We start from the raw sequence: 72,089 nt of genomic DNA, 5'->3' as shown, positions 1-72,089 counted from the left end.
GAGCAGAATGTCAGGTTTAAAGCTGTGAGACAGAATCTGCTCACTCTTACTTAAATACAGCTGCAGAGTTATTTGGACGTAGATGACAAGAAGGGGCCTTTGCCATGTAAACGTTGACACATATTCATGCTGACATGAAGAGCAAATGAATATTTAATGACATTTGCAGGCTGCCTCGCCCTCCACCTTGCCATCTGTCAGTGGGAAATGCAGCTTCATCAGTGACAGTGTGACTGTGAGGCGGCCAGTGAACGCAGCCAGAAAGCAGCATGAAAATGAGGCGGGTCAGTCAAACGTCCATCAGAGGCCCCAACAGGCATACAGATGCTGGACGGACTTCACTCTCTGGATGATCATCTCCTTCTCATACTTGATGTCCTGATGAGAACCACCATGGCTCTCTCTCTCTCTCTGCCTTCACTCACTGTTAGTGGGACCAGGTCTTGGACCCTGGGACCCTAAACCTTGTAGAATGAATCAAAGTCCTTGAATGATGATAAATCAGCCCTGAAGTCTTATTGGACGCTTCTTTCCGCCGACACTGCAGAACATCAGAATGCTGCTCCTCCTCTGAGGTTCTTGTCTTGTTTCCTGCTCAGATCCAGCTAAAGAAGAACAAGGCCTTCAGACGCTTCAAGAAACTGCAGGAAGCTCGTCCAGAGTTCAACAACCTCCTGCTGGAGGACCTGCTTCAGCTCCCCGTCCAGCGGATCGACCAGTAAGACCTCTGCTTTGATCTCACTTTGGTTTTGGTTCAATATCATGTTGCAGGTTCTGTGGATCAATGAAATCCATCAGTAGGAGTCGATTCATTGTGTGAAGCTACAGAATGTCATTTATCAACGCTGGAAGTTGGTTGAACAAAGGAAGTCATTAAAATTCAAGAATGAAAAAGAAAAAACAGGAGTTGTCATTGGTGCCAGAACTTCCTAACACAATAACTTGTGACGTGCTACCTTATGAGTGAGTTTGTGAAAACATGGAGCAATAATTGTTTCACATCTCTAAATCAAGTAAATACAGTAAGAAATGATTGATCACATATTTTGTCTTGTGTCATGTTACCAGCTGAACCCTGTATCCAGTACATTCACGCTTGCGTGGAACCAGTGATAGTGAAGGATACTTCTGTGTGCTCACGACCGAGGGTCACACATTTCATGCTTGAGTTCTGTTTCTGCTGTTCAGTTGTTTTCCTGTCATACAGTGTACCGTCTGTGTGACAGATGTAATTATTATTATTTGATGGAAGTACTCAGGCTGTCTACAAACTGTCAGAATCTCTTTTGTTAGGCTCCAGGTTTTGTTGGCTGTAATTTCATGCGGTCTCAGTCTTGCTGGCTAATTAGTGAAAGAAGAGGAGAAATGGGCTGAAACCTGCTTTGCAACGCAGCAGATATCATGACACTGGTTTATCAAGCTGCTACATTCTATCTTAATTAGGCCCCTTTCATCTTCTCGTCCTTCCAGATGTACAAGGAAGCACTTGAAAGGGTTAATCCATCCATCATAAAGCAGAGAAGTTGTCTGAGATGAGTTGGCCCTTCACCTTAACATCTGAGATACTTTACTGTATATCTCATTTATGTTCACTTTCTCCTCCACAACATCAAACCACCTTCCTGTGCTTGTTATAGTAATGATTAAGATGCATTAACTCACATATTTGCTTTCCAAAACAATTAATCAACATACTTTATTGATCAGAGCCACTCTGTCTCACAAAGTCCTCAGATCTTTGTTTGGAGAATTGCCAAAAGTCATCAGAGCAATGGCATGTTATCATAATTCTCAAGAAACATTTTGAGTATTTATTGTGAAATGTGTCCGCCTGGCCATACATCAAAAATCGAGGAAAATGGACTAGAAACAGTTCTGCTCAGAAACTGCAGGTGTACTGTAGAGGGCCAGACCTGTATGGATCTTTTAGAGCTGATATTGATATTGGGGAATAAAATTTCCAGCAAAAACAAAACAATACCAGCTTTTGATGGCTTGGATGTAGTTTAAAACACTTGTTGGAAAGATACAAATTGAAGGGATGACATTTAACTATCTTCAGATACTTTTATCAGAAATTGTGTGGAAAATGCAGCACATGAACTGCAGTATTTGACCATAAAATAAATCAAAATTATGATGTGCAAAAATACAGTATACCTCTGGCAAATAAAATGTAAAGTCTTTATGAATTTAGACTTTTAAAAATGCATAAAAAATAGATGTTTGTAGGGTCATGAGAGCAGGTGGGGGCGTGGCCATGAGAGCAGGTAGGGGCGTGGCCATGAGAGCAGGTGGGGGCGTGGCCATGAGAGCAGGTGGGGGCGTGGTCATGAGAGCAGGTAGGGGCGTGGCCATGAGAGCAGGTGGGGGCGTGGTCATGAGAGCAGGTGGGGGCGTGGTCATGAGAGCAGGTAGGGGCGTGGCCATGAGAGCAGGTAGGGGCGTGGTCATGAGAGCAGGTAGGGGCGTGGCCATGAGAGCAGGTAGGGGCGTGGCCATGAGAGCAGGTGGGGGCGTGGTCATGAGAGCAGGTGGGGGCGTGGCCATGAGAACACACGCTATTTTCAGCTTTTGGGCGCATAAACATTTCGAGTAGGAATCCTACTCGATGTTTTATAAATGAGGCCGCTGCTGTAATTGAGGTTTGTTTGATTGTGTTTTTGTCAACATGCACAGCAGGTGTATACGCTGTCATGCTTCTTCATCTCACTTTGCTAAAACAATCCCGAAACACAACTTTGAATGACATTTCAATGATATTGTAGTGGAGCTTCACAGCTGTGGTTGGGAGCCCTGTGGTCGGGCGTCTTCATCCCGCTGGCCACTGTGTGGCATCTTTGGTCACGTAAAGCAAATTACCGCTGCTGCACAACTATTAACGCTTCTGCTCATACCGTCACTTCCTCCTTTGGAACCCAAGCACCTCCTGCAGCGTGACATGCAGAACGGTTTGATGTCATTCGTGCTCAGTGGAGGCCACACGCAGTGCAACGGGCTGCTGGAGGTCCATCTGCATGCCCGTTGCTGCGTTAACAAGCTGCATGATTACAGTTGGAACGGCGTGCAGCTCAGGGCAGAACAACCTGAGAGGTGAAGAAGATGTGTAGAAATGTAACTGTCAAGTGAAAGCTTCTGATAGCCCTCATTGGAGGTCCTTTATTTCCTCAGGATCATCTTTTCCAGTGAAAATAGGAAGTTCAGTTTTCTCCAGTGAAGAACCTTGAATCATGATGGTGGGAAACAGAAACATGATTCAGAGGAAGAAGCTTCTGTCAGGGAATGTGCTGCATATTAAAACGTCTGTTCGAAACATAAACTAGGTTGAAGCTAAGCACTTTGTCATTTATTTTCAGCTCATTTTGAAGGATCTATATTATGTATAAGTGGGCGGCGTGGCTCGGTTGGTAGAGCAGACTGCATCATACATAGCAACAGGGTCAATCACACCTCCTCACTATGATACACGTTGCTGTCAACTCCTTGCTAAAAGTTGCTCAGAGAAACTTCCTGAATCACTTTGAAGCTAAGATTCCCTGTGAGGAATTTTGAGGCTACGTTAGGAGCACATCTTGTCTGCAGTCCTTGCGCAGGTGGCAGGTGAGCACATGACTGTATTCATGCTCCACTCTGGGTTTTGTCCCGTACAACCCCGGAAATATCTCCATTCTGCTGCCAGGGTTCTCCACCTTTACTAAAGTAGTTGAGGCTTTGTGGCCCAGGCGGGTGACGGTTTGGACGTCATTGCGCACTGCGCACTGTGGAGAGACACTTCCTGGACACGGCCACTGGTCTCTGTGTTCATTCACACCAAACACTGTAAAGAGCCCATTGCTGTTTCACTTCAATGTCTAATGGAGCCTTCTATTGGTAATTGCACACACACACACACACACACACACACACACACACACACACACACACACACACACACACACACACACACACACACACACACACACACACACACACACACACACACACACATACACTATTGGTTTATTAACATGCTTTAGTAACGGTGGTTTATTTACTATTCACACTAAACCACAGTAAAGAAGGAGCTTAGTTCAGTTCTTTATATATATAGATCCCAAGCTAGTGAAACTATTATTTGTTTGTTGTTTTGGTCAATTTTAGCACCTTTATTCTTAATTTAATTTTATATTACTAATGGCACCGACTTAACCAGTGACACTAGTTAAAAGATTTAGTACACATTGTTTGAAGAAGGTAGAGAAGCTCATTGGTTTACAATTGTTGTACTGGTGTACAGTTACTCAATATATAACTCAGTGCATTTGTATTTGTTGTTTTGTAGTTTTTTTGTAACAAAGAAATGTTTTCAGTTAAGAATAATGCATTAAAGAATCATCCCAGTTTTTTCCACAATAAGACCATTTGTGAGGTCATTCTGCACTGTTTTGTGGTGTTAGTATCAGCTGATATGAAAATGTACGATTGGTATCCCAGGTAGGGGAAAAGGGGAGTGGTCGGTACACCCCGAATAGAACACCACTGAAGAGAGAAGTTTGCATAATACGACCCCTTTAACTTTAGACACACTGATCCCAATGGGTTGAAGTGACCTTGAGCAAGATACTGAACCCCAAACACTGTTGAGATGACATGGCCTTGATCCTCCACAAACATCATTCTGTGTGATGTTCCCACCCATTGCTCTGTTTACATGTGCTGTACATATGTTCAGGAGCAGAAAGTGTTTCACCAACATGAGAAACTGGTCTTTTCCTCTCCTGATGAGCATCCTGGATTTCACTTGTTATCTCTCTGTGGCTCAGCCCTCTCTCACTGTGCTTTTATGCACTTCCGATCATTATCATTGATTTGTCTGTCAGTCTCAGGCAAACTCTGGAGACTCGAGGGAAATGTCTAATTGTATGATGATTTTAAATGGCATGGCTGGATAATAATGTGTGGCTGGCGCCTCACCTTGCTTTGGTTCCAGGGCTGGGAATAGCAGGAAGCTGTTGTCACTTATCACCATTCAAGGATAATGGATGGCAAGCAGGACCTGGAGTGCGGACACTTATCCTGCTGCCGGGGGAGGAATAAAATCATTGCTTTTATTAAGTGCCATTCACTCAAGCCGGCTGTAGCAGTCATCAGTGTCCTCCCCACTGAGCCTACCATTATGACAGTGATGGGGCCTCCAGTTGATTGTGGCGGAGAATAGCAGCTCTTGCTGCCTATATTCCCCGTGTTTGTTCAATAATAGAGATGCGGCTCTCAGAGATGGCAGCAATTGGAGACCTTGGGAGAAATCTGCTCGTACATCTTTTCCTATAACAAGAGAAGGGCTCAGTGGTAGACTCATTGTCGAGAGCAAGCACACCCATTGCAAAGGCTATACAGCTCAGAGGTCTCAGGGTCATTGTCATACTGTGTCAGCATTGAGGAGCTTCATGGGCTCTGCTTGATTTTGTCTTTCAATTGTCAAGGCAAGATTTCACATGGAGTTCTTTGTGTGTTCAGCTCCAACTGCTGGACCTGCGAGCTTCTTAAGCACAAGGTCAAGATTTGATTCATTGCCTGAACTAAGAGGGAGAAACACATCCTTCAGGAGCTGCTTTGCAGGTAGCAGTTTGTATTTGGGGTAATCAGCTGTGTGCTGACATCATGGTTCAATATAAAGCTACAGGTGAAACAAGGTTCAAGTGAGAGATGAATTTAGTTGTAATTCACGAGTTGATTCTGTGTCTGATCTCAGAGAAAGAGGATGTTCAAAACAGGGACACGCATGCACACACGCAGTTTGATTGAAAGCTGAAGGTGGATCACAAATCCAATTGTTTAGGTTGAGAATATAGAATTCATTTGTTTAGGTATTGAGTGTAAACTTTGATTTCTGTCCATCATTGTACGTTCTTGGACACTCAAAGGTATTGCTGAACTGGCCTGACGCACTGAAGGCTGAGATCATGATTGGACAACACTGGAACTCCCCAGGAACCCCCCCATTTGATGACTGTCAAAGGTTCCTGCACATTAAAATATGTCTGACAGGATCACAAGTAAGGTTCACACATAGAACCAGCAATGTGGGAAAATACACTTCAATGATGACTGCATGAGAAAAGGATGATGGTATATTCACAACTATGTTAAAGAGGATTCTGCTCTTTCTTTCTTTCTTTCCTTCTTTCCTTCTTTCTTTCTTTCCTTCTTTCCTTCTTTCTTTCCTTCTTTCCTTCTTTCCTTCTTTCTTTCCTTCTTTCCTTCCTTCTTTCTTTCTTTCTTTCTTTCCTTCTTTCCTTCTTTCTTTCCTTCTTTCCTTCTTTCCTTCTCTCCTTCTTTCCTTCTTTCTTTCCTTCTTTCCTTCTTTCCTTCTTTCCTTCTTTCTTTCCTTCTTTCTTTCCTTCTTTCCTTCTTTCTTTCTTTCCTTCTTTCCTTCTTTCTTTCTTTCCTTCTTTCTTTCTTTCCTTTCCTTTCCTTCTTTCCTTCTTTCCTTTCCTTTCCTTCTTTCCTTCTTTCCTTCCTTCTTTCTAAGTAGCAAAGCCATATGGAATGGGTCAATGGTCTCCCCGTTAGTTCTGCTCGGTAGGGGTGGGGGGTGTAGGGTTGTATTTGTGTAAAGTGTCATACATGTATGGATATGTATGTATGTAGAATTGTATCTTGTTAAAGGGAAAATAATCAAGTTATAATAAATACCCCCCAAAACAGACGTGAGGTCTGTGTTTAACCTCGGTTGTGGGCTGGAGCTACGTTTGCTTTCGCGCTAGCAGTGCTAATTGCTGTGAGGCTGCAGCTCTCTCACTTCTGTGTGTTTCTGTGTTCTTCCACCTGCTTATCTGACTATAATCACTGTCAACAGCTTTTCTATTTTCAATTGATCAACCTTGATATATTCACTGGTATTCAGCTGAGATAATGTTCAGTAATCCAGCAGTTCAGTAGAGCAGCTTGTCTTTCCTGTCACACCTGTTGGATATTTTTGTGTAACCTGAGCAATAATGTTGGAGGTGAGCTTGACATTATTGATTTGCAGGAGTACAGTGGATCAGCAGTCACTGTTTTAGGAAAGCAAATCCTGTTTATACAAAGTATGTGTCTTTCCCCTTTATAAAACTCATTTGACTAGCTTGCAGTTCCAAGACTAAGCGACAGGCTTACATGTAATAGATTGTAAGTTCTTCCTGGATGATGGTCCCAGCTCAGACTGAAGAGTAGGATTGGAGTATGGAGCTGCCGTTGACTTATGTCTGCCGGCACCTCTAAATCTGGGTCATCGACTCTGAAAGGGAAAATGATGAAGTCTTTGGAAAGTCAGAGAAAACCTCACTCAACACGACTTGAAGGATCTTCATGATGGGCGAATGGACGAGATGAATGTTCACTGGACTTTCTACAGTCTACGTCTCTACTCACTCTAGTTCCAAATTCGGAGGAAAAACTGAGTGGATAATTATGTTTGTGGGGTTTATTCTTCATAATTAGGGCTTTATCCATTCAGGACGACCTCGGACTAATGCCATCATCCAGAGAGGACTTGAGGGGTCTTTCATTGACGGTATATCAAGCATGGCAGACTTGGACAAATGACCCCCAAGTCGGTCCAATAGCCCCTGAAATAAGACCATTTCCATTACTGTTGCAATTAATGCCCTTGATTGGTATTATTGAAGGTGTCTGAGAAGGACATGTCGTACAGTTGGTGGAAATTGATCTGATTTTCACTGTTATTGCCTGAATAGACCACAAAGTGGATAATGTGTGACTTTAGAGGGGGTCACTCATCATAGATTGTGAAGTGGTTAGCACTCACCTTGTAGCGAGAAACTAATGAGTCCAAGTCCTGGCTGGGCCTGGTGACCTCTGAAGTCCTGTGTGTGTGAAGGCCTCAGGAGACTCAATAGAAACGTTTTTCTCTCTGTCATCAGTGGGAACCAGAAAAAGTGCCCGCAGTGGAAGGATTGCGATTCTCTGACGCCATGTCCTCTGCAAACTGCAAGTCAGACAACAGTTCTCGAACCCTCATGGAGAAAATAGTTCTGACAGGATGGTCGTGCGACAATTGAGAACTTTTTGTTTTTCAAGGCCTGTGAGAATGTTGGAGTTCACGGAACTCCCACAAGTTGTTTCAAGCTCCTCTGCCAGAATCCACATGGGTCAAATACAACTTTTAGGAGCTAGTTTGAGTTGTTGATTGACATCTCTAATGTGTTGTCCCAACCTTTCTGAATGGAATTCGTCATTACACTCAGACAAGCACGTATTTCCAGCATTTATATTTTGACAAAGATATTCGAGTTGATTGCCATCTTTGCATCACAGAAACGCCCAAAGATTCCTGAAGGACGATGCCGTTGGTACACTCATCTGGCGAGATCTCCATTGGCATCAACGATCAGTTTCACAACATTTCAGACTATATTCAAGCTTGAAGACTCTTTCTTTGAGATATTCTGGCTTTGTTTTGGACTGAATTGGTCAAATGTTAATATTTTAGCTGAAGCTGCTGCAACACCATCTTTGATATCTCGGAAACCCCAGTGGCAGGTCACCCAAGAGGACGTCAGTCACAAAACAAAAACACAGATTGATGGCTACAAATTCTGGTTGATTTGTTACCATATCAACTTTGGTGTGATGGATTTGGGAAAGTGTGGGTTGGAAATGAGTGGTGATGGTCTTGTTTTAGCGTGCTGGTTTAGCCTCGGTGCAGAAACGAGACATTTTGTGGGTAGTACATTTTAAATATTTCTTTTGGTAGAGTAACTTTAGTCTTTTACTTGGTTAAATTAAACTGGGGCAGCCTAGCTCGGTTGATAGAGTGGTCATCTCCCAATCGGAAGGTTGCAGGTTTGATTCCCATCTCTGCATGCCCAGTATCTTTGAGCAAGACACGGAACCCCAAACTGCCTGTGTGTATTCAGTATGAGAGTGGGTGATTGTGTGTGGTTGTGGAAGCTGTTTACTCTGTTTCTGCCTCCTTGCTTTGTGTAGCTCCACATTAGCACACTTTCGACAATTCAGCAATTTTTGCTCACAGTAATAGTAAGTCTAGCAATAATAATGTAGTGTGAAATCTTTACGTACAAGTACATATATGGTGACACCTTACAAGATCAAAATGATGTTTTGTTCTCACAGGCCCTGGAGAGAAAGAAGTCCCTGCTTCTTGTGAAGTTTGCTGAAGCTTTGACAGTCTGTATATTTGTGTTTGTCCGTCCACCTGTCCAGGTTCAATATGTCTTTCTAGTCTTTGACCAAAACCTTACGGTTTACTTACTGGTTTTCTTTATTCCTTGTCTCACCAGTTCAGATGTAGATATCATTGGCTTTCTGCATTTACGATATCTAAGTTTCGGGTATTTTCTTTTCCTTTTAACTTATTAAAGTTGAGTAATTACCCAGAAGCCCCTGCCTTGTTCACTAACCCGTGCAGAAGCCTGCCAGTGCCTGTTGTCTCTTGATTACAAATTGTAATCCTTAATGCATGTAATGGAAGCAAAGTAATTAGTCAAATATTTCTTTCATCTCCATTTTTTCTATTTACTGACGTGCACTGATGTGCAAACGCCTAAATGACCTGACACGTCTGCCAGCAGTGAGTGAGTGAGAGGAGAAGAGGAGGAAGCCTCACGTCGTCTTCGCCTTCCACAGGCATGCAGCACATCTCTCCACAGCTTTCTCAAGCTGCACCCTTCATAAGAACGTCTGTGAATGTGGTTCACAGCCCGTTATTGTCTCATTATCTCTTCTTTGCTCTGCTGCTAATGAGCGGGAAAGGGCAGCTAAATGAGACAGTTCCGTTTACATTATTTGAAATGTGCTTTAATAATGCTCATTAGATTGTTCCCTTTTTGTTACACAGCCACGTTAATTAGATTTTCCTCTCTGCTCCTTAATAGGGATGAGGGTATCTATCGTTAATAATGCCTGTAATGTATTTGTTATTACAAGATGAGACAAGAAGAAGAAGTTGTGAAATTATTTCTGTCTTTAAATGTCTCTTAATTGAAGAATAATTAACTGGAACTTGTTTAGTTTCATTGAAAAATAAGTCATCCACTACAAGAGCTAGCCCCCATACCACGACCACCCCCCTCTTTCTCTTCTTTGTCTCTCCTTCATCCAAACCCCTCCCACAACCAGAGTACTTTGTTTATCCCTGTGGAAATGTTTTGACATTGCCCAACACAGAATGAAAGCGATAGCTTAAATAAAGTTCAACATGAAGTTAACTGTCCATATATATGGTGTGAAGACCAGCGGCGACTGGTGTCGCACTGCAGACTGAGTTTCATTTCCTCTCTCAGTCTCTCTCCTCCTTCCCTCAAGCCTCCTACACACTGTACGATTTTGGCCTGTCGCAGAACAAAGACTGCAATCGTGGGAGAGTCATGGCAAAATCTTTGGTCGTGGCTCTTATCGGTGGTCGTACGTTGCACCATGAGCCTGGGTCAAGGTCGGCTGACGTGCTGGTCATAAGCCTGCGATCGCTATCAGACAGTGTCAGATATTTGCGGCAATCGTAGCTGCTGCTTGTTTCATACATGGGGTGTTTTGTTGGAAAATAACGACGGTAACAGTAAATGCAAACGTAAAATGCTAGTGGATGCTTTCGGGGATTTCTTTCCAAGCACATAAATGCCACACCGACGAGGCTCCGTTCATGTTTCTGTTTAGGATGTGTTGTTGTTGTGTGCTCACGGGTTGTTTCATCGTCTTGTTGACACGCCATGGCATAGTTTATGCTGCACAGTGTGGGTACAGTCTGCAGGAGCTTTCACCCTCTTCATCCTCCTTTGCTAACCTCCATCCCTTGGAGGTTAGCATGTAGCATTGTCCCTGCAGTCTAGATGTTAGAGGTTAGCCTGTAGCATGTAGCATTGTCCCTGCAGGACCCTGGAGGTTAGCCTTTAGCATGTAGCATCATCCTTGCAGGGCTCTGCACTGCACTGGGATGCACCACATTTGAGCAGTAAGGTAGAACCATGGTCCTGCCTCAGTGGCACCACCGAGTCTCTAAAAGCAGCCCGAAGTCGACAAAGAAAGCGACAGATGAGCAGCGATCAATGTGAACCGTCGATGCACTTCAAGGTCACTTCACCTTTCTGTTACTTCAGACCAGCCTGTTTCAGTGAGACTGCTGTGATGTACAGGGCATGCTGAGAGTTGAGGACCAACATGGTAACCTCAGAATCACTCTGCTTACCTTTATTATAGTGAAGAGACATGTTCGAAACACTTTACATTCAAAGTAAACCTCAAACTGTTTTGAAGTGCACTTTCAAAGCAAAAATCCAGTGAAATGTCTAAACGTGTCCTCCTGTCACAGCGTTTCTTGTCAGACTGACGCATGAGGCTTCAGACAAATTGCAATCTAGAGAATAAAACATGTAACTTTGAGTGACAGATGAACTTTCATGACGGAATCTCATGTTACCATGAAGAATAAAGGCAGAGCGGCTCTCCTCCTCACTGCCTCAACATGTCTCTGTTTTCACACGCTGCCAGATTTGTCCTGCACTCAGCTTTTGTCTCATTTCTCTTTGTTTCACTGCACTCTTCCATGGTTTCCATGTCATGAGCTGTGTTTCATTACCTGACAGGTATAAACACTTCCTGCAGGACATGGCTGCTAATTCCAGTCCCGACCACCCCGACTTTCAGCAGATCTCCAGTGACTACTTTTTCTACTCACGTGTTAAAAACCAGCCAGATAAAGAGAAATGTGCCTCCTTGTGACGACACTCACCTCAAATGTGTAAAGCACTTTAAAACCAGCGCGCCTGAACTGAACCAAAGTGCTGTACATAAATTGTTTAATAAAACACTAAGTCGTTTCACATTAATGCACCATTTTGGGCCAATCATCCACACGGCAGCATTTTAGGCACCAGTAAAGTTGAACAAGGGTCCCAGAGTGGAGAAATCCTAAAACCCCGACTCGGCTTTGAGGTGTGGATGGCAAAGATGGTCATCTGCAGAAAAAAGATGATGTAATGGCTGATAATGCTGACTGGGTTATGCTGACTTGGTGAGATTCTATGACATGGATTCATCAGACTCTAGAAGCAGTGGGTTAGGGTTCCTGTGTTCACTCAGTTTCACTTGGTTCCAGCAGAAACGTTTCAGGATGAACTTCCTCACTGCTCTTCTTCTACTTTACATTTGACCTCCAGTGGTTTTGAGGCTGTTGTGGTGAATCTGGGTTGAGAGGAAAGCAACATGAAAACCTTTCATGACTCCACAAGTCATCATCTTTTTTTCAGAACAAAGGAAAAGGCTTACTTTCCCTTTCGTTCCCCATTTGTTGTTATTGTCCCGGCAGCAACAGGCTGGTGGAGGAATGAAAGGCAGGCCAAACTTAATATGCATGTAAGTTCTAGTTTGATGTGGATTTTGACATAATTAATTGGGAGCAGATCAGAGAATATTAAGCTTGAGCGATATTAATAAATAAAATCTTCAACATCAACACAGATCCCGATAATGACTAATTTCAACCATCAGATAAACAGCAAATGTGATTCGGGCTCAAATGTACACAAGGAATTATTTATGTGTATCAATTAAAATGTGATTGCGGCTGTGCTGCCTTTGCTTACAAATTAAAACAGCCTCTGACTGTAAGATGAAGGTACATCTGACTGTAGCCTCCATCGCTCCTTCCTCCTCTCATTAGAGCTCCTTTAAATAGTGTGTGTGTGTGTGTGTGTGTGTGTGTGTGTGTGTGTGTGTGTGTGTGTGTGTGTGTGTGTGTGTGTGTGTGTGTGTGAGTGAGTGTGTGTGTGTGTGTGTGTGTGTGTGAGTGAGCAGATGGAATCACAGGAGGATTTTTTTCTGTTGTTGGTTTGCACACACACACACACACACACACACACACACACACACACACACACACACACACACACACACACACACACACACACACACTGCATGCTCCTGGATGTAATGGTTGTAATTGCAGAGTGGAGCAGTCTTCCTGGTCCGGCCTGGACTCTGGCGGTCCGGCCCGTCTGAGCAGCAGTAACTCTAACCAGGAGTGACCCGAGCGGCACAACGCCTGTCAGAGGTTTAACAGTGGACGTTAACTGTGCCATCCCGTGGTCAAACACTATTTAAACCCAGCATAAATGAAAGGAGGAGCTGTGAGCAGTGGAAGATGTCTTGTGAATGTCTAATGGGCTGGATGTATTATTAATGGCTGAGCCAGAACTCAGCACAAGAATACTGTAATTAGGAGTTGTTGTTTTTCTAAAGCAGGAAACAGAAAATAGATTCCAAACACGTACAACAAAGGGAAGAAGTCTACATGGAGGCCTTGTTGGGTTTACATTGTAAATGTTGTGAAGTTAAGCGAGCCAATTAGGCTGTGATTATTTTAGTGTCGACAAGTCGCCCAGAGGATCAAGTTCATCCGCTGAGTTTCTGCACAACAAAAGGAGAAAAGTTGAGCCTGAATTTAGAATGTGTTTGTTGTTATTTTGAACATGTTAATGATGTACTCCTAAATGTTTACAGCAGTTCTTCCCGCAGACACTCACTGATGAGAGGGTGATTTGGCTGTTTGAATGTCGATGCTCCTCAGGCTGATGGTCCTCCATTCCAGGTTCCTTGGGCTCCATGATTTCCAGCTGTTTGTTGGGAGGCTGTGTTCATGTGGTAAAGTGTAGAGCATGTCTGGATGGCGATACACTGAATCGGGGTCTGCAGCCTGGGAACCTGGACATTGTGATGTGTGAAACATTTCAATGTTGCTCTTGTCTCTGATGTCACACTGACGGTTCAGTACTCAGTACACTTTTAACAGTGAAAAATCATTCAACAGATAAACACGGTCATAACATCTCAACTGTCATTTTTAAATGTATAAATGCAATATAAACTAGAGTTTTGATGAAGCACGGCTCTATAGTGTAAACACTTGGAAAGTGTGTTTCAATACAAACTGATGAAATGTACCAGTTGTGGTCTGAGCAGTGAACAGCCTTTTCACCACATTTCTTCTCCAATGAAGTAGAAAAATCAACTCCTGCTTGAAGTTTCATCATGTTTCTTAAAGGTCAAAACTTCACTGTCAACAGATTATGTTACTAAAATAACAACTTTATAGATATTTTACTCTGGACTCCACTAAAACCGTGAGACGAATCAAATTATATAGTGACAAAAGATTCAAAAATACATTTCCAAAACAAAATGACAGAATTTTACACTTACAAAATGTTTTCAAAAACATTGGTGTGATCCCTTCACAAACAGCCCTGGTTGAGTTTCTAATACATTTCATTTCAAAGCACAAAGACATGAACGCCCTGCATTTTCAATGTGAAGTGAGCCATGAGTACTGCTTCACATCATACGACATGTTCTCATGTCCACTCCTGTCAGGTTAGGGTTAGTTCATAGGAACAGTACGATTCAATCCAAACCTGATTGTGTGTTTTCAACGTTTTCTTTCAATTGATGAAGAAATGAGATGTATTCTAGATTCTCTAGACGGATGTGAAAACGTGTGTGATTGAAATCTTCTTTGGTTCCCTGTAACGCCAGCAGACGAAGTACAGTGCTGGTTTTCATGTACCAACCTTTAGTGAGTATCAGCTGGGTGTTGTCGGGCTGGGAGCGCGGAGCGGCTGATCGTATGTAAACACTTTGGAGGAAATAGGTTTATTCAACCAAATGAGCTGTGCTTGTTGGAAGCTGCTGTTGTTTGCATACAATTACAGACTGACAGCTCAGCTGATTTGCAGGGGGGCAATGCATTATGGGCTACAAGAGCTCCTGTGGTGCAGACCAGCATCCCTCTAATTATTACCACCATGTTGGACGCCCCTACAAACACATTCAGACTGAACATGGACTGGACGGCCTGTTCAGCAGACTATCGGGCCCAATCAGGGCTGTGTGGAGCTTTTAATTTGCACGGCTCAGTTAAACTCTCTGCAGGAGCTCACTGATGGAATCAGGCAAAATCAGGCCGCAGTGCTGAGGGAGGCTTCACAACTCCCATTCTGGCCTGTCTGTCTGTTTACCTGGGAAACTTTAGGTACACTGTGTTTGACACAAAGTGCACTTTTCAAGAGGGCTTTATCCTCATAGTGACAACTGGAATGTAATTCTTTACAAGTCAGTACAACACACGTCATGCTGAAAAGAATACAATCATTTGTATTTGATCTTTTTAGTTTATAACACAACAAAAAAGTTCTTAATAAAGATAAACTTGTTTCTTTTTCAGCAGATGACAGGCAGTGAGAAAACATGACAGTGAAGTGTTGAATGTCCCTGACCCTGTCCACAGGAAACAAGTGGATGTGATGAACACTCTCATAGCTGCAAATATGAATGTTTTATACATAATCCAGTCAATTCTGAGGATTCTTTAAAAGTGTGTGTTTCCGGGGGAAATCACACTGACTGGCGGAACAGATTCATGATATCTGGGCTAACTTGTCATGCTAACATTTTGCATCTGTACTGACTGACTTCATTTAAACTCCATTTAAAGTGTTACATTTGATGTTTGCCTGTATGAAGATGAATAATTTTATTATACATTCTTTCATATCCTACAACACTATTTTTTGCATGTTGACTGTGACCATTATTTTTTTACAGTGTATTTGAAGTTTCGATGTAGTATGCTTCATCTTTTTAGTTCTTTGAGCCATTTTAACAGACGTTAATTGTTTAGAGACAGGATGTGATGCAGGTTTAGGTTGAGAAACTTGTGAAAGTTTGAGATGAGAGCAACATTAACAATCACACCAAAGTGTTGTTTTACACAGAGTATCTGGAAACAACAACAGGCCTCTGAAGGCCGCGGCAGTGTGGAGAGTTCGGTTGCAGCTTCCCAGTGAAGCATCCTGTCACAGTGTTGGGTTGCAGCACCAGGTGACGTTGGTGGAACACAGGGTTGCTTGGGTGGGTTGCAGCAGTTTGTGGCAGCTGGGCTGCAGTATGGTGGTATCTGGTATAAAGTCTAACGTTAATTTTATTGATGAGTGTGACTGTGTGTGATTGTTGCAGGGGCCGTGAGCGCCGTGACGGACGTGTCGCATCGTATCCAAGACAACCGCCGGCGCCATGATAACGACCTGCAGCTTCGCCGGGTGCAGAAACTGCTGAAGGGGCGAAAGACAAAGGTGTTGGCTTCAGGTTAGACCCTCTGATCACATATTCCTTTCATCCTCTTTAAGAGGAGCCTCCGTCTCCATGCTGCCTCTTTCTGCATCTATTTCCTGGGTCCTCAGGGACATTGGAGGAGTGCAAGCAGGCAGCAGGATGAGTACAGATCAACTGAAGGGAAAGGAACTGAAGTGTGGACTCATTGTGAAGACTTGCCTGGATTGCTTTAAATTAATGGACTTTATTGGGCTTTCTGCAGGAAAGTGCTTTGCACGTCAAGTGAGCGCACGATATCAATGAAGCTAGCAGTTAGCAGAGCACTCAGTGCCTTTTATCTGCCTCCTCTCCTCTTCTGCTGTGCTTCCCTCTCTACTTGTGGAGCGGCGGCTCTTTTCTGTCTCCCACTCCCCTCCTGTTGGTGGTCTCCAAAGGATCTGGCTTCATTGGTGCTCCGCTCACCCTGCCAATCTCCCCCAGGACCAATTAGAGCCAGCCTCGTCCCCCCCGCGCGTGTGTGTGCGTGCGTGCGTGCGTGCGTGCGTGCGTGCGTGTGTGTGTGTGTGTGTGTGTGTGGCCACTTCACATCATGTGAACATGCTATTTGTAATAATACCATTCAGTGTTGCAATTAAAATAGGATTTGAAAATGAACTCACTGGATGGTGGTTCATTTCTTTGTGTCATTTTCAGCAGCGTGTTTGTTTTCGTTTCTTTCAACACACTGAAAGACGCTGGATTGACGTGTCGTTGTTTCAGGAACTTCCTGTGTGGTTGTTTTTGTCCGGGGAGTTTCTGCAGGTGGAAACAGGACCATTGTGTGTGAGAGCTGCTCCACGTGACAGAGGTCCTGTTTACAAGTTCAACTTTGTTTGTTATTGTCATCACATGTGCTGTGATGTACTGTGACTCTACAGTGGAGTCTAGTGGCCATTAGCTGTTAGCCACACGACGTCTTTGTTCTTCTTGGCTGGCTTGTCTCCATCTCTTCCTGTGATCAACACACTCACAGCTACCTGGTGGGTGGGACTCCAGTGCAGCAGGACTCATCTGATTGGTCCAATATTTTGACATGCAGTGTATGAATTCATGACTTCAGTCAGCCTTTTGCAATATGCATATTGCTCATGTTGATATTGCAATAACTTTGTTAAATAAATTTGCGCTATATTCTGCAGCCCTGTTGGGAAATTTCAAAGCTTCTTCTCATCCGAGTTCTCAGGCCTCCGACTTTCTCTGAGCTTCCAGTCGGTCCCAGCAGGCAGACTTCAGATCTGCAGCTCCTTTACAGATGAGAGGTGTGGAAGACCCTCAGACATATTAAGTGGCTCTGTAGGAGATGAGGGGGGCGATCGTGAGACACAAAGTCTGAATCAATGGGACATCAATATGGCAGACAGTGTCTGCATGCCTGTTCCCTCAATTTAAAACAAACCTCTTCACATTTTCTATCATGTTTCACATTGATTTCCTCCTGTCCTCATTCCTTTATATGACTGATGCACACAAGCATCCCATGTTGCTTTTGTCACGTTAATGTGAATCAGATGTTGGAACTAACCTGTAAGTTTAAAATCATTGGAGCCAAAGTTTTATCGTTTTGTTTACAGAAATACTGCATGTTTGCTCTAATTTTCAGTATGAATATATTGAAACATTTAGCGGGGAATTTACAGAATTTGACCAACAAATACAAAAACCAAAATATCTCTGTTTCCCTTCATGTTTGAGAAAATGTGTGGGATCAGAACCCGATACCGATACTGGATCAGATCGGCCCCATCAATAGGTGTGAGTGTGAGTTCTATCTTGGGCCAGATTCTCGTTCTGGTCCAGGGCCACACTTAGCAACAGTTCTTTGTCTTTCCACTGCCAAAGCCGCGGCCAATCAGGGGCGAAACCATTCTACACTAGCTCCACCTCTTTGTTGGACCAGAGCGGTGCCAGGCTGGGGCCAGTGACGTCATCAGGTGGGGGCGGAGTTGTCAATGGCGTTATCGATACCGACAAGGCGGATGAGAACTGGCTTTCTGAAACCGACAGCGAACACCAGAGTGGTTATAGAGAAAAAAATAACATGTGGGAACAATATAAGTCGCTCCTTCAACTACTAAAGCGAGGGAATGAGATAATTCAGCTCCACAATTGCGGAGCTGGGAGTTCTCGAGATGCTCCAGAGCTGCGCTGTCAACTGCGTGAGATCTATAATGTAGAAGCAGTTTTCCATCGTTGCTTTTTCACGCTCTTCAGCATTTGATTCAGACAGAAATGCACAAAAAAAGCCCAAATGTTGAAAAATAAGCGCCGAGCTCATTCACATGTTATTTTTTCTCTCTCTGGCCACTAGGGGCTCCAGACTAAAACAAGACTGACGTGAAAAAAAACAACAACAGAGGTACGAGATGCAAGACAGCAAAATGTCAATTCAAGGCAAAGATCATGTACTTCAGTGTTTGTATTTATCACAAATACAAATCTTTCATAACCCTAACCTGATGTCATGCAGCTCTATTGTCTGACTGTCTTCACAGAATTTATTTTTAGATAATACAAGTGGCTCTAAACTTGTTTGACCAAAATATTCTGATCCTGTTACAGCTGACAGGTTTATATCCATAACTCCTGCAGAGTTTGTACATAATACTGAAAAAGCCTAAACTTTCAGTGATGTCGCTCTGCTGTGATGTCATAAACTCAAGTCCAGCCATGGTAAGGTGAAGAAGACTGTACTTTAAATTAGGGCTGGGCGATATGGTCTCAAATCAATATGAGGATATATTGATAAGTTCACCTCGATAACGATAAATGGATGATAACGACTCCACGGCGCCCCCTGCACCACTACATGTAGCAGTTACATTGATAGTATGACTCCCTGGACCTATTGATTGCCACTTTAAAGGACAGTAAAACGACACTGTGTGAAAATAAATGAAGAAAACACAAAGTAAGCACTTCAGATGTATTGAAGAGCTGAGGAGCTCTGATGACTTGAAAAGAGACGGACGAAGAGGATCAGACCGTGAAAACTGGAGATTTCTCCACAGGGATATAAAAGAAAACAACCTTCTAACCTCATTCTCCTGAAACAAGTGACATGTTTAGTGTATAAAGTGACTTTTCACATCCAGCCCGATGGAAGCGCAGATTCCCGCAGCTCACGTCACTCTGCCCGCTGAGTCTAAATACGGAGGATTTGCTGCGATGGCTTCTAAAGCCGTTCACTTCAGCAGCTACAACTTCTGAAGCTCCTCCATCACCTCCTCTCTACATTGTTGTTGCAGACTGGATGGGCGGAGTCACGTCTCTCACAGTACAGCGTCTTAAAGGGACAGGCTCCCAACACACGCTCAAAACCAACGGTTCTTTTTTGTGTAAACACCGAATATACCGACATGGGCAAAATGTGTGCGTAAATGTCGGTATCGGTAAATGTTATGTATTTCATTTATTGCCCAGGCCTAGTTTCAATCTTCTCCTGTGATGAGTGTCAGTGGTCCTTCCTGTCGCAGTCAGCTAAAGTGCTCATGTATTGTGTGTACTAGTACACGACCGAACTGCAGTGGTGCTTCTCCAGACCAGCACGAGAGAGAAAACCTGACCTGTCCTCATTGTGTCGTCGCGGCCGCCCTCCGCCTCTCATGTTCCTGGAGCCTTGAACACACCAGGAGGAACACAGCTCTTTGTAGATCCACCTTTATGTCCTGCCCCCCCCCCTGCTTGGCCCAGACCTTGTAGTGAAGCTGAGGTGTTGTTTGACGACGCCGGCTGAGGCCGAGTCATGTGGAGGTGTGTCAGGTTCTTCCTGCTCTTTGAACCTGTGAGGGCAGGATTTTCTCTCTGACTGCAGACTCCTCTACCGGCCTCAACACCTGGAGAACCACACTTCACTGTATAGACTCAACACAACTGTTTTCATTCAGTGACATTTCAATAATAATAGAGTTTATCCAGCCACTCTGTCAGTGACCGCGTTCAGACCGTCTGGACCTTATGACCAGTATTGCTTGAGCGAAGCCAGATTTACCTGCACAGTCCTTTTGTGTCCATACAAGGCAGCAGAAATCTCAGACTGGGGTCTTCAACCAGGCCTGGAAAGTCAGAAAAGAGCAAACCTCACATGTATCCACATTTTAGAAGCCTGATCCTCATGTCAGTCCTGTCAGGATTTGTTTGTCCTCATTGATCTGCTGTTTGTGGCCCACTTTGTGGACAGTGAGATTTTAGGTTGCAAATAAAATATTCAGTCACCCTAATCACACACTGGAGGATGAAATGATGCTTTATGGGTTGTGTAATGTGATGGTTTAATCGCTGATCATTTCATGAAAAAATTTGTTTTCACATTAGAATCAGTGACTTTCTCATTAGTTTTGTGTAGTAAATACTTTACATTACTGATAAAAACTACAGTGATATGATTGACTCATTAAAATCATTGTGAAACAGCATCAGATGCATGCATATTTATTTGACATGCTTCTACAATAACTATATATTATTGAATTGACAACAATTGTATAATAGTATGTCTTCAAACTGGCATTCGAAGAGTTAAAACCTGATGATTATTATAGCCTAACCCTAACACTATTCTTCAGTATTTGCTATATTGTGGTATTTTACAGTGCTGAAGACAGCAGTGCTTTATACCTTCTATTCATGAATTAGTAGAAGTTTGTCAGTGGAGAGATTTAATCACCCACAAATGTTCAGTTTGCACTAAAACAGGCAAAATGGTGGTGGAAAATAGAGGAATTGAGGCGTTGTCGGGGTTAAAGAGGACGGTCTGTAATCATCAGTCACTGCAGGTCCTCTGACTGTCACTTCCAGATGTGTTTGTTGGTGGTTTGAATTCATCTTGAACTTGAAGAGAAGCTGCTAACGTCTCCAGCACGCACACTGATGACGTGTCTCCTGACTTTCCCTCTGCGATCCGTGGCATTTTGAAAGTGGTTTGAGCCGAGCCTGGCCCCACTACTTCATCTCAGCAGGCTGGTGTGTAGCTGAAATGTCCTCCGTTAGCCCCGGAGGCTCGGCTCGGCTCGGCTCGGCCGCTCGCAGGCTGCTGGCTGGGCCAATTACAAAAACACCTGGACACAGGTGGAAATTTCATCTTATCTTTCCAAATGTGAGCCTGCTGCTTATTAGCCATCATCATCCTGCTGCCAATCACGGTGAAAGAGGAGAGTTTCCACTGGAGCCACACCCCGACACGCCAGCCCCCTGCTGAGCCTGTCTTTGAATGCCTTTCTTCTTCTCTGCTCCCTTCAAACAGCCTTCATTTATCCTCCGTTCAGCTTAGTTCTTCTCATTATTCCTGCAGCTTGATACTGAGGAGACGAGGCCCGCCTGTGTTTTGATGCTGACATCTGAATGCTGCTTCAACCTGGACCCAAGCTTACTGAGTGATCTGACATTGTTGAGGGAAAGGATTTAATGAATCGTAGATTCACTTATTATTGATGAATCAATAGCAACGTAGCAGCCTTGGCTGAGGTCTGGGGAGAAATGTGTCCCTCTGTCTTTCCAACGGCTGGGCAGCGGAGACGTCCAGAAGGGAGCCACTGGAGTGCTGGGACCAGCCGGAGTGACGGTCCTGAAGGATCTTGCTGGCCTTCCTCACAGTCTGTTGCTCACAGACAGTGGAGAGGCTCTGACAGGGAACCCCATCATCCTGGAGCAGGTCCTAGGGTCCCCTACCCCTCTGACAGGGAACCCCATGATCCTGGAGCAGGTCCTAGGGTCCCCTACCCCTCTGACAGGGAGCCCCATCATCCTGGAGCAGGTCCTAGGGTCCCCTACCCCTCTGACAGGGAGCCCCATCACCCTGGAGCAGGTCCTAGGGTCCCCTACCCCTCTGACAGGGAACCCCATCATCCTGGAGCAGGTCCTAGGGTCCCCTACCCCTCTGACAGGGAGCCCCATCATCCTGGAGCAGGTCCTAGGGTCCCCTACCCCTCTGACAGGGAGCCCCATCATCCTGGAGCAGGTCCTAGGGTCCCCTACCCCTCTGACAGGGAGCCCCATCACCCTGGAGCAGGTCCTAGGGTCCCCTACCCCTCTGACAGGGAGCCCCATCATCCTGGAGCAGGTCCTAGGGTCCCCTACCCCTCTGACAGGGAACCCCATCATCCTGGAGCAGGTCCTAGGGTCCCCTACCCCTCTGACAGGGAACCCCATCACCCTGGAGCAGGTCCTAGGGTCCCCTACCCCTCTGACAGGGAACCCCATCACCCTGGAGCAGGTCCTGACTACACCCAGCAGCTGCTTTTCCTGGGTGTGGAGGTGCAGTGGAACCAGCAGGTGACGGAGAGGGTGATGATGCTGTCTATGGATGAGTAGTGAAAAGTTGTGAGGATGATTTCCTCACACCATGGGAGTTGAGCTTCCGCAGGAGATACTGTCCTTGATGGCATTTCTTCAGAATCTCCTCCGTGTTCAGCTCAAACCTCAGCTGCTGGTCAAACTGCCCAGGTGTTGGTGTTGTTCCACACCTGTACAGGCTCCTCATGGATGATGGTGAGCACATTGGGTCTTATCTGGGTAGTTTTTCTACAACTCTTTTATATTTGATTGAGGTTTCCTCTGCTTGTCTTTCATTTTATACACTTTTAAAAATATCATATTTAGCTCAGCAGCTCATGATTGAATCGGATCTTTTCCTAAAAATGTCATCAAATGGATGTAAATGTCCAAAACCAAAATATTTTCACTTTTCCTTCATGAAAGAATGTAGCACAAGATGAGTGAGTGAACTCACCAGGAATGCAGCAATGTGGGAAAATAAACTTTTAAAACTATGAAAATAATGAGGGAACCAGAACCTGAAAATACTTCACATTAAAATTTCACTTCATTGAAATAATAGAAATACATTTTCCAGAACCTATGAGAACATATCGTTGTAATTTGACACTTGTCTGCGTGAGTGCGTGTGTGCGTGTGTGTGTGTGTGTGTGTGTGTGTGTGTGTGTGTGTGTGTGTGTGTGTGTGTGTGTGTGTGTGTGTGTGTGTGTGTGTGCGGGTGCCGTTTGCTCCATCAGCGTTTCTGAGGTTCATTAGGTTTCTTCGATTTCGGCTCCCGTTGTCTCCAGGTTAGATGTAACATGGAAATAATGAATGAATGAACTTTGATCTTTTGTTAAGTGAGCATCTACTCAAGACAGTGACACATGGCGCCGCCCAACAGTTCCTCTTCACACAAACACTAAGAAATGGATGAAGCAGGAAAATATGAGGCGGCATTTTTGTGTTCAACCGCTTATTTGTGACAACTTGATATTACAACCAAGTTATTTCAATTTTTAATGTGTTTTGCATTGAAATGTGCACAAGTGTGTGTGTGTGTGTGTGTGTGTGTGTGTGTGTGTGTGTGTGTGTGTGTGTGTGTGTGTGTGTGTGTGTGTGTGTGTGTGTGTGTGTGTGTGTGTGTGTGTGTGTGTGTGTGTCTTGCTGGATCAGATTAGGCTGCAGATCCATCTCCTCCCGGCTGCAGTAAATACATCTTCCTCACGCCGTCCCAACTAACGTTATCTAATGGCAGAAATGGCGTTTCATTAGCCCCGCCCCCACCCAGGACCCAGTGCATACTCAATAGCATTACACCTAATTTCTCATAAGGACACATTATTGATCCCGGAGCCGTACCTCAGCGTAGGGAAAAGGGCTGTCAGCACTCCGGGGCCGACTCCTGCACGGCCATGAAGAATTAAAGGCAAATTAAATTGGACAGCTGTAAATGCCACGGCAATCTATATGCAAAGTCAAAAAAAACCCTGACTTTTATTACAATTTCAGGTGTTGTTTTTTTTTTTCTTGTCTCCATCCCCTCGGTCGCACGAACACTTATTTGTGCTTCGCCCCCCTTTTGTCTTCCTCCTCGTCTCGACCCTCCTCCTCCTCATCTGCAGCCTTCCTCCTGCTGATATCCCCTCGCTGCTCCAACACTTTCCCACGTCCCCGCCACATTCTCTTTGATGTAGAAAGAATCAAGCTAAATTATGTGTGGCGACGAGTTTCCGTGCTCTGCCGTTCTTATTATACAAAGTAATTTCTACCTAAGAGGGTCAGATTTCCTGACAAATCCCTAATTACCACACTGCAAGAGAAGTGGAATCTATTTGTTTCCCACGTGATGCGCCTGATGTCTCTCAGCACATAATGCTGCGTTTCACTCTTTTCAATGAACGAAGAGAAAGATGATGACTTTTACCCTCTGAACCCATCGATCTGCCTGGAAGGTCATTCCATCACTCAAGATTCATGGTGCAGTGGTTAACGGGCTCACCGCACCATCGCACAACCCTGGGTTTGATTCCAGGTGTGTGTGTGTGTGTGTGTGTGTGTGTGTGTGTGTGTGTGAGGGCACTCTGAGATGGACCTCACCTGTCCAGGTGAGCCTGCTTTCACGCAGCCATCTGGGATCAGATCGAGTGACCTTTGACCTTAGGCTTGATAAAGCGGTGTGGAGGATGGATGTAGAGATGAACTCGTCTTTCTGTTTGAAGTCGTGCTTCATATTCTCCACATTCAATCAGTTGCAGAGCAGGGAGAAGGTTTTCTTTCTTGATCTGCACTGCCCTCTACTGCTGTGGTGGCGGTACTGCAGGAGAGTTTCAGACCTCTGGTAAAAAGAAAACATGACGGTTTTTGTGATGCAGCCTTGAAAAGAAGCAGCCATATTGTAAACCAATTGACTGTCAGGATGGCTGAAGGCTCTGAAACATGGAGCACTGCTCACTCCCACTTTTCCTTCTTTTCACAGATTTTAAGTGAATTGAAAGATGAAGTTCAGTTAAGGAGATATTTCATCACTTCAGATCTGCTTATTCATGCTGAAATGACATTATTTTCTGTCAGATTGACTTGTTTGGGTTTTGTCAAGATATCTAATTAAACATGCCATCGATCATAATGACTAGTTATTTGTTGTTGATGGCTACAGATCCTTCTCATTGCTGCGTTTTATTCACTGATCTGATTCTCTATAACACTTTATAAACTGATTTGATAGTGATTTGCTTTATATCATGTGGTTTTTCACTATTATAAGTAGCCACAGCTGCCCTGAGGAGACTGACGGAAGCGAGGTGGCCATTTTGCACCATCAGCCCTCCGAGCACCACCTACCTTTCACTCTCACACTGCATTCACAGAGGCAGTTCAAGGTTCAGTGTCTTGCCCAAGGACACTTTGGCATGTGGGCAGGCAGAGGCGGGATTGAGCCTGCAACCTTCCAATTGGGAGACGACCGCTCTACCAACCGAGCCATACCGTCCCAAAACTCTCTAACAACCTGTTTCTGTTGCCTCTGCCTCCTCTTGCAGTAATAGATTACTCTTACATCATGAAGTAATGACGCAGATTGCAAACTGAGAATTTTAAATGACATTCGTATCATTTGTCAAATATGATTGGTGAATGACTAAATTGAACCTTTCCTTTATTCATGGATTTCCAGGTATTGGTGGGTGTTTAATTAAATGAAATGTAGAAATATCAGTTTGTTTCAATATTAGTAGTATTATTATTATTATTATTATTGTTATTAGATTGGCAGATCATTGTGCTCTGTCTTTATTGACCAGGCGTCTCATGTTGAAAAAAATTAAAAACATAATTAAATGTGTAATCTGGATGATGTGTGTAATCTGTATTAGTGTGTAATCTGTATTGGTGTTTAATTTGTATTAGTGTGTAATTTATATTAGTGTGTAATCTGTATTGGTGTTTAATTTGTATTAGTGTGTAATCTGTATTGGTGTGTAATCTGTATTAGTGTGTAATTTATATTAGTGTGTAATCTGTATTAGTGTGTAATCTTGAGCTCGGATCTTCACTCTGCTCCTGGATACACCTCCTGGTGGTACACCTCCTCCTGGAGGGAATTTCTTCCTGATGGAGCAGATTTTCCTCCTGATGGAGCAGATTTTCCTCCTGATGGAGCAGATTTTCTTCCTGATGGAGCAGAGTTTCTTCCTGATGGAGCAGAGTTTCTTCCTGATGAAGCAGAGTTTCTTCCTGATGGAGCAGAGTTTCTTCCTGATGAAGCAGAGTTTCTTCCTGATGGAGCAGAGTTTCTTCCTGGTGGAGCAGAGTTTCTTCCTGATGGAGCAGAGTTTCTTCCTGATGAAGCAGAGTTTCTTCCTGGTGGAGCAGAGTTTCTTCCTGATGAAGCAGAGTTTCCTCCTGATGGAGCAGAGTTTCTTCCTGATGAAGCAGAGTTTCTTCCTGGTGGAGCAGAGTTTCCTCCTGATGGAGCAGAGTTTCTTCCTGATGAAGCAGAGTTTCTTCCTGATGAAGCAGAGTTTCTTCCTGGTGGAGCAGAGTTTCTTCCTGATGGAGCAGAGTTTCTTCCTGATGAAGCAGAGTTTCTTCCTGATGAAACAGAGTTTCTTCCTGATGAAGCAGAGTTTCTTCCTGGTGGAGCAGAGTTTCCTCCTGATGGAGCAGAGTTTCCTCCTGATGGAGCAGAGTTTCTTCCTGATGAAGCAGAGTTTCTTCCTGATGAAGCAGAGTTTCCTCCTGATGGAGCAGAGTTTCTTCCTGATGAAGCAGAGTTTCTTCCTGATGGAGCAGAGTTTCTTCCTGATGGAGCAGAGTTTCTTCCTGATGAAGCAGAGTTTCTTCCTGGTGGAGCAGAGCATCAGGTCCACTGGCTCCTGCAGCTCTGCATTAATGAGAAAGCATTTAATGTTAAATTGTGTCCTTAAGTGAGTTAGTCGTAACTTGGATTATTCATCAGGCAGTGGAAGGGGCAGCCTGAAGCTAATGAAGATGTTTTAAATATTCAGCTCTTCTAAAAGTGGACTGCAGGCAGCAGAGTGATGAACTTTCTATTTTTGATCGCCTATGATGGACCTCACTTCATCTCACAGACACAATGATGGAGGCTTTGTACTTGCAGTACCTTCTGTGGACACCAGGGGGCAGCAGCGACTCTCAGAAGAGGTGTGTGGACACCAGGGGGCAGCAGATACTCCTCAACATGGACACAAGAGAAGAAGATCTTTGTGGACCATTGACATAAAATATGTAGATTTGTCATGCTGTGCTGGATTTTTTAATGTGAGCAGACTAATGATGCTCACAGCTGTTGGGAACATTTCAAATACAAATAAAATAGAATGTTATTTATATTTCACAGGTGTGTGTCACAAGGTGCTTAACCACTAAAACAGAAGAAATAAAGCAGATGAGATCATTAATGGTATAGAAGCAAGAAAAAACATACATAGTTGTACAAAAAAGCAAGAGGTTTGTTTGAAAAGCTGCAGGTTCAACATTCTCCAGTTTAGTCTATTATTCAGTTCACACAAACAGAAGTTAGTTCAGAATGTATCAAATGTGTCCAGGTTGGTTAATGTTTAGATATGATCATACTTATCAATGATAGAAAATCTAAGGGCTTAAAATTTTTTTTTATTTTGCACTTCTTTTTTGAGGTTTCTTCCATCCATCCATCCATCCATCCATCCATCCATCCATCCATCCATCCATCCATGGTGGAGCAGGGATGCCCAGACTCCCCTCGCCCCTGACACTTCCTCCAGCTCTTCCGGTTCCCAGGCCATAGAGAGACATAGTCCTTCCAGCATGTCCTTGGTCTGTCCCGAGGCCTTCTACTGGGGGGACATGTCCGGAACACCTCCCTGGGGAGGCGTCCATCCCAAACAGATGGCCGAGCACCTCAGCTGGCTCCTCTGGATGTGGAGGAGTAGCGGCTCTACTCCGAGCTCCTCCCTGGTGACTGAGCCTCCCCCTTGAACTGCTAGCTAACCGTGGTGGGGGAGTTTCAGTACCTGAATGATCCTTGGAGCTACGTTGTCAGGGGGCTTTATCCCCCAGTAGGGTCTGCCAAAGCAGGTCCTTGGTGACGAGTCAGACATAAAGAAGTTCAACAAGCCCCTATGGATGAAGCACTGAAGAGAAGAGTGACGTCGCCCGGTAAGGCACAGCCGGGGCCCCACCCTGGAGCCAGGTCTGGGGTTGAGGCTCGTAGGCCAGTGCCTGATGGCTGAGCCCTTGCCCGTGGGACCCGGTCGGGCTCAGCCCGAAGGGACGACATGGGCCCCATCTCCTCGTCCTGCTGTGAGCCCACCACCCACAGAGGCTCCCGTAGGGATCGGGTGCAGTGTGGATTGGGTGGCAGTCGACGGCGGGGGCCACGTCGACCCGATCCCCGGCCACAGAATCGGGTTTTTGGGACAGGTTTCTGTCAAAGAATTAAAAAATGTTTTGAAAGATGGATTGATGTGTTGTTAGAAAATATACCTGATATACCATTTGTTTTTGCTAAACTCAGAGTAACTGGCATTTCCAGTAAACCAGCAGCAACATTGTTTTTTTCTAAAAGGGACTCATGAAGCTTCTGCTTGTATTTGTTTACGAGAACATTTCATCACTGAGGCCTCGCAGTCTAAAAAATGCACGATTGTTGTAATGTGTACTGTATTTCACTGGAGTTAACATTGACTGTATTCGAATAATAATGAAGAGCCAACCTATGAAATGTATCACCAGCCGTCACTGATGGAGGTGGATAGATGGATAGATAGATAGATGGATGGATGAATGGATAGAACTTACAACTTCCTGTTATTAGCGCATCTTTCCTGGTGACTGTGTAACTTAGTAATAGTAATGAAACATGGAGTGCTTTTTGCACAAAGAAAATAGGAGAAAATCACGGCTCCCTTTGCTCTGAACAACAACAATAACAACGGATGTATCATTTTATTCTGACCTCTCATGGTGACTGATGATTATGGCCTTTGTGGTGTTTGAGATTCCAACTGTGACTCCTGGTAAATAAACATAATTAGATCATTTAACCAGATATTTTGTTTCAATGGAGGTTTTGGTGACTGGGAGCAGAAGTGTCTTTGTGTGTGAGGCCCAAATACAAACTTTCTGTGTGTTTTGCTTCCTGTTGCTGTTGAGGCTCCATCAGTGACATACTTGTGTTAAAGTTTACATTCAAATTAAACTCGAGACCTTTAAATTCCCCAGCACCGTCACTATAAGATCGAGCTCACTCAGAGCACTATTCTGCCGCGCCGCACGGCACCGCACCGCTCCGCCGAGCTGCGCTGCTCTGCCGCGCCGTTCTGCCGCGCCGCACTGCCGCGCCACACCGCGCTCAGCGGGCGCTGCGCTGCACTATTCTGCCGCGGTGCGCTGCACTGCCGCGCCGCACCGCGCTCAGCGGGCGCTGCGCTGGACTGCTGCGCCGCGCGACGCTGCGCTGCACTGCCGCGCCGCACCGCGCTCAGCGGGCGCTGCGCTGCACTATTCTGCCGCGCTGCGCTGCACTGCCGCGCCGCACTGCCGCGCCGCACCGCGCTCAGCGGGCGCTGCGCTGCACTATTCTGCCGCGCTGCGCCGCACTGCCGCGCCGCACCGCGCTCAGCGGGCGCTGGGCTGCACTATTCTGCCGCACTGCGCTGCCGCGCCGCGCGACGCTGCGCTGCACTGCCGCGCCACACCGCGCTCAGCGTGCGCCGCTGGCGCAGTCAGCAGCAGGTGTGCGAACCGGATGTGCTGGACGGTTTGCGTGCAGCTTGCAAAGATTATAAAGCCATGAAGTGACACCGGTTCGGCCTCTGCAAACTAAACATTCCGGTGGACTGACAGGCGCGAGGTGGGTCAAGTGTTTCATTCATTGTTCTCAAGGGGCTCGTGAGTCACATGTGACGTCACAGCTGCAGCCAAAGTTTGATGTATTCAATTTCTAGAGTTTGAGTGTCCGGATTCCCTGGTGCCCAAGCTTTAATGGTCACTTGGTACGTCAGTGATTTCACCAATGTGGTGCTGGCAGGAACCAGGAGATGGACTGGAAACCCATGTTGGTCCGGGTCGTCCGTCTAGTCGGGCCTGATCCTCGGATGCAGAACAAAGAGCCAGAAAACTGGCTGCTGATCAATTTTGTAGGCAAGGCTCTTCATTGTTTTTTGATTTGTCAACGTAATTTAAATGCAGTACTTTTATTCACCACAATCTTGCCTTTTTTAGATTGAGAGTCCCCTCGTGGTAAAATCGTCTAGTTCTTTTAAACAGCCGGTGAATAGAGAGCACTTAAGACTTTTTATCAACATACTAGCACACAAATACAAGCAGAAGCTTCATTATTCTCTTTTAGAAAATAAATGCTTTTTGCAGCTAGTCTACTGGAAATGATGGGCTGGGTTTAAGAAAAGTAAAGGTATATCGGGTATAATTTCAAACAACCCATCAATTCATCTTTCCAAGCATTTTAGAATGATTTGAAAGCAACCTTAAAGAAGTGCAAAATCATTTATAAACATCAACAATCCTGGATACGTTGACAAAATTCTGAACACATTTCTGTTTGTGCATTTAAAAATAAGTACACTGGAGAAAGTTGCAACTGACGTGCAGCCTTTCACAACTTTTCTCCTTTCAAACGGTAAATTAGAGACACTGAGTTAATAATCAAACTCACTGCTTATTGTCTTCATCTTAACATCTGGTAGGAACACCAGAACAAACCAGAACTGACTTTAAAGGAATCATATCGCACAACTTTTCAACACTTCCACATGGTTCGTCTTGGTCCAGAAATATTGTATTCAAAGTTTGTTTCCCATAATCCAGCTTGTCCTTGATTTTCAGCCGGTTGAATATTCAATCATTCGAGCCACATTCAACTAATGATCATAATTAGTAGCAGACAGGAGAATATCCTGAGCCACCATTTAATCATAGAAAGAAATAAAAAGATCACTTTCAAATGGAGGCTCAGGCTATTCTCCTGTCTACTATGAATTATGATCATTAGTAGAGGATCATTAAATGATGAAATCTCAGTGTGAAATGCACATAGTCAGACAAGGTCAGAGTCACTCAAGCTGGTCTGAATAGTTATGTATTTGCTGTTAAAACACACATTTCCTCATAAAGAAAATATTTACTGCAGCCGATGAACATATTCAGACACAATATGTTGTATTAACATTCTGAAAGGTCCTGCGGCAGCAGCAAAGTCGTAACTTCTTCAGGAGCTTGTCCTTCTGGTCACATTCTGGTTGTTTTTGGTTTGCTTGAAGTCCATTTCTCCGTAACTTGGTGACAAAATGTAAACAATGGCACATGGCATAAGGAGAGGAAGAGCTTCCTCCTCTTCCCAAGATGGGCATGTGGGCGGAGCCAGTCCAGCTCCCTGGAATCGACAGATTTTGAATGAGGCTCAATGCTCAAATATTCAGCTGGCTGAAAGTCAAGGACAAGCTGGATTTGGGGGCATAAAAGTGAATACAATGTTTGTGGACCAATAGGAACCATGTGAAAGTATTGAAACGTTGCATGATATGACACCTTTGAACTGCACTTACATAGAGCTGCTGCTACTTCAACTGGTTTTAGCAGACACAATACTGCCTGTGTGTCCCCACCCCCGCATCAGAGGACAAGCTACCGATTACTTGTTGTTTGTGAGGTTAAATGTATGAAAGTGGTGAACCGGTGCCCCAGTGAGCCCTGTATGTGTTTGCACCTGTGAAATCCATTCACCCTCACATCTCATGAGGTGTCATTTGTATAGTGCTTTTCCACTGCGTGAGCAGTCCCAAAGTGCTTTACATCATCAACCACGTTCACTGATTCAAAGATGCATTCACACACCAATGGAAGTGGCTCACATACAAGGCGCCTAGCAATCCATTGGGAGCAAGTTGGTGTTCAGAGTTGCGCTCAAAGAGATGATCTGGAAATGTGTCTGATATTTGAAGATCAACATTTCAGCATGTCTTTATCTTAGTAATGCATCAGAGATATTACTCAATGCCCCAATGTTTCTGACTTTGTTGGCATTCCATTCGTAAAATCCAAATTGGCTGGCCTTGGTTCTGTCAATCATCGGTATTTTGGAAGCTATTTTATTTTCTGAATTTATTTGTCTGTATATGTGATCATGTTTGTGATGGATCAAAAATCTTTAATGGTATACATTATGCAAAATTGACTTCGTAAAGGTTCTCCTGCAGTACTAATCGTCTCCATACCTGGAACGACACCCTAGAAGTGAAGACAGTGTGTCCTCTCTCTCCCTGGCTTGTTTCAGGTTTTAAAAAGTGTGTTGCTCCAAGCAGCCAATCAGAAATCAAACCCTATATAGTGTCATCTGGAGTTCAGCCAATCACAATCAAGGTAGGCCCTTGCTTTGACAACTCCCACAATTAGGCACCTCTGCTCTGGCACATGGTACCACAAGAGGAAGTACTTTCCTCCTCTTCCCATAGATGGGCATGTGTGGGCGGAGCCAGTCCAGCTCACACACATGCAGCTTCAAGGATCCAATATTCTAATGAAGGAAAATCAAGGAGGAGCTGGAAACTTTGAATACAAGGTTTCTGGACCAATGAGACACAGAGCTGGATAACTGGAGATCTTCAATCTTCAAGTTAAAAGTTGTATAACTTTGACTCATCGGTTAAGAGAATACTGTATCCCCGTTCCTCAAAGTTTAGAGCTCAACATGGTGCAGTTGTCCACTTCACCTTCACTGGAATCCACTCCTCCAGCTGGGCTGTCTGTGAAAGGAGTGCTAAGATGGGAAGAGCCTGTTGAGGGCCCAGACTGGAGCCTGTCCAAGGGGCCCTCACCTGAGGAGCCTGACCGGAGCCCAGACAGGAACCTGAGGGGCCCTGAAGGGCCCGGTGTCCAGCACCTCTGCCTGGATGTCTCCACCGCCTACTATGACTATGACTCGTATATTGAGGATGGCCTTATCTGCCTTAAGCACAAAGTGCGCAACTTGGAAAAAAAGAAGGTAGGATGCTGGTAGAATGAAGTGCACCAATACCGTAACGCTCCTCTGAATGAGGTTTGGAAATGTTTGGTTTCTTGTGTGCCCTCCAGCAAAAACTGGACGACTACAAGAAAAGGATGAGCCGTGGAGAAGCCCTGAACAAAGATCAACTGGTGAGGTGGAAAAAGGCACAAAATCTCAACTGTAAGTCATATTGTTAACATCTGCTGTATGCTGTGCCCATGTCTGTTTGGTTTAGGTGGCTGTGGAGAAATATGAAGAGGTGCTGCACAACATTACGTTTGCGCGGGAGTTGCACAAAATCCTGGATGGCTTGACTCAAAATGTAAACCCCTTTGGTTATCTCAAGCTAATTTTGGCTTCCATCGGGCCTTTTCCTGCTCTTTACTATTCTAGATTGATTTTCACATAAAAACAAAACAAAACAAAGGCTTTCCTCGAAATGTCCCGTGAGAAGGGCTGCAGACGGGCTCCCACACTAGACCAACGCTGATCCACACTGCAACAGCAGGACCCTTGGAATGAAATGTATTGGCATTTCCTCAGGTCTGCTTGATCATGGAGAAGAGGGCTTAGTGCTCCAGATTCCCAGCTTGGGACTTGGAATCCCTGTGGAGTGGGCACAGACCCTTGACTTGTAATTAATGTCCTAATTCTTAATTGGTAAACGGGATTGTATTTCATTACATTTTATTGTGGTTAGAATCATATATGTGGATTCTCAGTAGGTTTGTGTTCAAAGATGTTATATTTAGAATTTTTGCTGCAAGTTGGGCAAAGTCTGTGGTTTACTACTACTGGAGTCCACAAACCTGCCAGTATTGAAGAGGAGAGGAAACGGCTGAATACAAAGGTGGGTTACTTTGTTCTTGCTGATGAAAAGCAGAGAACAAAGGAGACCAAATGATGATAAGAAACTAAAGGGGGTGGATGCAGAAATGGCTTGAACAAAGGAAGTGTTGGTCATGTGTTACTTTGTCTATCAAACATCTTCCTGCATTTGGCCCGCAGCAGAAAAGGGCTGCTTGATGCCACGCAGTCTTACTGCACAAGTCAGTCTTGAGCCATAGCAGAACAGACAGATATTTCTAACTATCTGGGTACAGTATGAAGACTAAGACTCTGCCTTGTTGGGATTTCTGATGCAGTGCATACTTTTGTAGGGGTATGTGAACATACCCGACTTGTAGTGTACGTAGTAAGTCATAATAAAGCTATTCTGTCATGTGCTCTGCTTCTTTTTAGTGTGCTTCCACTAAATTACTTTTCCCCTTCATAGTACTCTGATCCAACTGCATGCATAAGTACAATTTCTGCAGTTGTCAATGCATCATCATCATCCACTAAAGAAACATAAGCATAAAGAAAGATCAGGGATGAGATACAAGCTGGTCTTCACAACTTAGGAAAGTATGAATTGTAATTAAATATGACTACATGATGCAGTCCATTGTAAGACAAGTCATGGTCAAACTATTGAAGTGAAAGAAGCATCCTCATTTCACTAGACTCTGTTTTACTTTTATTCAAAACTGTAGAAAAGTGAGATGTCTTTGATCAAATGTTAGTCATGAGTGTTTTTTTCAGCATTCTTTTCATTATTTATATTGAATGGATGTTTACTGCGATTAAGGAGATGTCATTTGGTGTTTGATATAATTGAATTCATATTGGATGCAGTTTAAATGAAAAACATGTGGGTGGAAATGTACGGAGTTGAGGGAATGAGGCTGATCATGGAAGCAGTGATGGAGTAGCAATGGAAATGCCATGTTAACTTGTGAGTTCGGTTGAAATATGTAGACCGTGTAACTTTACAAAAGAAGTTCCATTTCTAAGTTAAATTGCTGTATATCAGTTGATGACGGGACTTTTCCAAATACATGTGTGTTGATATGTATGGTTATTTTTCAATATGACACAAGTTGAAAAGCTTTCTGGATTAACTGGTTAAATGCCCTCACTTTTACCAGTTGGATGGCATTTGGGTTGGGGTTTCTTATAGTTTGATAAAGCTTGTATGTAGTATCTACATCTGGTGTTGAGCGCCTAACAAGGTATGGCCTCACATTGTCCCTGCAGCTGCTGAAGGCCCAACAGAAGGCGATGAAGAAGGAGCAGATGGCCACCATGGACACGGAGAGGAAGCATCTGATGATGGTGCTCCAGGTCCAGTACCTCCTTGGCACTCTGCAGCAGGATCAGGTCCAGAGAGACCTCTTATCGGGTCAGCACCAGGCACCCCACATTCCAGCTGACAAGCTGCACAGCCTGAAGCAGCTGGCCGCCCTGTTGGGTGTTTGGAGGAACAACAGACAGAGGTGAGGCTCGCCGCCATGTTTTATTATGGACATCATGCCATTTCTGTACCAACTACATGCAGACTGGAAAGACGATGAGCGGTCCAACATGTATGTTGGTGTGGACAGAGATTTCTCCGTTTTTGGTTCTTACTGGTTCCCACAGGCCAGCGCTGAATGATGGCTAACATTCTGTTAGTGTGGAGAAAAGGCTGGATGTAACTTCTTGCCAATCAAGTATAGATTTGTTTTTAAATACAACAAAACTTTCTGATAGTTTGATGAAAAATTTGCATCATGATAACACATTTCCATTGCTAACTCAAGAGTTAATTCCTGACTTCATGGGAAATGAACAAATGCTCTCTTACAGCTGTGAAATTCAGGAATTCACCTTTGTCCAGCCCCATAAACAGCTGTGATCCCGATACTTCGTCACGTGGCAAAAGTTGAGAAAGGAAGAAACTCAAACTGTTTTCTAACTGATCGTTGCTCACCTTTTTAGAGATTTGACTTTCACACGTGTATTTGACCATGTTCAATCGAGGGGAAATGAAATGGGTCACATAATGGAGTTGGTGTAGCACCTCTGACCTTCAGCTACACTTTGCCATGAATGAGACTGAGAGTGAACAGTTTTGTTGACGGCGTGGTCACAGCCCACAGTGACCGGGCAATAAAGCCAGTGAACGAGCCACCTTGTCGTCCTTGCAACGTCTGGGCAGGCCTTACAATTCCACCCAGATGGCATATAGACACACATCTGGCTTACATCTGTGTTGTCAGTGCCCTCATCAATGGCACCTGACTCAGACCACTGATAATGATTCCATGCGCAGTACGACAGTACGTCTATGCTCCAGGAAGCTGATGTTGGGATTTATGGTTGGTAATGAGCATAAATAATTACTGAAAGTAATGGATTACTGAAAGTAATAGATAACTGAAAGTAATTGAGGAAAAATTGGAATTACTAATGAAGTAAACGGTTAGTTACTCATCAGCAACTCCTAGAGTAATTGAGTAATTACTCAAAAGGTAATAAATTAGGAAAAATAATTTATTAATAAAACAAATATGAATTTGAATAAATTGATTATTTATCAAATAATAATTACATCGGGGCATCACCAGCTAAGCTGGAAATGGCTAATACCAAATTTCAGTCTCGTTTGTCACAAAGGGTTATTTAAGTAAAGTTAATATTTATGTGTAAATATAACAATATTAAATAACAAGGAAGGTGTGAGATTCGAGCACAGACTGTTACAAACCAGTGAATTGTCAGCAATAAATACACAATGATAACCAAGAATCGATCAATTCAGTTAAAATGCATTTATTAACAAAAATGTATTTATTCAAAAATAATTGGGAAATTATTTATTAAAACAACACAATCTAGTAATAAACATCAAACACGAAGATCTAATATATTAAACAGCAAACACTATGTACAAAGAAAGAGGGTGTGTGAGTGAGTGTGTGGGTGAGAGTGAGTGTGTGGAAGCCTGAGTGGGGATGTAATGACCACGAACGTCCACCAGGTGGCGGCGGACCTTGGCGGGTCAGCGTCAGTGGGTGTAATGACCTCGAACGGACACCAGGTGGCGGCAGGCGTCTAGTTGGAGGCAGTAACCGGAACGACCACTAGGGGCGCGGCGGCGCACGGAGGGAGAATGCAATGACTCGACTTGTCCACCGAGTGGCGGCCTTTCAAGAGATTGCAATCACCCACGCGGCCACCAGAGGCGCTCGGCGCACTCTTTCTGGACAGCGTGACGTCACTGTGCTCGTGCACGGCTCCTGAGCCTGCTTGGAGCGCGCGCCTGGGGGCTCGTGATCGAGTTTTCCCAGGGGCAGTGAACTACACACGGTCACAGAGCGCATGGAGAGCAGCTGTGGCTGTGGGATTGTTAGTGAGGGGGAGTGGAGAGAAAGGAGAAGAAGGAGGGGAAGAAAGGAGGACAGATTTGTCCAACTACACAGTCCAGTTATGGGAATGTGCAGGATTTAGACACACAGAGAGAGAGAGAGAGCGAGAGAGAGAGAGATTCGCGTGGATGTAAATCCAACGCGCAGACACAGATTGGTTGAACAGACGGGATCGGCGTCCCTGACTTCAACACAATAATAAAACACACAGCAATATTACAGTCACGTTATTCTCATTGCCTGCCCAGACTCTAAGCCTTACTCAGTTTGACGAGGGTGAACGTGCTGCGGCGGGGAAAGTCCGTTGATTTCCCGGCTGCGAGCTTGTTTTCTCTGGCGTCCCAGGTAAACAAGCTGAACTGGTCTGTTGGACGTGGAAAAGTCCACAGGATGATCCCAAGAGCGCTTCTTGTGAGGAGGGGAAGAAGAAGCGGCTTCAGGTCTCCATGCGGGGGGAGTGTGCGGTGGCAGCTGCACACTCGGACTCCGGTGAAGAAGAAAAAAAAGGACAAAGGAAAACCGAAAGTAGTTCCACGGTGGTTCTCGGCTCGTCCGGCCAGGTGTGGAACTCCGGGGCCCGGTGAGCGTTAACACATGCAGTACTTTCTCTCCGTGCGAAGCGGTGCATCGAGGAGCACGTTCGATTTGGTAGAGAAAGAAATCACCCCCGCGGGGGTTTTTTATACCGTTTGTTTTGGTTTCGGATTTCCGGCCGGCTCTGGGCCGTGTGGACCAATCCTGAGGCAGGGCCCGCCCCAGACATTCCAGCTGGTGAGGGAGCTCTCGGGCTCCCCCTGCCGTTGGCCTCCAGTATTGCACCTTGGAGGGGGGGGGATGTGGGGGTGATCGCGTGACCAATGGCGAACTTTTCCAGTTGTGACCATGTGGTCTCTTTGTTCTCAAAGCGTGGCCCCCCCTCCCCCCTTCCATGAGGTTGAGTGGCCCCAACACTGACCTGGCAGAGAGAAGCATCTGTTTCACCAAGGTAATCACGCTATCCATGGATTTATCAGTCGCTCCGCCAAAACAGACACCATCCATTCTTTAAACCTTTCTGGATCAGTGAATGGTTTGTTGTGCTGGGTTCTCACCCATGCTGCTTGAAGGGACTGCGCTGTAAGTCCTTGAACCAGGACCTCCTGCTGTGCGCATATCCAGCTGTTGGTGCACTAAGTTTCAACTTCCACTCCACTGTCTGGACTGGATAAGCTGCTCTGAAGTTTCCATGCACTGTTTCATGGTGCCTTCGGATATGATATTCCTTACAAACTGCAACAACCTCATTGCAGATGAGACAGACTTGGAATGTACAAAATCGGGAAGGAAGAATGCATACTTTTCTTTCCATCTTCTTTGAATGTCCTACCTTCACTAGACACTTGTCTTTTTATTGCTTTTGACAGCAACACTTTTCTTGCACTATACAATAGTATAGATGAGGTAAAAGAAGGGGTTTTGTTTAGTGGGAAAGACTGGTTGGTTGCCATTGAGCTGGTCAGAAAAAATTTGGCCCGAAGCCAAACTTCATTTGCCGAACGCTGATCTACATCAACAGGCAGCGGCTGAATGCCGTGGACAAGTTCAGGTACCTGGGCAACACCCTTTCCTGCAAAGCTGCCATTGACAAAGAAGTGAATGCCAGACTTGGCAAAACCAGTACCGCTTTCGGCAGACTCAAGAGTGTATGGAGCAGAAGAGGCATCATTCTAGGGACCAAGCTGAAGGTCTATCAGTCTCTAGTCCTCATCACACTGCTCTATGGCAGCTAATCCTGGACCATATACTAACACCATGCCAGGAAGTTGAATCACTTCCACATCACCAGCCTCGGTGTCAGGTGGTAAGACAGAATCCTAGACACTGAGTTGCTCACCTGCCAACCTACCCAGCATTCAATCAATGTAATGTAGTCGCATAACTCAGATGCAGTTCTTCTCTTTCCACTGCTTCATGTAGCCTAGAGCAGCAGATGGAGCAGGCGGCCGCGGCGTACTTGGACCTGCTGGAGGGCAGGGACCAGCCGGTGGCAGGATCATCATGTGAGTACTACACAACGTGCATCAGTGTACAGATCGGGTATGATGAGCAACGTGTACCAGTGTACAGTCCAGCGTCTCTATATGCAGCACTAACAGACAGTCTAGCTCAGGGGTGGGCAATCCTGGTCCTGGAGGGCCGCAGCCCTGCATGTTTTAGATGTCTCCTCACATCCATTCAGCTGACAGCAATTAGTGGCTCCTTGACAAGCTTTCTGCAGAGCCTCATCATGATAATGCAGGTGTGTTTGAGCAGGGAAACCTCTAAAACGTGCAGGACTGCGGCCCTCCAGGACCAGGATTGCCCACCCCTGGTCGAGCTCCTCTACATGATGTCTAGTCAGCAGGGTCCATTTCAGTGTTGCTGGATCTTCTTGCTGCTTTACACACAGTTGACCAACATGTTGCTGGTGCTGCATGTGGTTGGTTTAAATCCTTGTCAGGTTCTTACTATACTGTGTTGACCAGTAATTCTAAACCAGAGCACAGTAAAATCCCTGGAAGAGTTCCTCAAGGTTCCATCCTTGGGCCTCTGTTATTAGGGTTAGGGTTGCTCCCGCTGGCTCTGACCATCACCAATCAGAACGATGCCGATGACACTCTGCTCTATTGATTAGTCTTGATGCTTCTTGGGGAAGAAAGAGATCAATTGGTGACAACTTTAGCCACAGAAATTTCAACTTCAACTTTATTTATAAAGCATCAACTACAACAAAGTCATCTCTGGGTGCTTTTAACAGAGAAAAACCCAACGGAACACTCAGGAAAGCTGAGAGGTCTGAGCTGGCAGCAAATCTGGGTGTAGTTCACAGGGTGGATCACATCACACCTGACCACCATATTGAGGGTGGAGCACATTATGCCTCACCACCAGCGGAGCACATTATAGATGTCTGTACGTCTGAGGATCAACTTCAAACTATTCCTTCTGGTCTATTAAGCTTTGAATAGTGTTAGACCAGGATCCAGACCTGTATTCTTCAGAAAGAGGTTCATTAATTGATCCAGACTAGAGGAATATAAAAGGTCACTTTAAAAAGCACTGTATCAGTATTAATTGAAACAGTTGGTTAATAATACTGTGTTTCGATCTCAAATAGATGGAGTTCATTTCATTGAGTTGATTGGTTTGAAGTTGACTCATCAATATTTCACAATACAGTTCCAACAGAGCAGGTTGACATTTTGAATGAGTCGTTGTTCTGTCCTTTCAGTCAAACTGTTAAAGGACGAGCTCACCAGGCTGCTGGACTGCCCTTACTTCACCCGTCTTCAACCTCCATCCAAACTTCCAGAGGTGGAGCGCAGCTCAGCAGGCCACAGCAGTAAGACGCTCCTTCATTACTGAACAAAAAGCTCATTCAAAGACTTGCCAATACTTCTGGGTGTTGATAGTGATGTTCTTCACAGAATCATATTTTCTTGTTTTGAGGAGGTTGTTGCCACTGTACATCTTTCTTCCCTGCAGCACGTACTGACAATTTCTAAAGTGTATTAAATCCTCATCCTCCCAGCCTGTGGCAGCCCTTTTCCTTTTGGTAAAGCCTGGTTTGTCTCTTTGATCCCGAGGCAGGACTCAGCCAAGTCAATACTACTGTCAAACAAATCAAAGTGCTGCCTCAAAAGAATTCACAATTTTTTTTGTTCCTGTCAGACATCTTGAAGTCACAAGAACTTTCCAAGGAGGTAAGAGCTTTCGTCCTCCCAGTTTTTGTTCAGAGTGTAAATGTTGATGTGTTCCACTGATGCTCTACTGGTGATGTCAGTATTTCATCAGGACTGAGGGAGATGCTGCTCCTGCACACAACTGCCATGAAGACTTTCAAACGCTGAAGAGTCGTGAACCGCCCAACTCCTGGTACATGGACTTCGCAGACGAACCTGGAATGCCACAAGACCCAGCCCACCAATGCTGGAGAGAAAATGGTGTTCTGGTCAAGAAGCCGCAAGCCGACTGCAAACAGGTTCCTTAGCGCCACAAATACATCTTGACTTTGCTATTATGTTTATAGATGAATAGTTCCAACATGTTGTCTAGCAAAAAGTCATTTGTGAATGTTCCTTTTGCTGAATTGGACTTTTATGTTGTGATTATATGTAAATGTACAAGGTGACATTATGCAGTAGAAGCACACATGTCTGTCTTTGCTCAGCAAGAGCTGCAAGGCAATCCAGTCCAACAGATTTGCTTCAGTCCATACTGAAGTTAATTGCGCACTAACTTGGGAAGTCTTTTTATTCCTGCTGCATTTTGGTCTCCAATGCTCAGATGTACTTACAGCCACATTTTCATTCCAGAGAAAAAAGAAAATCAAAGCAGAGCCAACTATTAAGTTGGTAAGTACAAAACGGCTCCCAGCAGAACAGACTTGGTAGTAGTAGTAGTAATGATTTATTCTGTAAACCAGATACACTAAATAAGTAATTAAAACTGCAAAATGTGTTCTTATGATTCTAACAGCCGGTGGACATGGATTTGCCCATGGAGGTCTTCAGCTCACCAAGTGCTTTTCCTAAAGACCCCGTTCTTAGAAAGCAGTACCTGGAGGACCTCATGACAAAGATCCACGGCTCCTTCAGTTTCATGCAGGTGGACCTGATTTGGCTGCAGCCCCACACACATCCAGCACAGAATGATGTTATGGCTTGAGAATGTCCATGCTTTGCTACTGGAGATGATTAACAAGCTGCTGTCCTGTTCAGGAGTCTTTGCTTGATGGTGAAAGCTCTCCCACCAATGGCCACCGCAGGCACAAGAGGTGGCCTTCTGGATCCCCCTCTGCTCTTGGTAACTTGGAATCAGTTGCACACGTTACTGAAAAAAGTGCCTTGGTGAATAAGAAACTAGACATTGCCCAGAAAGTTGCATCAAAAGATTTCAGTTTTGACAATGGAGCTTTCATGTGTAATATTCTGTGGACATCTTCTAACAACCACTGCTCAAATTCAAAGGAACCTTTGAATGAAATCAATTGTGGTGCACAGATATTTGTGGGGTTGTACAAGGTGGAACTTGGTAATGTGGTTGGTGATTTCTTTCCTGTTTGGATTTTGCTTGTAGTAAACAATTAATTCATGAATGCTTAAACTTAATGAATGACTTGGTCACTACAAAGAATCTGCGTGCCCAACTACTTGATGTATTCACCCATGGCATTGAGGTGTAGAACACATCAATTCAACCATTTGGAGAGCTGTGCAAAAACTTTTGGCATTATGTTTGTCTTGGCATATACATGCATTGTTGCACATGTGTGTGTGGTTTTTTAAATTTCAGGAACGTTATTCTGTAACATTTTTTGGTCTGTTTCCTTCCAGAATTACCAGCCCAGGCGGTGAAGGGCCCAGCAGAGGCCCAGGCGGTGAAGGGCCCAGCAGAGGCCCAGGCGGTGAAGGGCCCAGCAGAGGCCCAGGCGGTGAAGGGCCCAGCAGGGGCCCAGGCGGTGAAGGGCCCAGCAGAGGCCCAGGCGGTGAAGGGCCCAGCAGAGGCCCAGCCTGAGCCAATGCATGTAAGCTCTTAAAATCTTATGACAAGGGACCCGGTTGTCATTATGAAATTGAATTCTACAATAATCCCGTATTCAGTCCACCCCCCGACCTGCCAGGCTTTTGGAGTGCAAAGCCAGTTTTGCCAGTGAAGAGCAAGGCCAAGGAAAATGTGACCTTAATCCTCTCCAGAAAGACTTTCCTCGTGTAAGGGGCTGGGTAACCAATGCAACATTTCTCTGAAACTTTAGTCACTGAGGACAAACGAGATAATTTTGTCTCCACAGGAGCCTCTCGGGTTGTCTGCAAGAAAGACATTTCCTTCCCCCCCGCTGTATCGCAGGGAGTCGAACATCTCAATAAGTCTGGATATCAAGAGCTGTCCCCAGGTAGATTATGTTTCTCAATAGCTCACCTTAGTTGCTCTCTCGTATGGATGGCAGGCCTCTCTTGTAAATGACACCCTCGGCTCATATGACCTGGGTCATCCAAAGTTCTGAAGATTTTCACAAGTAAACTTTGATCCATCTTGCCTAGACACCAGTCAATGAATTGGAGAAGCTGTCCCCTTGTAATGGAATGGACTCCTGCTCCTCCACACCACCACAGGGCCACACATTTTCTACACCACCGTCAAGGAGATCTCTGTCCTCCACACAGTTTCAAACCATTCATTCAGTAAGTTCATTTCATGTCTTGTCTTGGCTCTTTCAAGGTTGTGGTTAATGGGACCTTGTTCACATCATTTTCTTATGGTCTTATTAGTTATGTAAATACATATGTGAAAAAACAGGCTGAATGGCAACTATTGATATGCATGATGGGCTAAAGTTGTGAACCTTATTAGATTAGAAGATTAGAAGCTTTTATTGTCATTGTACAATAAAATTGCACAACGAAATTGCGGTGTAGCTAAAAACACACACTTGACATACAATGGAACACAGGCAGCCATTCTTACATTCAGCATTCATCTCAGCAGACGCACCATATATACAGAATAACTTAAACATTCACACACACATTCAGCTGTCACACAGACCCGCTCACACACACCCAAGGACATTGTGCAGTAATGTAAAAAGTTAAAAGAAACAACCGATAACAAGTTATGTAAAACACCAATGTAGCTGCCTGAGGTACCGTGGCTAATAAGTATGTGTGGTTGAGTACAAGGTACCTGTTATTGTCGCAGAGTAATATGGAGTATGGTGTATTGCACACAGTATGAGGTAGATGGTCTGAGATAGTAGTTTTTAACTGTTCAGTGCCGTGATGGCTTGAGGGAAGAAACTGTCCCTCAGTCTGTTGGTCCTGGTCCTGATGGACCGGTACCGCCGTCCTGAGGGCAGCAGTTCAAACGGGTGGTGTGCAGGGTGGGGGTCGTCAGCTATGATGGCCTCAGCTCTTCTGAGGCGCCGTGTCATGTAGATGTCTTTTAGTGTGGGGAGGGGGCAGCCATCTTTACGACCCCCTGGAGCCTCCTGCGGTCTGCCTCGGTGCAGTGGGAGAACCACACGGGGATGCAGTAGGTCAGGATGCTCTCCATGGTTGATCTGTAGAAGGTCACCAGCAGCTTCTGGCAGATGTCATTCTTCCTGAGCACCCTCAGGAAGTGCAGCCACTGCTGGGCCTTCTTGACGACGGCCGAGGTGTTCCCAGACCACCAGAGGTCAGCCCAGATCACGGCGAATACTGGGATAAGTTGAAGGTCTTGCCACAGGAAAGTGGAACAGATATCCACAGGGTATTCGTATATTGCATCTACGAGACAGCCACCAAGTGGATTAACACATTAATTCTTAAAGGTGTTTACATGGGACTCTATTGTACCTGTTGATGAAGTGCTGTCTGCACTTATTGGGGTCTTATGGCATTGGGAACCACTCAAGTGAGGAGACTGACTTACACATTTGAGTAATTTCTGCTTTCTGTAGGTCTTCAATGTGAATGCTGCCATTCCAACAAAGGTGAAAAGCAAACCTGACTCTGTGTTCTCTGAGGCAAAAAACACAGTCAGTACTCAAACACCACCAGAGTTTGCACCTTCAGACGATGAGCCACAGTGTGGTATGTTTATTATAACATTCATAAAGTCTTTTACCTGACCAGCCAGATGTTTAACAGTCAGAGATGTTTGTCTTGCCATTTAATTTGCAGTGTACCAGGCGGATTACTTGGAGGATAACAATGAACAAATCATCCTCTCCCCTGGCCAGTTGAGTGGGAGTCAATCGGATCACCCTTACTACATGAGAGAATCAATAAGAGGTATGGCATGTGGTGGCAAGGGACTGGCACAAATGTGCCGCTCCTCTATCTATCTGAAGCCTTTTCTGTCTTTTCTACTATTTTCTGTTTAACTTAGTGTTTGCACAGGTATGTCCTAACTTGGTTAAGATAATGGTAAACCTGAATTGAATACCGTTGATGCATTTTTTGAAACTTGTTCCTGCACCCTCGGAGGACCCTATACACCACAGACGGTTGGAGATGCTGGCCCTCTCCTCTATCCTGCAAGAGTAAGCCAGTTTGGAAAATCTTCTTTCACTGAATTGTTAGTTTACCATTGCAAAAACAGTATAAAGTCCAAATAATTCATTACATTTAATGAATAAGATCATTGGATGGCACATGTTGATTTCTCGATGCACTCCTTGGGTCTCACTGCCTGCTCGAGGATTGCCTATGGTCTCAAATGTAACCATTGCAACAACACATCATCAGTAGGGTAAAACAAACCTGTCTCACAACACTCTAAACCAGCTCACGTTCCCTAATGGTGGGTGAACAATCCAATGCTTAGTATATTCTGCTTCACAAAGATAGGCAGAGCTGACATCATAGCTATTTGACAAGCTCGATGTTGACATCAAATATGTTTAGCACATTTCAGTACCCTTATGGACTAAATAATGGAACCACTCAATAAAGTTGGCAAAGGGTCTGTGGTGCGCTTTTCAGAAAATTATGATGATGTATCTTGTAGTTGAGTTTAATCCTGGATTTCAAGGGCAATCAAATCATATGCAAGAAGCAGAACTCCATTTTTTTACATGTATTTGTTTAGCACACATATTCAGTGGGACATGGAAGGGACGAAGCTGATTGGCTTGTACAAGTGTACAAATCTTGGTCTTGTTTGTCTTCTGGATGCCACTGTTGAATTCTGTCAAACTCCATCTGCAAAACAAAGGTTGACTTTGGGTTGGAACAATACTCATTCCACAAATATGAACTTCACAAGTATGAATGTCAAGTTGTTCATTTGCGTTGTTGGTGATGCCTGTTTCACCATCTCTCTGCATTGGCTGATTTTTGTGGGAAACAATAGTAGTTTACAAGATAGTGACCTGAAAGAGTGCAGTCATATTCTGTGTATTCACAGTATTCTGTGTATCTGTGTGTTAACAGTTCTTTGGTGAGAGAAGACAGGTGGAATGCAGAAATATCCCCATGTGCTACTTCTGTATTGTACCTGGCAATACAATCTTTCATGTTGTGATAGACATCGTCAACACCAAGTCTTTGTTCAGTTGATCATCTTTCCTATCGAAATATAGTGTTCCACGAGGATCAATATTGGGCATATGTACTCTCACTTGATTACATTATAAAATACATGACATCAGGTAATGTGGTGATTTGGGGTGAACTCACAGCTGGAAGTCATCTGCATATGCTAATCAGATGACTGCCTGCTCATCCATCATTAGCTGGATGATGCAAAACTTGCCTGTTGTGACTAGTAATGAGACGGAGAGAAGATGCTTGGCAATCACAGGACTGTGTGAGATATTGGGCTGTGACAACATGTGATCAAAAACTGAGAATATGATTCATAAAGCAAATGGGAGCTTTTGCTTTCTGCAGTTGCTTACGGTTGCTCGTGTGAAATTGTTGGGGTTTTCTCTGTAAAAGTACCTTAAAATGGCTGTATTTGATGCTTCTGAAATGGAAATAAGTTTACATGAGAAAAGAGAAACTGAGCTATGCCTGTCATTTCACAATGATTGACTATTCTGATGCTCGACAGAATATTAACTTTGCCACTCGTAGGATTCCAGAACTGATATGTTTTGTTGTCTGCATGCTTCCTGGTCCTGTACCAAGCTCGGTCCCTTCAGGCATTTTGTATTCTTATTCAACACAAGCAGAACACTAAAGTCAATATTTGCCAGGACCGCCTGTTGATATTTTCCGAATTGTTAGACTTCATTGCTAAATAACCCGGAGATCTGTTGACCAAACAGTTTCTCCCAGCCTAATAATAGCACAGCATAAAACCCAGAATTCTCCTGGCAACTGAAGTGGTGATTCTTTAATGGGACCTATCACCCCACCCACAAAAAATACATATTCGGACATTTAAAAAGCAAGAAATTGATTCCAATAGTTGGATTAAAATGAGATTAAAGTGTGTTTTGTCTATGTTCCTTCCACGTTAAAGAGCCTTTGGTCTTTTCACAGGATCAGGCATACCAACAAGGCTACAGGAGACGAGGGAGACATCATTCTGGTGGTAAGACAAGTCCTTACCCACTTATCAAACTGTAGAAATTAAGTATGCAAGGAAGAGCATTGTGGCACAGCAACTCCAGGTCCATGGGCTGCTGTAATCCAGTCCACAACTTTCCATTTGATTGGTTAGCAGACTCTTGATCTATGTGACTTTACAATCCAGTCCATGACTTCCCATCAGATCAGCCAGCCAACTCCTGATATTCTTTATCTGACATAATACATCTGAATATAGTTATTAAATGGGCCTGATATTCTTTGTGACATAATACATCTGAATACAGTTCTTAAATGGGCCTGATATTCATGGAGCATGTTTTTGGCTGCAAAACAACTCTTCCAAGAATATCAAGAATCACCTGGATATTTTTGTTCTGCCATGCGTTGACTTTTGACCGAAAGCTGCCAAAGCCATGATTTACACAAGCTGAGAGAAGCTAGCAGCAAACAATAGAACCATTCAATAGAAGAAAAGACCAAGAAGGACACCACTCAGAAAAAGCCTGCTCGACATGTCCGTCTAAAATGGCCCTGGTGCCTGACCTCTCTTTGGGGAACCACTGGACCGCCCCTGTAGTGCCAACAGCTGGGACAAAGTGATTTTTGACAGAACTGACAATAAAGCTTGGCCCTCAATCAGCTGCAGCAGTGACCCTGGCAATCCTGCAACACCAGAACACCCCTTTGGCCTCAGCGAGCTCGAACAGTGTCACCAGCGCTGCCACTACTTTTCGTAGGAGTAGTTTTCTGAGTATGGCCACATGAACTGCAGGCTCAATAGGCTCACTACCCCTCTCCCAAAGCCAACAATAACATAACAGGACCTGTGTCAATCAACACATTAGCAGGTAATAGACGCTGGGGCTCAGATGGAGAAAAAAAACAGATGGTATGAATGGCGGCTGAATATGAACACCCTGGTTAACTCCCAATTTTAACTTGAACCTCAATCCAAAGGAGGCAAAGCAATTGGATCCCAACAAAAGTGAATCGAGCATCATGACTTGAGTTTGACTGGAGCCTTACCTGCCTCCTCACCGCAGCCACCAAAGGAAGTGTTCTTGCTTGATGCTCATACTGTCCTTAACTGTTTTATCTCTGCAGCTAACTGGAATGACTCTTCCCAGATGAGCAGCCCAGACCGGGACAGAGACTTCACAATTTTGGACTCTGGACTTGGGGATTCCATGTCTGTCTCAACTGTGGAGGTTCCACTCACTCCCCATAGCCACAATCAACATGCAAACCTGCTTTCTATGCAGCTGTACCCACTCTCGCAGCCTATGCGTGTGGCCTTTACTGCATCCCGCACTGTGAACTTTGCCCCCGGTAACCTTGACCAGCCCATTGTTTTTGATCAGCTGTATAGCAACCTCGCGGGCATGTATGACACGCACGTTGGTCGCTTTACCTGCCCAGTGAATGGAACCTATGTTTTCATCTTTCACATCCTAAAGCTGGCAGTCAATGTGCCTCTCTATATTAACCTGATGCGCAATGAGGAAGTGATGGTGTCAGCATATGCAAATGATGGAGCCCCAGATCACGAGACTGCCAGCAACCATGCTATCCTGCCTCTTTTTCAAGGTGATCAGGTGTGGCTCAGGTTGCATCGTGGTGCCATTTATGGCAGCACTTGGAAGTACAGTACGTTCTCTGGCTTCTTGCTGTATCAGGACTGAGCAATCCTCTCCACCCAGTGTGGACTATTTTCTTTGCACTAAATGGTGACTTAAATCACATTTGAATTTGGTGGTTAGGCTTCATGCCAGTGTCTTTTAAAACATTGAAGTTTGTTGTAACATAAAGCTTTATCAATAGCCAAATGTTGTGCTACATTCACAGCCATGAAGTACATATAGATGTGTCAGGGGTGGTTACTACAAGTACTGGACAAAACTGGATGCTCTTGATTCCCCTAATGGTTAATGGTGGTTCTCCCATGACTGATTGGGACTGCAGAGCCATTTATGGCAAGGTGACAAGTTCTACACCCGATCCTACCTCAGCCTGCTCCACTCATGAATGGATGTCTGACTGACCCTTGCAGACGAGGCTACTGAGCTCTAATAGATTCACTCACTTCTCTCCATGTGAAGCCGAGAGGCGACAGATTGTGTTCTGGGTGGTGGGTGTGGTGTTATACACTTGATGCTGAATTGTTGCACTAACAGACTGTGGAGGGATACTAGTGATCCCTTAATGTGCTGAAATAAAAGATGAGCAGTGAAATATAGGTTTCTTGTCTCTCTATTGCAATTAACTGTGAAAATCATAACCCTGAGGCAAACGTTAGTAATCTGGAAACATTTTGGCTCCAATTTGTTGAATGTTGAACAGAAGGAAATAATTTGCAATGTTTGCTACTTATGTCTGCACCCCATGGCAACACAACCAATTTAAAGGGACCATATCATGCAAAATGCACTTTATCATTTCAATTATTATATTTTTTCCCGCCTTTTTCAAATTGGGTGATTAGGAAGGGTGCTCAAGTCTGAAAGTCGGCACATGTATTGTACCTGCTGTCCCAATGCACATATTTGAATTTCAGCAATGTAGCTCAAATAATTTCTGAAATATGAAAAGGGGTCATCTGTTGTTCTAATCCTCGGTTAGGTTCGGACTTTTAGCATGAATCTTGAATATGGCTCATATAAAAGTTTATAGTTGAAATGTTATGGGATTGATTGAAGTGGTAAAATCAGGCAAGCTCAGAACAAACATTTAACCACTTGGTCTCGCATAATTGTTCTGCAAAAGCTTCTTGCATTATAAATCTTGTCATTATAGAAAAAGTAAATGTTCATGAATCTAAATGCTTAGGAAGAAAACACCTGTTTTATATATACAATTCAAACACAACACTCATGGAAAAGTTACTGTACAAGGAAAAAGTATTCCACGGGATAGACATTTCCCTCAGCTTTAAAATGAGGCTTTACATGTGTCGATACGTGGACCAGCAAGCGAGCTACGAACGTTTTTCTGGATTTTCTAGCCTGGGATCTATACGTTTAGCGCAAGCGGACGACCTCCCCAAGATGGCGGCGGTGTAGGCGCGTCACAGGCGGCAAAGCGAGGCATCTAGTGTTTTACGTCTATGCCTACAGCTGCTTCGTTGTTCTTCCTCGGGTCTTGTCGGGATTCCTCGGACCTCCGTCAAGCTACCGGAGTTGGAGCGCCACCTCAACCGAGGAGGGCGCACTTCCTCCCGCAGATTGTGTACTTCCTGCCGGACAGTTCACTTCCTCCAGCGGACGTTTTACTTCCTCCAGCGGAAGGTTCACTTCGCTCGCGTCCAGAATTGTTCTCTGCGGCTGAGAGCGACGTGAGACGACGTGAGACGACGTGAGACGGAGACTCGAGCGGAGCTGATGTGAGTCCGAACACCGATGGATCCCAACCGGATAGTCCAGGCGCTGAAGGGGACCATCGACCCCAACCTGAGGATCGCCGCGGAGAATGAGCTCAACCAGGTGGGACCGCGACTCTGTTTACCCCCAGACCAGGGATTTACCCCCCGTAGAGGGGCAGTTGGGGGGGGGGGGGGGGGTGTAGACCAGGGATTTACCCCCCGTAGAGGGGCAGTTAGTGGGGGGGTGTAGACCAGGGATTTACCCCCGTAGAGGGGCAGTTAGTGGGGGGGTGTAGACCGTGGTTTACCCCCCGTAGAGGGGCAGTTAGTGGGGGGGTGTAGACCGTGGTTTACCCCCCGTAGAGGGGCAGTTAGTGGGGGGGTGTAGACCAGGGATTTACCCCCCGTAGAGGGGCAGTTAGTGGGGGGGTGTAGACCAGGGATTTACCCCCCGTAGAGGGGCAGTTAGTGGGGGGGTGTAGACCAGGGATTTACCCCCCGTAGAGGGGCAGTTAGTGGGGGGGGTGTAGACCGTGGTTTACCCCCCGTAGAGGGGCAGTTAGTGGGGGGGTGTAGACCAGGGATTTACCCCCCCCACCCCCACCCCATAGAGGGGCAGTTAGTGGGGGAGTTTAGTGTTACCATGGAAACCGCTATAGAACTGTTCTATCATTCTACGCCTCCAATCCTCCTCAGTTATTGGACGCCTCCTATCTTAACACACACACACACCAGTGTGTGTGTGTGTGTGGGAGGGGGGGTAATTGAAACCATAACAAGCAAAGTACGTTTGAGTTTTCCCAGTATTCGTATGATTTGAGTCACTAATAGTTTTTTGTCTATAGTTGGGTTTCCTTGTTAAAATAATTTACTTATTGACTTAATGAGTTTCCCCATGTGGGATCATTAAAGTCTAATCTAAATGTACTTTTATGAGTATAGTCATTTTTTTACAAAATAATAATTTCAGAATACATAATTGAGTCTATTCTTTTTGCTGCTATGGATACAAACAATACATGTTTCCAATATAGATGGAGCTCAGGAGGTGTAGGTGTAAAGTGGTAGAACACTTCCACATGTGTTTCCATGGTAACCAATGTAAACACACTCTGATTGACAGCAGAAGTTGACTTTTGAATGAAGCGACATAAGAAAGGATAGAAATGGACCCGGGTCAGTATTTAGCGTCACAGAGGTCTGGAGGTACATTCTATCTATATATCTCTACATTCACTCCAGTGACTGGTTCTGATCAGGTGCTTTCTCTATGTTTCAGTCCTACAAGATCATCAACTTCGCCCCCACCCTGCTGCAGATCATCGTGTCGGAGCAGGTGGAGTTTCCTGTTCGCCAGGCAGGTGAGAGGCTGACACCTGTGACTTCTGATATGTGATATGTGACAACTGAAGCTACAGGTGAAGTTGCACACTGTCACTGGCCCTGTGTACCTGGAACCAGCACTTAGGTGTGTGTGTGTGTGTGTGTGTGTGTGTGTGTGTGTGTGTGTGTGTGTGTGTGTGTGTGTGTGTGTGTGTGTGTGTGTGTGTGTGTGTGTGTGTGTGTGTGTGTGTGTGTGTGTGTGTGTGTGTGTGTGTGTGTGTGTGTGTGTGTGTGTGTGTGTGTGTGTGTGTGTGTTCACAGCCGCCATCTACCTGAAGAACATGGTGAGTCAGTACTGGCAGGACAGGGAGCCGTCGGTTGGCGAGGTCGTCTTTCCCTTCAACATCCATGAGAACGATCGGCAGCAAATCAGAGATCACATCGTGGAGGGCATCATTCGCTGTCCAGAGTCCATACGGTATACGCACGCACACACGCACTTGGTATTATATTTAATCGATTCCACCATGTGGACGATTCCGCATCGATGCAGCGACAAAACATAATCGATTCTAATGAAGTCATATTGTTTCTTGATTGGAACAATATGATTCTAAGATTAAAAAGTTGTTGTAGTGCCCAGCTGACCATGTGTTGGATGTGAGGAATGGTCTGGCTCTGGATGCAGCAGCAGTGTTGCTTTTAGCTGCTGGATGGGTTTGATTTCTTCATAAACCAGAGAATATCTGTTCCTTCAGTAATATGTACTGCTCTGTAGGATTGTTGTTGTTGTATTGCTCAGCTGTGTGTGTGTGTGTAGTACTTTGTGCTACAATGCTGTATGAAAAGTGCTGTATGAATACAGTTTGGTTGATGTATCTGATGTGGTTGTTGTAGCGCCCAGCTGACCATGTGTCTGCGAGCCATCATCAAGCATGACTTCCCCGGCCGGTGGACTGCCATCGTGGACAAGCTGAGTCTGTACTTGCAATCTCAGAACAGCGGCAGCTGGTACGGTAGCCTGCTCGCTCTGTACCAGCTGGTCAAAACCTATGAGTGAGTGACGTGCTGCCCTACCGCATGGCTCCATCCAGGAAGACCAGGTTGACCAGGAAGAGCTGCTGGTCTGATCTGTCTTTGTTTCAGATACAGGAAGGCAGATGAGAGGGAGCCTCTGCTGGCAGCCATGCACATATTCCTTCCAAGGATTCAGCAGCTCATCGGCCAGCTGCTGGCAGATGTCACCATCTTCTCGGTCCTCATCCAGAAGCAAATCCTCAAAATCTTCCATGCCCTCGTACAAGTGAGTCTGTGTCTTATTTCACAATGTCCTGTTTGTGCCGGACCAGAGTTCACTTTCTGGTCAAGTCTGCTTCGTTTGGGCTGGTGTGAACGCCTCCCTGAGCTCTGATCTGGTTCAAACAAGTGGACTCTGGTCCATTTGACAACGTTGGTCTGTGTTCTCATGCAAGTCAGCGATCTGCGCACTTCCCAGTGGGGTGAGACGACATGATGCAGAGTGCAATGCATTTTGGGTAGCACACAAGCAAAGCTGACCGCACCAATCATAAGAAGCAACTACACAAACAAAGTAGGAAAGTGTCTCACGCACGTGACGAGGAAGTGCAGGCGCTGATCGATCTGTGGTCAGAAGACTATTCGACGCGGTGTTCAAACTCTTCAGCGAGAGGATGGTTGCACAGGGATTGAAATGGTTGGTGGATCGGCGCCACAACCAAATACAAATAACTCAGACGGCAATACGCCAAGGTGGGTACTCACTTTGCAGAAGTGGTAGCTCAGTGGAGGAAAAGAGGAAATGTATGTGGTACTATGACCTGGATGGGATTCTTGGCAAAAGACCGAACAGCAGCCCAACATACTTAGACTTCCATGGAAGTCCTTCAGGTCTGGACACCAACAGCCGGTGGATACGGGTGTACAGGTGCCCCCAGTAACCTGGAGTCCACAGTGAGTTTGACTTAACCCTTAAGTCGCAGTCAAGGAAGACAAATGGAGATAGAAGCCAGGACTGTTTATTATAGATGCTGTAATGATGTGGCTGAGCAGGGAAATATGTGCATCACGTCTTTTGAGAAGTTGTCTCCAGGAATCCTTGAAAGACCGGATTTCCTGTTGGGTGGGTGAGGCTATGGTGGTGTAGGAAAACGGGCTTAGAACTTTTGGAGATAAAAATGATCAACAACAACTCAGAATACCTTAAAAAGATCTTTCAGCACAGGTCAATTTAGGATTTAACTAAACAAAAGATAAAATTTGGCAATGAAAGACATTGGTTTAATAGATGTCTGGAGAGTGTTGAATGCTTTGAAGAGAGATGATAAATCAGGAGTCTTCAGTTCCGGGCCTGGAGTCCCGACGTCCTGCCTGCTTCATGTCTTTCCCAGTTGCAATACACCTGAAAGCCATCAGGGGCTCATGATCGAGCTTTTTTACAAGCTTATCAAAACAAAGCAATTAAAGGAATATGTATGAAAGGAGGAGAACAAAATCTTTCCATATTTGCAGATAGTATATTGTTACAGCTGTCCAGCCTAGAATGATCTCTTATACAGTTATTTTCACTTTTGGAAGAATATGGATCTTTTTCAGGATATACATAGAATTTTTCTAAAACAGATGACAATTTTTAATTACATCCCTTCAGAAAATGTGAAAAAGTATAACTTGGAATGGGAAGCTGAATTCATGATATATGGGGCTTCGTGTACTTGGGTACATGAAGGACATTTCAATATTGTTTTTGCTCAACATTCTGCCCCTGAACAAGAAAGCTACAGTAGCCATAAGGGGATGGAATTCAATACTTATTCCTAATTTTGGGTCTTGTCAAAAATGATGATTCTGTCAAGCATGTTGCATCTCTTCCACTGCCTTCCAATAGACATAGCTGATCAATAGTTTCAAGAGTTGGATAAGCTTATATCGAGATATATTTGGGAGGATTGCAGACCAAGATTTATATATCAGAGTGTATGGCTGGGTTATCCTCACCACACTGTGTTCAGTAGCTCACCTGCACCATGTGCACATCAGGTGTGACTTTCTGCCTCCTGATTGGCTGATGACACCGCAATCTTTCCATGTGCATTTTATGTTATCACAGTGCATAGAACTTAAGTTTCACACACAAATCAGTGTGAGCCGTTGAGTTTTCATTTACAAGAGTAAGCAAATTGCTTTAAAGACCTTTGCAACACGTCATCGTCTAAACCAAATCACTGATTACCTGTTTGGATCCCCACAGTACTCACTGCCACTGCAGCTGATCAACAATGCAGTGATGACGCAGTGGATGGAAGTTCTGCGAGCTATCATGGATCGAGATATTCCAGCTGTAAGACACACACACACACACACACACACACACACACACACACACACACACACACACACACACACACACACACACACACACACACACACACACACACACACACACACACACACACACACACACACACACACACACACACAACCTGGATGTGGTATTGCCCTCCATCATTCAGTCATCAGTTCCGCTTGATGGACTGATCTTAAACCTTGAAGTTCAGAGCTTTACAACCTCAAGTGTCATTATTTCTTAGATGCTGACCTTCATTCTTATTATCAAGGTTTACACTTCACCATGTTGCACATTTTATTCTACCCATGAGTCCTGAACCCAGGGCAAAACCTCTGCTTTAGACCATCAAACAATAGAAGTAAAATGAACATTCCAGGAACTGGATACTGGCTCTAAACAATGTTCTAACACACCAAATGAGCCCACTTGAAGAACTTGTATTTAAAGAAACATGTAGCTGTGCTCCATTTGGAGTTTTTAGTTAAAGAAACATGGAGCTGTGCTCCATCTGGAGTCTATTCTATGACTCGTGATCAACATACCAGGATATAGCTCTGTTGCTTGGTTGACTTACTCAGACATGCGCAATCCTGATCAGCAACAGACCATTCCCTTGTCCCAGACTGTCCCCTGGGACCAGGCTCTCCCCTGGTCCTATACTGTCCCCTACCTAGAACCAGGCCTTCCTTAGGTCCCCGGCCCTCCCCTCGTCCCATACTGTCCCCAGGTCCCAGACCGTCCCCTGGTCCTAGGACGTGAATGGGGTCCTGTTTGAGGGGGGTTTATGTGACTGGCTGTTGGTTTGCTAGGAGACGTTGGAGGTGGATGAAGACGACCGTCCGGAGCTGGCCTGGTGGAAGTGTAAGAAGTGGGCTCTTCGGATCATCACCAGACTCTTTGAGCGGTGAGCATCAATGGGTTGCAGATTTGAACTTGTCAGGTGGACATCGCCAGACCTGCTCTTGAACATTTCCATGATGCGTTTCAGGTATGGAAGCCCTGGCAACGTGACAAAGGAGTACTATGAGTTTGCAGACTTTTTCCTCAAGACATATGCAGTGGGCATTCAGCAGGTAAGAGGCAAACTGTCTGGAGTATGTTACAGTCTGGCATTCATGTCATGTCAATTCATGTCAGGTAGTCAGTCATCATTGACATCCCTAGTCTGTATATTCATCCTGGATGTTCCCTTTTCTTACCATTGAAACACTTCCACTGAGGCACGAGTCCATTGAAGTTGATTGAAATTCACCTTCAGTCGAGCTGGATTCAAAGTTGTGATGACATTCTGGTTGTCCCAGTTGGATGTCTCTCCTGTTATGGACATTTTTCTTTTCTGGTGTTGAGACCAATTAGACCAAGCTGCTAAACTATTAATTTCTTCTATAAAGGAGAAAGAGTTTCTCTCTGCATCTGCTGGGAATTCTTTTGCACATGTCTGATGTCCACACTGTCGGTCACTTCATTTAGCCAAAATGCAGGATCACTCAGCTCAAGTTTTTGATCACCCTGCTCAGACCCTCCCTGCTAAAACACTACACAGGAATATAGTAATGCTGGTTACACAAATAACCTGGTGGACGCAATCTCCTTCACAGCCTATATCTCTGTCACATCATGCTGTTCTCCACTGGACTCGAGAGTCAATTGGATTTGTGTTGAGAGATATTTAAGCCTAGATGTGATGACAAGGCTATTACAAATGTTTGACAAAACTGAATTCTGATTCCCTCAGAGAATCTTGTTTGTCTCATGCCTTAAACTACATCATGTGATTTTAGACTATAAATCCAAACCCCAACAGATAATATAATGACTGGTCATTTCCTTCTGCGTGTACAATCTATCACAGATCTCGTTTCTGAGTTTGATAAACTACATGTGGATAATAATTATGTGAGATTTAGCAATATGTCTTAAACTGGATGAAAAGAGTTACACGCTCAGTGCTTTGCAAGGAGCTCTTGCTGATTCTGCCTCCAATCAATCATGGAAGTGTCTTGTTCCTCCATAGCAGTGTGACAGACAGCACAGCAGCAGAGGTTATAGGAAGTGTTCTGACCCCGAGTGGGATCTGGGTTCCTCTGTTCTCTCTAGGTCCTTCTGAAGGTGGTGGACCAACACCGGCAGAAGCACTACGTCACCCCTCGTGTTCTGCAGCAGTGCCTCAACTACCTCAACCAGGCCTTGTCTCACTCACTGACCTGGAAACAGATGAAGCCACACATGCAGGTTAGGGATTCATGCCTTTATCAAAGTGATTTGAACTGTCAAGTCTACTGAAATACTAAAATCTTCATCATGCTCCCACTTTCCATCTATTGGCCTCTGGAGCCTTGGACAAAACCTTGAACCTGAAATATACCAACCTGTCCCATACAGATTCTATCAGCCATTTGTTTTTTAATACAAAGTCATAAGTTGCTTTACCTTAAGAAAGAAATGTATTGAATATATGAAGGTCGTCCACATACGCATGTGAGGCCAGTGAATTCTTTCAACGTACTCTGCTTCCCAGGGAAATGTTCCTGAGGTAGAGACACTTGATGACATCCTCGGATTTGACTCAGGCTTTCTTACAATCAAAGAACCAAGCAGGTGCAACTCCTGATGTTACTGTGACCCATTTTGAGGAGTTTATGGTGGAATCAAATGGATTCAGTTGAACTAAGGAATTGTTCCTATTTGTTGCCAAATGGTCCTTGAAATCACCCTTTTCCCTTTGAAACGGAACCCTGAAGTCTTTTTTTGGAAGAGTGAACACTGCACCCTGATGTCAGATGAACCAGTCAATCCTGTTTGTGGTGTGCTTTGATTCTAGTTTTAGGTGTGATTTGTAAATGGATCAAACACAGAAGCTGAAAGCCTTGACAATCTCCATGTCCTCCAGGCATTTTCTGAGCAAGGTGACTGTACCACGGTTTGAAGTTCAGTTGTGAGTGTGTGAATATGACAGTGTAAAATACTTGGGCAGTATCGTCATGAAGATGTACAGCAGTCATGAAGTCTTATCAATAAAAGACTGAAAGGGTTTGAACACTGAAATGGGTTGACAATGTTGTAGTCAGTCATAGTCCCAAGAGAAAGAGTTCTTGTAATCAGCTCATTTCACTCTTTTTCGCTCTCAGGCCATATGCCAGGAGGTCATCTTTCCTCTCATGTGCTACAAAGACGAGGATGAGAAGCTGTGGCAGGAAGACCCATATGAGTACATCCGCATGAAATTCAGTGAGTGTTCAATCATCCTTTGTTAATGATCAGGCCTGACTTCATTGGTTCAGTTCTTTCTCCCATTACGTACCTTAAAAACCTAACACAATTTGTGGTTAGACAGTCACACAGAGAGAAGAGATATCTTAGAGCTCCTTTTCCTTCTGTTCTTCAACTTTTACTCCGATGTGTCTCCTCCGTTGTACTGAAGGTACAGGGAGGGTGTTCCCCTATTTTCTGAGTGTCTTCTACATTGAAGAAGAAGAAGAAGCTTTATTTATATAGCACCTTTCACAGATAAAAATCACAAGGTGCTTCAAAGAGGCATAAAAATAATAAAATAGCACAGACATAATAAAATAGTGCGGACACAGTAAAATAGTATGGTCACAATAAAATAATCAAATAGTACGGATGGAATAAAAACCAATCACATCCATGTTAACTAAAAGCTTGTCTGAACAGTCGTGTTTTCAGCTGTTTCTTAAAACAGTCAACAGAGTCGGCGGCACGCAGCAACAAAGGAAGGTCGTTCCACAGTCTAGGAGCAACAGCTTTAAAGGCCAAGTCTCCTCTGGTTTTAAAGTGGGTCCGTGGAACAGTGAGGAGGTTCTGGCCCGAGAACCTAAGGGAGCGACCAGGGGAGTACCAGGGGCACAACAGGTCAGACACTTATTTAGGTGCCTGACCTTGCAACGCTCTAAAAGTCAAAACTAAAATCTTGAAATCAATTCGAAATTTGATGGGGAGCCGGTGCAGAGAATATAAAATCGGAGTGATGTGAGATCTTCTGCTGGATCCTGTTAAAAGCCATGCTGCAGCATTTTGGACCATTTGAAGACAAAGACGGAAGCTAAGTCTACCATTGTAGACTTAGCTTCCAGCCATACCACCTTCAAGCCACCTGATTTCGTCTGTTCTACTTTGCAGACCTCTACGATGACCACGCTCTCCCGGTCACCGCTGCTCAGAGTCTGTTGTGTAAAGCCGCCCGTAAGAGGAAGGAGGTGAGGATGAGTCTTTACACGCATTGTCAATCCATGTATTTGTTGATGACCGTGGCTGTCATCAATCAAAGATATAATCCATCTCTGTAGTTTCTTGTGTGCTCTAACATCCTCTGCTCAGACTTCAGTGTGCCCGCAAGCCACACTCGGATTGTTTTTTTTTCCGCTTTCTACATTTCGGATGGTTGTTGAATGGCGTTTGAAATTGGAGACATGGGTGGTATGACTTTGCTCTTTGCCAGGTTCTTCCTCAGATGATGGAGTTCTGTCACCAGATCTTGATGAACCCATCTGCTGACCCCCGCAGGACAGACGGGGCCTTGCACTGCATCGGGGCTATGGCTGAACTCCTGCTGAAGGTATCTGTGGCTTTGCATCATTGGAGATTTTATCGAACATCTAAAGCAGTCATATGATGTGCTGGTCTTTATTTGATGCTGCAGAAGCGGGCGTACAGAGAACAGATGGAGTTGATGCTGCAGAACTGCGTCTTCCCTCTGTTGAACTCACCCATGGGTTACCTGCGAGCAAGGGTGAGATACCTGAACAGTCTGACCATATTGATGTAAATGTTATACTGTAAACCATCAGCCTGAATACAAATCACTGTATCATTCTGAGACACAGTGATCAGGAACGTGGCCTTGAGACCGGAGGTTTACATTCACCACTGCTGTCCAAGTCCTATATGAAGCTCCTAGCACAGTGGATGAGATACTCATATGTTTACAGGCATCTGCATTAATGGAGAAGAGGGTTAGGGTGCTCTTTGGGGGCACAAGGGGGTGCTCTATGCTGAACATCTCTTATCGTCGACTTCATTACTCCTCGTAATTCACTCTCCAAATGAATCAATTACCCCTCACTGTGGAGCAAACCAAACGTAAAAGTGTCAGAAAGTGGGCGGAATCAAATCTTTTAGGCATTTTTATGCATTTGAGGCAGAATGTGGGCGAAGCTAAACATTTGCAGCATTTACGGTCCGGAGATTGAAAGGGGGAGAGACTAATTTAACTTATTTAGGCCCTTGTATACTCCCATACGAACCCATAAGGACACAAGAAGAAAATTCTGACTGTGATGTCAGCCAGTTCATACTCCGTGAAGATACTGTTGAACTCGTAGGTCACAGAAGCAGCATTATTTTTGACCTCCAATGTTTTCAGAAATACATTTTGCTAAACTGTTTTTGGCAATAAAAGAGAAAGCGTCTCTGAGCCTCCATGTTGGTCTTGTTTTAACTGCAGGAGTTGACAGCTTTTAGTGATGTGTTCAGGTGCATCACTTAGGTCTGCCCTCCAACATGCTAATGAGCTGTGGGGCTCATTAGAGTTGCAAAGTTACATGCTAGACATAAGAATGTACTAAAAACATCAAGGATCAACCCATAAAGCAACTCATATTCGAAATGTATATTAATTGGGATGAGAATCCATTCAAATATCTAGGAATAGACTTACTAATAGAATTCAAACACTGGCAGAGTTCAATTTTGCCCTTATAGAAAATAAAGGAAGCCATACACAAATGGAATTCAGTTTCTTTTCTGATTCTTACTCACACTATGTTCTGTATGAAAGAATATTCTCCCTCGTTATGTTTTCTGGTTTCACATACTCCTGTAGAAATTCTATCAAAGTTATTTTCTTAATTGACCAAGAGTATTTCCAGAGTTACATTTTAAACTTTACACTTTTCAAATAGCAGGGGGAATGGCCAGGTGGGAAGTTATTTATCTCTCTACTGTGGTTTAGCCCCGAAACAAGTACTATCTCGATACAAGCAGACTACAATGGTACAGGAGACTACCCCGATACAAGCAGACTGTGCTATGGAGTCTGTGGTTGCTCTGCATTTTTATGAGCAGCAATGAGCACTCTGCTAAACTTCTGTTTCTCTTGTGGACTTGGCAGTCCTGCTGGGTGCTGCACTGTTTCAGCCCGCTGCGTTTCCATGACGACCTGGTGTTGAGGAACGCTGTGGAGCTGGTGAGACAGGATCTGATTGACGACAAAGAGATGCCCGTCAAGGTGGAGGCTGCCATCGCTCTGCAGACACTGGTCAGCAACCAGGAACAAGGTGGGTGGAGTTTCACCAGCTCGCGGCGCTGGCCAGTTCTTCTGGTGACTAATCTGCTGCTTATCGTTGTTTTTACTCTTCTTCTGAGGGAACAACTCAAACTACTCTTGGAGCATAAGCATAGCAAGACCTCAGCAGATGTCTTCTCAATGTCTTGATTTGTTCATTCTAAAAAAAATGTGTGATGAAATTGAAGCAGAATGTGACCCTGTTCCTTCAGTCCTGCTGCCAGATGGCAGTCACAAGTGTGTGTGTGTGTGTGTGTGTGTGTGTGTGTGTGTGTGTGTGTGTGTGTGTGTGTGTGTGTGTGTGTGTGTGTGTGTGTGTGTGTGTGTGTGTGTGTGTGTGTGTGTGTGTGTGTGTGTGTGTGTGTGTGTGTGTGTGTGTGTGTGTGTGTGTGTGTGTTTCAGCCAAGCTCTATGTCAGGCCGTACATTCGACCCATCATGCAGGAGCTGCTTCATGTTGTCAAAGAGACTGAAAATGACGACCTCACCAATGTCATTCAAAAGATGATCTGCGAATACAACCAGGAAGTGGCAGCCATCGCTGTGGACATGACGCAGAACCTGGTAGGATCCTTGCACATACTTTTATCCATGGAAAAGCCTGGAGTAAAATCTGTGTTCAAGTTCCACAGACTCTGACTTTACCCTGTAAAGATTGTGACACTCTCATTGCTTCACTTTAAGGCTGGGCCCAGTAGAACTAGGTTTAGAATAGAATAGAACTTTATACCAGGGTTAATCTAGTGAGTGGTGATCATGGTTCTGTTCTATTTCTGTTTCTATTTCTGTTCCACTAAAAGCATCTTAATCATCTAAGATCACTTCTATAATATCAGTTTTACTGAGAATAACCGACAGTTCATCATGAGCAAGCTGAGGAGACAGAGGAAACAGAAACTACTTGTAAACAGGAAGAAACCTGCAGAACCAGGCTCTGAGGGGGACACTTTTGACAGAACCAGACTGAGGAGGACACGTTCTACAGAAACCATTTTGTGTGTCCAAGGTGCAATGTAAAAATGAGGGGGCACAAGAACCCATGTACTCTACCGTTGGAAAGTGGCAGATCCCCCCCCGCGCACCACCTCCCCCACAATACTGTATTTAAAATTGTGGGCGGTGCACGGTCAGGTAGGGCCTGAATAATGTTGATGTTTCTGCAAGCACGGCCTTAGTTTCTTCTTTTCTCCCTTTTGCCATGTCCAGTCTCAGGGTTCTCTTTATCTCCTCTTTCATGTCACAGAACCGAGTCCTGTTGTCTCCTCTGAAGGCTGGGCTAGCTTCAGGGCTAGCCTCAGAGCAAGCTTCAGGGCTGGCTTTGGATACCCTCGGAGCCAGAGGCTTATTCTGTTTAATCTTATTCTGTTTGTGCTTTAGGCAGAAATTTTCACACGAGTTCTTCAGAGCGAGGAGTATGAGGAGAACGAGGACAAGACGGTCATGGCCCTGGGTATTCTCAGCACTATTGACACCATCCTCACTGTCATGGAGGACCACAAGGAGGTGACACACACACACACACACACACACACACACACACACACACACACACACACACACACACACACACACACACACACACACACACACACACACACACACACACACACACACACACACACACACACACACACACACACACACACACACACACACACACACTCCATTGGTAGATGTCAGACCTGTGTAGAACTTGACCTCTGTGTGCCCTTCCTCTCAGATCACCCAGCAGCTGGAGGGGATCTGCTTGCAGGTGATCGGCCTGGTCTTACAGAAGCCCATCATAGGTATGGCAGGTGTGTGCGTAGGGGGCAGGGTTACATCTGGAGACAGAACTGTGACTCTGAAGGTCATCCAAACTGCAGCTGAAGTATCCACGTGAATTCAATGTGTTCTGTTAGGGTTAGGGTCATCTGATTCTGAAGCTTTCCTGGCAGTGGCCAGCCAACAATAGTTGTATTAAATATGCTTTTCTTGTGAGTTGTGCTTCATTTTGCATCTGAACATGTCTGGTCCACAGCTGTCACTTACTAGATTTGGTTGAAATTGATCTTAAAAGAAAGCACCCTGAGGCGAGTGCGATTCCACTACAAGAAGAAAGAAGCTTGTGTTTCGCTGAGAAAGGCCCGTAGCACTGTCCGGACACGTAATGTACCATGGACGTGAGAGTGAAGTGACAAGACCCTCAGGTTTTTTTGGAGAATAACATTATCGTTCCTAACCTTCTCCACTCACTGGAATTACACCTCTAGACACACAGGACATGTCAGTGTCTGAAGGTAAACCACTGGCTGTCGGCTGTGGTCACCAGCCTGTTGGGTTATCTTGAACAAAATGAGACCATTGCTTGTTCTCTTTATTGGGAGCAGGAATGGCAACACTGCTTGGTTGACTAATAGTGATCAAAGATATTTTTGAATATGTATTTATAAAAATGGAATCTGATATGCATCAGCTACAGCTGTGGCACCACCTGTTTGACAAGAAAGGATATCAGTCTCGTTAGTTACCACATGCTCTTTGAAGAGCTGTCGTCCAGCCCAGTGGAGCTTGTGGATCCTTCGGTTTACAGTTAGCCCCTCTGCACTAACTCTGGACATGCTGAGTTGTGGTTCAGGGGCAGTCTTTGCAGTGTCCTAGTGGTCCACTGCACATCCAGGAGCTGGTCTCTTGAAATTTCAGATGCTTTGTCCTGCATGGTCTCAGCATGAGCATCAAGATTCTGCTTGCAGGGGGAAATAGGCAGAAAGAGTTCTATGAGCTGTGATCTGCCCGAGTGGGCTTCTGGGGCAACATGGGGTCTGTTCTTCCCTGCTGATGAGGCAGGATGCTGAGTGCTGGTTCTGGTTGTGGTGGAGCTCCAGGATGTGAGGCCTTCCAGAGTTCAGGCCTTTAGCCAGGGCTGTCAAACTCATTTTGTGCAGGGCCCAAGTCCTGCATGTTTCCCATGTCTCCCTGCTTCAACATGCCTGATTCCATCAGGTTCTCTGCTGAATTTGGTGATGGACCACCATGACATTCAGCTGTGTTAAAGATGCTGGAGGCTGTCCAGGACCCGAGCTTATCACCCCTGCTTTTAGCAGTCCAGGGCTAACAGGCTGTGGAGCTGGGTGCTTCCTGCTGCTTCGTAGTCCACAGAGATGGAGGAGGAGAGGGGAACACCTGGTGGGGCAGATTCTTTAACCTTTGACCATGTTGGTGACCTCACTGAGAAGACATTGTGTTTCCTGGGAGGTGTCTGTATGCCTGAGGGCTGGGACGCTGCACGGCCCCTGTGGGGAGATGTCAGTACTCTGTCTGCTGGAGACTGTTAGCTGTGTCGTCCTCCCTCTGCTGGAGACTGTTAGCTGTGTCGTCCTCCCTCTGCTGGAGACTGTTAGCTGTGTCGTCCTCCCTCTGCTGGAGACTGTTGACTGTGTCGTCCTCCCTCTGCTGGAGACTGTTAGCTGTGTCCTCCTCCCTCTGCTGGAGACTGTTAGCTGTGTCCTCCTCCCTCTGCTGGAGACTGTTAGCTGTGTCCTCCTCATCTGCTGGAGACTGTTAACCTGTGTCCTCCTCCCTCTGCTGGAGACTGTTAGCTGTGTCCTCCTCCCTCTGCTGAAGACCGTTAACTTGTGTCCTCCTCTGTCTGCTGAAGACTGTTAGCTGTGTCCTCCTCCCTCTGCTGAAGACCGTTAACTTGTGTCCTCCTCTGTCTGCTGAAGACTGTTAGCTGTGTCCTCCTCCCTCTGCTGAAGACCGTTAACTTGTGTCCTCCTCTGTCTGCTGAAGACTGTTAGCTGTGTCCTCCTCCCTCTGCTGAAGACCGTTAACTTGTGTCCTCCTCTGTCTGCTGAAGACTGTTAGCTGTGTCCTCCTCCCTCTGCTGAAGACTGTTAACTTGTGTCCTCCTCTGTCTGCTGAAGACCGTTAACTTGTGTCCTCCTCCCTCTGCTGAAGACTGTTAACCTGTGTCCTCCATCTGCTGCAGAGTTTTACGAGGAGATCCTGTCGTTGGCATTCGGCCTTACCTGTCAGACCATCTCCCCTCAGATGTGGCATCTGCTGGGCGTTCTCTATGAGGTGTTTCAGCATGACTGCTTCGACTACTTCACAGGTACTTTCCACAGATGGTGTGGTTCCATCCCCCACATGGTTCTGTCTCTCACATGGTTCCATCCCTCACATTGTCCTCACATGGTTCCATCCCTCACATTGTCCTCACATTGTTCCATCTCAACAGGGTTAGGGTTAGGCTAACCTAATGCTAACCTGTCATTGAGAGCAACGAAAAGAGCCTTGGTGATGATGGAAGCCCGACAGCTTCACACTGGACTTTTAATGTTCTCTCCTCAGAAACAACTTCCCAACACAATGTCAATGCCTCATGATGTTTCCTTCACAGACATGATGCCGCTCCTGCACAACTACGTGACTGTGGACACAGACATGCTTCTGTCTAACCCCAAGCACCTGGAGGTCATCTATAGCATGTGCAAGAAGGTGTGTGTGTGTGTGTGTGTGTGTGTGTGTGTGTGTGTGTGTGTGTGTGTGTGTGTGTGTGTGTGTGTGTGTGTGTGTGTGTGTGTGTGTGTGTGTGTGTGTGTGTGTGTGTGTGTGACACTTCTTTTCATCTGTTCAAGGTACTGAGCATTGATGCAGGAGAGGATGCAGAGTGTCACGCTGCCAAGCTGCTGGAGGTCATCATCCTGCAGTGTCGAGGTCGCGGCATCGACCAGGTGAGAAGCAGCGAGTCAGAGAGCTATCGTACCATTAGCACAGTCACAGAGCTATTGTTCCATTAGCACAGTCACAGAGCTATCGTACAGTTAGCACAGTCAGAAACACGCTGGAATGTTTTAATTCTGGATGAGCAATTACTTGTGGAGGAGTGGGTGGTGGTGGTGATGGAGGAGTGGATGTTGGTAGAGGAGCAGGCAGCAGCTGGTGATGGAGGAATGGGTGGTGGTGTTGGAGCAGGTAGTAGTGGAGTGGTGGTGGAGCAGGTAGCAGGTGGTGGTAGAGGAGACAAATGAGGAGTATAGAAGGAAACCTGATGATACAGCCTCAGGAGAACATACAAATGACTCAGCATGGAGAGTTGGACGGTGAAGTAATGCTGACTGGTCCTCCTCCACCCCGTCTTGCTGACGGCTCAACCCTCATGCTAACTCCACCTTCTGTGTCTTGCAGTGCATCCCCCTGTTTGTGGAGGTGGTGTTGGAGCGGTTGGTACGAGGGGTGAAATCCAGCGAGTTGAGGATCATGTGCCTGCAGGTGAACGTCGCTGCTCTCTACTACAACCCGCCACTGCTGCTGCACACGCTGGACAATATGCGGCTGCAGAACAGTCCACAGCCAATCACGGCTCACTTCATCAACCAATGGATGAACGACACTGAGCTCTTCTTAGGGTGAGAAGTCATTACAAAGTATTGATCTACAGCTCTTCATTGATCCTCATCATCAATCAGCTGCATGCCTGAACGAATCATTCATTATTTAGTTAACAAGGTGAACCTCCTCCCCACCTCCACTCTCCACACCTCAACATCTCCCCACACCTCCACCCTCCACCTCTCCACACCTCAACACCTCTCCACACCTCTCCACACTTCGACCATCAACACCTCTCCACACCTCAACTCTACCACAACCACACCTCTACTTTTACTCTGAACATCTGTATTTTGTTTCACTGAATCGGTTTGACTGAAATTGTAAAGCCAGAGTAGCTGTTAAATGTTTGACCAATTAACACACCGATTACAGATCAGTAACACACCATTAACCGATCAATAACAGACCAAGAGCAGAACAATAACAGACCAAGAGCAGAACAATAACAGACCAAGAGCAGAACAATAACAGACCAAGAGCAGAACAATGACAGACCAAGAGCAGAACAATAACAGACCAAGAGCAGAACAATAACAGACCAAGAGCAGAACAATGACAGACCAAGAGCAGAACAATAACAGACCAAGAGCAGAACGATAACAGACCAAGAGCAGAATGATAACAGACCAATCACCTATCAATGAAGGACCAGTTGAGAACAATAACACATATACAGATTAGTAACAAACCAAGGCAGATCAATAACAGACCAATAACACATCAATACCAGATTAATAACAGTCAAGCAGTAACAGATGAGTAACAGATGGAAACAAACAAGTAACAGATGAGTAAAATGCTAGTAACAGATGAATCACAGACCGATAACAGAAAGTCTTCAGCTGTTTAGTTTGGAAGCAACATGAAGACATCAGGATGGAAGATATTGCTGCTTCCTGAGATGAGGAATGTATTGATCAGCTGAGTGTCTGTGTGTCTCAGCCTCCATGATCGCAAGCTGTGCATCATTGGACTCAGCGTGCTGATGGAGCTTCCCGGCCGGCCAGCGGTGTTGGAAGGTGTAGCTGCTCAGATTGTCCCATCCATCCTGCTGCTGTTCCTGGGCCTCAAGCACCTGTATGCCTCCCGCCTCGTCACCAAGCCCCACCTGCTGGCAGGGGGGGGGGCCCAGGATGAGGACCACAATGGTGAGGGGGGGTTGGTCCAGGACCCAGGAGTACCACAATGGTGGTGGTTGGGGGGTCTTTTAGTGTGGGTTAGTACAGTTTGGGGTTCTGTGAGTACGGTTTAGGGGTGTATCAGTATAGATTAGGGTTCAATCGGTACAGTTCAGGGTTCTATTACAGTGGGTGGGGGCTTCAGGAGGGGCTTGGAGGGTGGCATGCCTCGGGCCTGAGCCCCAGCGGGGCCCAGTTCAGAGCGGGGACTTGGAGGAGCTGGGCCCCTCACCAGCTCGGGCCTGGAGGAGCTTAGATCATGCAAACAGTTTTTTTCTAATCACCACTATCAAGAGAGCTGGAGCCTCATTTATAAAGCTGCTGAAGCACCAAAAGTCCTGAAAAATATGTATGCCACTTCCCACGCAAAGTTTGTGATTTACAAAACTACATTTCGTGGGAGAATGTGCGTACCAGTACGCAAACTTTGAACCTTGCACACGCTGATTTTGGAGACGGAGAACCTGGAAATGCTGATTGTGAGGTGGATAATTGAAGTCAGATTCATTTCATTCATTTAATGTCTTCAGCTTTCACACTTATAGATCCACATAATAATAAACAGCCGAACTGCAGTGGTATAGATGTTTCTGTAGTGGAACATTACTGCTGAATCAGCAACACCATGTTCATATGTCATAGTTTCATCTTCTAATGATGCAGAGCTATGGATAGAACTGGTTGATTATCAATGATCCAGAGGCTAGAACTGATTGATTATCAATGATCCAGAGGCTAGAACTGATTGATTATTAATTGTGATAAAGTGTGTCACAATCAGTCTAATTTCAAAGCAAGCACATAAATAGTGCGGTGACAGTCGTGAGTGAAGCTGCAGTGTGGATGTGTGGCGTTGTGAGCCACACTGATTGTCTGTCGATCAGGACGTCTGTTCTGTTCCAGCTGCTTTTATTCGGATTTACAGCTATAACATACGAATATACTGAACTGGGTTCTGTCGGTATAGTTCAGGGGTCATGGGTTGATTCAGAACCGGTGTTGATTCACAGTTTTGTCTTTGTGTTGGACACAGAGGAGATTCCCAGTGATGAAGATGAGGGGAGTGAGAACCGGAACGTTGTGCAGCAGTCCTGCATGTCAGCTGTCCAGGGAGGTGAGGATGATGACGATGATGAAGATGACTACTGGGACGACGACGGCTTTGAAGGAACGCCACTTGAGGAGTACAGCACGCCAATGGATTATGACAACGGAGAGGACGAGTACCAGTTCTTCACTTCAGCCCTGCTCAGTGAGTCAGAGTGAGACAAAGAAAATGTATTTAAGGTCGAACCCAAATGTTGGAACATGTAAATTCCTGATTTCGAGTGCTGTTCTCTAACCTGTGTCTGTGTCTGTGTCTGTGTCTGTGTCTGTGTCTGTGTCTGTCTGTCTGTCTGTCTGTCTGTCTCTGTGTCTGTCTGTCTGTCTGTCTGTCTGTCTGTCTGTCTGTCTGTCTGTCTGTCTGTCTGTGTGTTCTCAGGAGTGCAGACCTCTGATGCAGCGTGGTACCAGACTCTGACGGCGCCACTCAGTGACGACCAGAAGAAGCAGCTGCAGGAGATTTACAGCGTCTCCCAGCAGAGGAGGAGCACCGGTGCAAAGGGCCAGTGGTGAGAGCAGATGCCAACATCTGGATGTTCAGTCAGTCAAACTCCTTCAGTTTGTGTTCAGTTTGTGTGTTTTGCTTTCAGAACCTGACTGAAGTTAAACCTGCTGAATTAGGGCCCAGTCCGACCTGGAGACCTGGTCAGACCCGGTCCAGTCTGGGTTCTCTGTCCAGATCAGACCACATCCCACCAAGACCTAATCCTGGAGCCCCGCCCCACCTGGATGGAGCAGCAGCATGTCTTTGGGTCCAGGTCGGGTCCCAGTAGCCTGAGTCCTGCTGCACTGACAGGACCCTGTCTACAAGGGTCCAGACCCTGACCGGTCCAATCCAGGACCGCAACGCTCCAGAACCTCACCGGTTCAGGACTGCTCTGCTGGCGTGCGTGCGTGCGTGCGTGCGTGCGTGCGTGCGTGCGTGCGTGTGTGTGTGTGTGTGTGTGTGTGTTATAAACGTAAATGTTGAACAGCAGAATGAGTAGTTTTTGTACAGCTGTACAGTTTGTGTCCATACTATAAACAGTGTACATACTGTAAACAGTGTATGTGCTGTAAACAGTGTATGTGCTGTATACAGTGTATGTGCTGTATACAGTGTATGTGCTGTAAACGGTGTTTGTCTGTCTCTATAACCGAACACGTGATCACATGGTGGAGCAACACTGAGTTTTTCAGGGTGCCTTGTATAGAGGTCAAAGGTTGAGGCCTCTGCTGTAATGTCACTTGTAAACTAGAAGCAGCTTCCTGTCCTTGTTTGACTTCTGTTTTTGTAACATTTTACATAATAATAATTTAAGAAAATCATTTAGTTCAGATAACTTTTTGATTTGTGGTTAATTCAGGCTTTTTCACTTTTCCTTGATTTTCCTCAATAAGTGTTTTTTTTTTTTTTTTACCACAGCATGAGTTCAAGAAAAACCTCATCCAAGCAGGAAACCATGGAGAGTATTTATGAGCTGCGAGAGAGGGTGGGGGCATAGAGAGACAGTGGATGGAGAAAACCACAGAGAGGGGGGCACACAAAGAGTGAGAGAGAAGGGGATGGGGAGAGGTACAGAAAGGGAGAAGGGGATGGGGGGACAGGGTGAGTGAGGGAAAGAGAGAGGTGGAGATTTTCTTGGAGATGAAGAAGAAACAAATGTACAGACCCATGGGGACATTGAGTCCTCACAGGACTCAGAAAAAGCAGATTGGAAAAGTCTGTTATGAATAAATGGAAGCTAACAGTGGTTAGGGTTAGCAACATCAACCTGACCCCTGAAACCACTGAAGTCTGGAGGTGCACGGTCAATCCCCCGGTAGCTGCCCTTCCTCCAGTACCCGGAAAACCCATCATAATAGAAATCGTCTGGGCGTTGTGGTCAGTTAAAGTTCATACGCTTGGGAGACCCGACCTCGACGTCTCCTATCGCATACAGTAGTCAAGTCTTCATATGAAGACATTTTTGGGGGTTTCTCTTTAATGTGTGTGTGTAAATGTGTATGTATGTTTGTTTTTTTAAAGAAATAAAAATATAAAACAATGAAATAAAGGTTGTTTTTTTTAAGAAAAGTCCAGGGGTATCTGGCATAAGAAAAAATTCCCAGAACAGATGACCCCCTTCAATAAGGCCAGAGGCAAAAGACCTTTTATCTCAATCTGAACAAAGCTGCAGTGGAAATCCTGTGGCCTCATCACCTCCCTTCCACACTTGTCTCCAAAGCAGAAGTTCTGGAATTGTCTGAAGCCCAGGACAGTGGAACATTTTTTTTTCTTATTAAAATGGAATAAAGTGAAGTTGCACAAGCTCATTTATTGTCATCTTAATGTTCGTTCATTCATTCATTCACTGTCCTCTTAATGTTCATGAACTAATTTACTGTCCATTATCTTAATTAAAATTGCCACAATTTGAAAACAATTGTCATGAGTTACTCCAACAACAGCATTTATTGATAAAACTTTGATGGGTAATATTAGTTTCACATATCATCCATGTATTAATTCATATAACATTCTACTTTTTTTTTTTTTATAATCAACGGAATTCTATATTTTCCTTGGTGTTTTATGGATATCTAACATGAAACGAAAATGGATACTTTTAAAATTATTTTCTATAACTTGACTTTATTCCTGTGGCTGTTTGTAGGTCCGTCCTGAGTGTATTAAAGATTGATAAAAGTACCTATGATATATTCAGATGTTGACCAGTCTTTGACCACATTACATGCCAGGCATGTGCAGAGAAGTTTGGCTTGTGGGTGTGGTTTTCCTCCTGCTCTTTTCTCCTCCTCTGTCTGCTCTCCAGGTGTCATCAGCACAATCGCCTCCACCTGCTGCTGCTGCCTCCTTCCAGACTGGCCAATCGCCTCCACCTGCTGCTGCTGCCTCCTTCCACACTGGCCAATCACATCCA

The 72,089-nt window shown here is 45.0% G+C and overlaps 2 protein-coding genes across 5 annotated transcripts; both read left to right on the top strand.

Annotated features, from left to right (window-relative positions):
• Positions 1-16,068: 16,068 nt before the first annotated feature.
• Positions 16,069-48,856, top strand: caprin2 (caprin family member 2; the record flags this gene model as incomplete). Its single annotated transcript, XM_080518502.1, has 21 exons — positions 16,069-16,137; positions 32,595-32,896; positions 32,986-33,048; positions 33,135-33,221; positions 34,979-35,217; positions 39,088-39,170; positions 40,382-40,492; positions 40,822-40,853; positions 40,934-41,131; positions 41,466-41,504; positions 41,629-41,757; positions 41,871-41,955; positions 42,486-42,676; positions 42,744-42,860; positions 42,941-43,042; positions 43,191-43,331; positions 44,591-44,723; positions 44,814-44,924; positions 45,120-45,175; positions 47,124-47,175; positions 48,279-48,856. Exons 2-21 carry the CDS (start codon positions 32,603-32,605, stop codon positions 48,854-48,856), a joined length of 2,841 nt encoding a protein of 946 aa, XP_080374628.1. The 5' UTR covers positions 16,069-16,137; positions 32,595-32,602.
• Positions 48,857-50,457: 1,601 nt separating this feature from the next.
• ipo8 (importin 8) lies at positions 50,458-71,162 on the top strand (the record flags this gene model as incomplete). Of its 4 annotated transcripts, none has more annotated exons than XM_080518439.1 (25): positions 50,458-50,653; positions 51,812-51,893; positions 52,177-52,333; positions 52,753-52,911; positions 53,002-53,158; positions 55,124-55,213; positions 56,032-56,126; positions 56,211-56,295; positions 57,320-57,454; positions 58,351-58,450; positions 59,363-59,439; positions 59,682-59,798; positions 59,883-59,972; positions 61,353-61,518; positions 61,929-62,089; positions 62,903-63,028; positions 63,246-63,312; positions 65,496-65,621; positions 65,910-66,007; positions 66,148-66,243; positions 66,698-66,918; positions 67,847-68,052; positions 69,116-69,334; positions 69,566-69,695; positions 69,777-71,162. In XM_080518439.1, coding segments are annotated over exons 1-25 (3,045 nt in total). In that variant the 5' UTR covers positions 50,458-50,569. The 4 variants fall into 4 exon arrangements, with proteins under 4 accessions (XP_080374565.1, XP_080374563.1, XP_080374564.1 ...); XM_080518437.1 differs by having other exon boundaries at positions 63,246-63,321; XM_080518438.1 differs by lacking the exon at positions 69,777-71,162 and having other exon boundaries at positions 53,008-53,158; positions 63,246-63,321; positions 69,566-69,699.
• Between the last annotated feature and the right edge of the window lie 927 nt (positions 71,163-72,089).

Source organism: Blennius ocellaris (assembly GCF_963422515.1).
Source record: "Blennius ocellaris genome assembly, chromosome: 22".
NCBI classification, from domain to species: Eukaryota; Metazoa; Chordata; class Actinopteri; order Blenniiformes; family Blenniidae; genus Blennius; species Blennius ocellaris.
Note: the sequence above shows the minus strand (reverse complement) of the source record. Positions and strands in the feature narration are given on the sequence as shown.